The sequence below is a fragment of the Primulina tabacum genome, chromosome 13, assembly GCF_025594145.1.
Source record: "Primulina tabacum isolate GXHZ01 chromosome 13, ASM2559414v2, whole genome shotgun sequence".
Lineage (NCBI taxonomy): Eukaryota > Viridiplantae > Streptophyta > Magnoliopsida > Lamiales > Gesneriaceae > Primulina > Primulina tabacum.
This window is the reverse complement of record NC_134562.1, coordinates 16,493,053-16,565,141: the sequence shown is the minus strand read 5'-3', so window position 1 is coordinate 16,565,141 and position 72,089 is coordinate 16,493,053. Positions and strand designations below refer to the sequence as shown.

At 41.2% G+C, this 72,089-nt stretch overlaps 2 protein-coding genes across 2 annotated transcripts; one reads left to right on the top strand and one right to left on the bottom strand.

The window, feature by feature from the left end:
- The first annotated feature begins 47,301 nt into the window (after positions 1–47,301).
- On the top strand, positions 47,302–71,510 carry LOC142523471 (uncharacterized). Its single transcript, XM_075627281.1, has 6 exons — positions 47,302–47,556; positions 47,605–47,739; positions 47,812–47,949; positions 59,330–59,386; positions 59,482–59,750; positions 71,007–71,510. Exons 1-5 carry the CDS (start codon positions 47,481–47,483, stop codon positions 59,493–59,495), a joined length of 420 nt encoding a protein of 139 aa, XP_075483396.1. The 5' UTR covers positions 47,302–47,480; the 3' UTR covers positions 59,496–59,750; positions 71,007–71,510.
- On the bottom strand, positions 55,258–57,024 carry LOC142523044 (uncharacterized). The gene is made up of 4 exons (XM_075626684.1): positions 56,343–57,024; positions 55,958–56,248; positions 55,659–55,861; positions 55,258–55,572 (listed from the first exon to the last, which is right to left on the bottom strand). Exons 1-4 carry the CDS (start codon positions 57,022–57,024, stop codon positions 55,258–55,260), a joined length of 1,491 nt encoding a protein of 496 aa, XP_075482799.1.
- Positions 71,511–72,089: the final 579 nt, after the last annotated feature.

Genomic DNA, 72,089 nt, shown 5'->3' with positions numbered 1-72,089 from the left:
CGCAACGCAAGATCGGCCGAAACCCATCAATAAAATGCCTCAGCTTCTCTCGGACATCATTCGCAATCAGGGGTACAAAGTGACACCCCTTCTCCAACTTCCTCACAAACTCAGCTACGCTTCTGTCTCCTTGACGTAACATCATAAACTCCCTAGTCAATCTGGATCATACTTCTCTTGTGAAGTACTTGGAGTAAAAGACTTCCTTAAAGCAATCCCATAACAGAGTCTGCAGATTCACTGACATGGACGCGTTCTCCCACCAAAGCATGTGTCCTCTGTCAACAAAAAGGTGACACATCTAACACTATCTGCATCCTGCAGCTCCATGGAAGTGAAAATCACCTCGATGGACTTAATCCATCCTTTAGCTATCACTGGGTCAGTAGTCCCCTAGAAATCCTTAGGATCCATCCTTCTAAACCTTTCGTACACAGCCTCCGGTATGGGTCTCACCCCTGTATCAACCATAGCTTGATTCCTCGCAAAATGTGCGAAGAAATGAGTCATCCCTGCAAGCATATGAGCCTGCATATCTGGGGGTGGACGAGGAGGAGTTACCCTCTCCCCTTCACAAACCTCTCTGTCCTCATCTCTTGCTTCACGGCCAACCTAAACGTCTAGGAGGCATACCGTTCTAAAAATTTACCCAACACGTAACCCGGGATACAATAACCTTATATTAGTATCGTTGGATGCACGAAATTTGAACTTAAAACATGTACATGTTGAAATTGTGACTTGATGCTTACTATATAAAAGACTTTAAAACTTTAAAACATACAAACTCGAGGTGTGACTTCGTGAGCTTCTCGCAACTTGCAGTAGGCATAACCCTTTTCAAGAACACCGCTCTGATACCAACTGTAACGTACCGTACTTTTAAACTACTTGAAATTTGCGGAAAATAAAAATTTTCTTAAATATGAAATAAACTTTAAAATTGAGATCATCCATAATCCGTTCTAAAATAAAATAACTGCAACCCAACGTCCGAAATTAAAAATTTTACTAAAGCATTTGACTAGGCATCATGATAGTAACATAAAATCAGAGTATTTTAAACTTTCATAAATCCTTAAAAATATGGCGGTCCTCGGGTTTAGCCTCACGCTCAATCCAAGCCAGCTCACTGGTCCTCACCTCTCATCTCCTCAAATGCATCCTCACCTGCATCGATTAAGTCTAGTGAGTCTAAAGACTCAACATATATAAACTGGGAGTAACGAGTAATACATAATAAAATCACATGTAACTTTAAAATAAAGAGTACGTACTTGAAACTTGTACTTGCATACTTAAAAGCCTGAACGTAACATACTTGAAACTTGTGCATACATACATAAACATAGACGTGCCATCATCATAAGACTTTTCTTAAACATGCTTGCATACTTGTACATACTTGAACATTCATAAACTTCATCATTTTGCGTAGAGGCATGTTTCAAAGCAAGTGACCCATACATAAATACGTATGATCAGACTAAACCACAGTACTGGGGCTGACAAGGAAGATCCATTGTCACATACATGAGATCCCCGTTCATGCTTTAATGGGTGTATTGGTCCTCGTTCATGCTTTAACGCTTCCCAATCCTGATCTAAACCCGTTCATGCTTTAACGGGGTGGAGAGGTCCTCGGCCACGTTCACCGACTTCCAAACCCATTCATAATTTGGTCACGAAACATTTAGCATACCTCAAAAACTTAAAATATTTTCTTTTGCACGTCGAACATACTTACTTGGCGTTGAGGGAATTCGTTGGATCTCGCCTGGGGCCGCTGCTGCAACATACTAACATGAGTTCAAACACTTATCTTTCATAGCTTAGACGTAGGTACTCGTGCTCACCACCGAAGTAAATAAATAGCATATGACATTCTAAATCTCTCGTGACTTGACCTCATTAGTAATGATCTTACTAAGCCATGATATAGAACCCAAAACAAAACTTATATTTTTACATAAATAAATTTTAACCATCATACTAAACCATGATATAGAACCCCGAAGCAAATCAAAAAATATGTATATTTTTTTAAAAAAAAAAAATTTAAGAGGGGGGTACACGGACCCTGTGTAGGGGTCCGGGTAAGGGTCCTGGTAGGTACGAAAATTGGTACTTTTGAAGGAAAAAGGACACGGACTCCGTGTCGAGGTCCGGGAAGGCGTCCATGTAGCATCTGGTCGTGGAAATTCACTAACTTAATGATTCATTCTTCTAACCCAAGCCTAAGGACCATGAACCAACACCTAAAAACTCATCCTAGGATGCTATTACATTGATTCGAACCCGTACAAACACCCCAAACATCCCCAAGCATCGTCAAACAACTTCAATACACAATAACCCGTAATTCGACATCGTTTCGCTTCCTACGACTTCTATTACATCCCAAGCCAATCCCGACCCAAACAAACCACCAACTAACACTTAAACACATCTCTCAACATATCTAAATGTAGTAGAACAAGCCCGGCGGTGCCCAACGAAGCCTGCAACAAATAACTTCAAAACAAGATAACATCATTTTCATAAGATCGCAGGTTTGAGCAGTCACACGAAAACAACCATAACTCACTCGTTTCTTATCCAAATATTTCGAATTTACTGTCAAATCAAAGGTATCAAAAAGTTCTACGTTTTATTTGTTGAAAGTTTTTCTAGAATATCGACCAAAAAGTCACAGTTTTTAAAAATGACAGCAAACTTGTGTTTTGAGATCCAAAATATTTCGGAAATCGATTCAATGCATAATCACTAAAACTTTTCTCATAACAATCAAACTTTTACGCATAACATACATCAAAATATCTATTATGACGAGATCGATTCATAAAACGAAAGAATATACATGCCTTTGATCTTTAAAACTCACGATACGATGAATATCGAAGCGACACGGTGCGGGAAATGATCCAAGCGACTTGAGGTACGATTTTTGCTGCTAAAATCAACAAATAATTGCTGAAGGATATTTGGAGAGGAAGAGGCGGCTGCTGCTACCTTAAGAACCCTAAGCTTTCTTTAAAAAAATCAAATGAGAAAGAAATGAAATGTGTGTGTGAGTTATCGTGAGTGAGTGTGTGAGAAAGTGTGTTTGAATAGTTGAATATGTGTGTGTGGTGTGTAGTAAACCACATGGGGTGTGTGAGTGAGCAACGTGTGTGTGTTAATGGGTAGTGGGTTAATGTGAATTAAGGTTTTTAATTAATAATTAACTTGCTAATTAAGTCTACAAACCCACTATCAACTCTACTACAAATCTCAATAGAAATAAAATAAAATTCACAATTGATAAACTTTGAAAGTTTATAATCTAAAAAAAATCACTTAATATTTCAATTAAGCTTTAAAAATACTAAAACTAAATAAATCATTTAAAATGTCTCAATCCTAACTTAAAATAAAATACTACATTTTAAAATCGCCCAAATCGTCGCCGGTCTCTTTCCCTCGATCCCGCATCGAATATTCGCCTGAAACATAAACTCGAGAAAATATTTTAACGTGCATCAAATAAACATAAATAATTAAAATAATACAATTTCATAATTCATGCATCTCTAAAATCATTTTAAACTTAAATAATTAATTTAACAAATTAAATAAATGCATGGATTTTACGTGTACTGATTTTGGGCTCTACATTATGGTTGTTCCATACGGAGCTTTGCTCACCCCCAAAGGGGGCTGTTGTTGTCTTTGTGTGTGGACAATGGCAGGTACTCCGGGTTATCAAGAGACCGGAGAGGGTACTTCTAGTGGGAGTCACGTTTGAGTAGAGGTTTAGTGGTCTATCCCAGTGTATACATGTATTTATATACTGGGGCATATCCTGAGGATATGAGTTGATTGTATGTAGTTGATTTTGATTAGGTGTGAGCTTATTTTCTTATGTGATATTCTTATTTCTAAAGAGTTTCCGGATGTATTTCCCGATGAGATTCCTCATTTTCCTCCTCATCGAGAAGTTGAATTTATTATTGATCTTATGCCGAGGACTACGCATATTTCTAAAGCTTCTTATTGCATGGCACCTCTAGAATTGAAAGAACAATTGCAGGATCTTCTCGATAATGGATATATTAGACCGAGTGTATCACCTTGGGAAGCTCCAGTTTTATTTGTTCGAAAGAAAGATGGTACTATGCGAATGTGTATTTATTATAGGCAATTCGGGCTACTGTGAAAAATAAGTATCAACTTCCTCGTATTGATGACTTATTTGATCAGCTTCAGGGTACTTATGTATATTCTAAGATTGATCCTTGTTCTGGTTATAATCAAGTAAGAGTTCGAGAAGAAGATGTGCCTAAGATTGCTTTTCCGTACCAGATATGGCCACTATGAATTCTTGGTTATACCTTTTGGTTTCACTAATGCTCTTGTTGTCTTTATTGATTTAATGAATCGTGTCTTTCAGGATTTTCTTGACCGATTTGATATTGTATTTATTGATGATGTTCTTGCATATTCGAAATTGAAAAAGGAGCATAATGAACATTTGAGACTGGTACTTCAAACTCTTCGCAATGGGCATTTATATGCTAAATTAGCCAAATGTGAATTTTAGATGGAACAAGTGGTATTTTTGGGCCACGTCATATCAAGACATGGCATATTTGTTGATCCTGCTAAGGTTGAAGCTGTATTGAATTGGTCAAAACCTACGAATGTTCATGAGATCCATAACTTCATGATTTTAGCTAATTATTATCCTCGTTTTATTCAAGGATTTTTGAAAATAGCTAAACCTATTACTCAATTGACATAGAATAATCATATATTCATTTGGTCAGATGAATGTGAAGCTAGTTTTCATAAATTGAAGACGAGATTGACCACAGCACCTTTGCTTACTATTCCCTCAAGTACCGGAGGATTCGTACTGTGTATAGATGCATCTGGTAAAGGCATGGGTTGTATTCTGATGCAACATGGCAAGATGATTGCTTATGCGTCTCGTCAATTAAAATCTCATGAAACTCGTTATCCTGTTCATGATCTTAAATTATGCGCCATTGTGTGTGCTTTGAAGATTTGACGTCATTATTTATACGGAGAAAAGTTTATTATCTATTTTGACCATAAGAGTCTGAAACATCTTTTTTCTCAATCTGATTTGAATATGAGACGATGCAGGTGGATGGATCTCCTGAATGATTTTTATTAGAAGATTTGGTATCACCCTGGATCGGTTAACGTTACTGCGGATGCCCTTAGTCATAAAGTTCATGATTCTGCTTTAGCTTCTGTAAATTTCGCCAAAGTACACGAGGATATATGTACTTCTGGTTGGACTTTTCACTCAAATTGGAATTCTATCACTGTCTCAGCATTGAAGATTGAGATTTATCTAATATCTAAAATATGAAAGGCCCAACAAAGCGGTGCTCAGATTCAAAAGTCTAAAAAACTGGTATAGGCAGGACATCAATCTGAATTTCAGATTTCTTCTGATGGTTCTTTACGACTTAATGGTCGGTTAGTAGTTCCTGATGATGCTGATTTGAAATCTGCCCTTCTTCACGAAGCACATTGTAGCAAATACAGTATTTACCCTAGAGGCCGAAAATTGTATTTGACAATGAGACCTCAATTTTGGTGGAGACGTATGACGGACATTGCTGAATTTATTTCGAAATGCCTCGTCTGCCAGCAAGTGAAAGCCGAGAGAATGAAACCGAGATGATTACTCCATAGTATTGAATTCCCAAAATGGAATTGGGAACATATTGCTATGGACTTTGTAACTCATTTACCTCGTTCGCCCAAGGGTTGTGATGTTATTTGGGTTATTATTGACCGGCTTTCGAAATCTGCACATTTTATTCCGTATGAGCGGACTTATCCTTATAAAAGAATGACCCGTTTATACATTGAGAATATTGTGAGACTGCAGGGTATTCCAGTCTCGATTGTATATGATTCTGATCCCAGATTTGCTTTTAAATTCTGGGGTAGTTTCCAAAAAGCTATGGATACGCGTTTGGCTATGAGTACTATTTATCATCCTCAAACTGATGGCCCGAATGAGCGTACAATTCAAATGTTAGAAGATATGTTACATGTTGTTGTGATGGATTTCAGAATGGGATGGCAAGATCTCTTACCATTGGTAAAAATTGCTTATAATAATAGCTTTCAAACGAGTATTGGTATTGTACCGTTTGAAGGCCTTATATGGGAGATGATGTAGGTCACTGTTATTCTGGGATGAAATTGGTGAGAGACACATGACTGAACTTGAAATGATACAGGGAATTAATGACAAGGTTCCGCTAATTCGACAGCGAATGGAAGCTGTTCAGGATCGTCAAACGAGTTATGCCAACAAACGAAGACGACCCTTAGAATTCCAGAAAGGTGATAAATTTTTTTTGAAAATATCTCCTTTCAGAGGCACTGTTCTATTTGACAGGTGAATGAAATTATCTCCTCGATATGTTAGTCCATATGAGATCCTTTGATCGAGTTTGGGGATCTTGTTTATCGATTGACATTGCCACCAACATTATATGGCATTCAAGATGTATTTCATGTTTCTATGTTGAGAAAATATGAACCAGATCCATACATGTGCTTCAACCTGATGAGGTTGAACTTGATCCTTCACTTTCCTATATTGAACAAACTGTTTGCATTATGGATCGGAGGGAGAAGAAATTGCATAACTAATCGATTCCACTAGTTCAAGTAAAATGGACACGACATGGTGTGGAAGAGTTAACGTGGAAATTGGAAAGCAAGATGCGAGAATCATATCCGCACTTATTTGATTGTATTCCATATGTTCCATTGTATTCAATGTATAATGATCTATTTACCGATTTTAGTTTTCATATGTATTATAACTGGTGACATAGTATATGTTTACCGTGGTTATATATATGAATATATGGACACTTAAGATTTCGAGAACGAAATCTTAAAGTGTGGGAGAAATGTAAGGATCGTGTATTATTTTATCGTAAATCATATTTTGATCATCGATAATTTATGACATTGAAATGTTATTAAGTGTATAAAGTATATAAGTGACACATTTTTTTGGTTTTCAGCATAATTATTTGAGCATTAGTCCAAATGAAATGAAACTAATTTCATTGAAAATCTAATACATAGTACTACAATTTTCATATTTTGGGTTTTGTCCAAATCCATTTGAAAATAGGGGCAAAATCATCCCGAAACGTATCGTGTGCATTGAAATTTCTGAACTGACACATTTTTGGAAAACGAGCATAAATTTCGAGTCCAATATCCAAATTGAGTGAGGTTAGCAGCAAATGGAAGCCAAGACATATATCTAAAATTTCATGTTGACAACTTCTGATAATTCGACAACTAGCATTTTGAACAGAACATGGCGCGCTAGGGCGCCATTACTTGACCGCCCCAGCGCAGTATTATCAAAGAAAGTGGACAGAACCCGGCGCGCTAGGGCGCCACTTCTTGACCACCCCAGTGCCCTAGCGCGGCAGGATAAAATCACTCGGACAGAACTTGACGCGCTAGGGCGCAAGTTCATGACCGCCCCAACACGAGCACCTCAGCTGCATGATATTTAAGGTTGATAAGAATGAAATTGTTATTACATTTCGTTTTATTTCCTTCAGCGATTTCAAAGGAAACCAAGTTCTACGCATATAAATCGATCTTGAAACGTTGTCAAAACACAAAACAAATTATATATTCAGAATCCTCGCGTTGAGAGCGTTCTTTTTAAGTAAGTCTCTTTTGGTTTCAACATTTTTATTTCTTGAATCGTTGACATTGCATGTATGTGAAGTTGATTTCAATATATGCGATAAAATTACAGACAAGAAACTACTTTTCAAAGTCGTAATTGAATTATGTTATGATTTCAATTTGATATGAAATTTTAAAGTTTCAAAAGATTTTTTGGAACTTGAATTGTTGATTTTCGTTGAATTAATTGATTTAAATAAATATTTTAATGATGTAGATTGATTATCTGTATTAAAATTCTACTTGTGGATCAAGCTACATTGACTAGAGACGAAGAATTGAGGTATGTTGTGACCGAGTAACGTACGACAGGTATCTCTGTCATATGACTGAGAATACGTGTCTATATGCCTTATTTGTTGAGTTGATGTAGCATACATGACATTCATGATTGGATATCGATGTATAATATAAATATTTTGTTAACATACATTCTTTTATTCATACATCGATACATAAAATGCACGTTGAGCTATGATCCTTAGATACCTCGATATGATTTGATTTGATTCTAGGGTTTGGGAGCATGCTGCTATGTTTGCCATTACGTGACCCTTAAAACATAGTCATTCGTGGCCTCGATGATTTATTGATTGAGATTTGAGATTTGATGGCGCTTTGCCGATGCTATCATACGATCATCCCTTATACTTGATTGATTGTGGTGTGCCAGCTCGAGCATTAATTTGATAGCGATTCGATTGGTTCTGATACATGTTCAGTGGATGGTCATTAGACCTGATATCCCCACGACATGAATGCATTGCAATATATTGTGTAGACACATATTGTATATATTATGGTTGTTCCATACGGAGCTTTGTTCACACCCAAAGGAGGCTGTTGTTGTCTTTGTGTGTGGCCATTGACAGGTACTCCAGGTTATCAGGAGATCAAATAGAGTACTTCTGGAGGGAGTCACGTTTGATTTGAGGTTTATTTGTCTATCCCAGTGTATATATGTATCTATATACTGGGGCATGAGTTGATTGTATGTAGTTGATTTTGATTAGGTGTGGACTTATTTTCTGATATGATATGTTTCGATGAGACTTTATTATATACTATTTTTAGTATCATAATTATGGTTGACACGTTTTGGGATCATTGTAAAGAAAATTTTAACTCATTTTGGCTCTAATTAATTAACCATAATCAAATGCATTGTAATAAAAATTATGAGTTAAGGGCCCCACAAGTTTTCATTGATTTGGCCTTATTAAATGAGAGAGCAAGTTTGTGAGACTCATTAACCATGTCATGTAACATGTAAATGAGTTCTTCTCTTGTAAAGTGAGTTGAAATGAAATCAAATACCTACTCAGTATTTGATTCCAGTTTTGTATCATCAGTCATTAAGCACTTTACTTCATATTCATCGTTAGAGCTGCTCAAGCTCTCAGATTCTGATTCATCACTGTTAGTTTTAGCCCACTTGGACTTGCTGTCTGCAGCTAATAAAACTTCATGCTTCTTTTTGGATAATCTCTTATCATCCTTAGTTCTTCTTCTCTGCTCAAATGACTTGTTTCCTTTCTCTGATAAACGTCGACTGTCTTTCTTTGGTAACAGGCATTTGGTTCTTCCTTAGGAGATATTTTTGTGATAATTTATTTGGAATTAACCCTGGTTCTTTCTCATGAATCTCCCAAACTTTTTAATGAACCATGACAATGCATCATTGCTCAGCTGTTCTACATATTTCTCAGCTGGACCAGTTGATTCAAGTTTCATGTCACCGGGAGCATTTGTAACTGGTGGTGTTGATGGTTCTTCTTTTCTCTTCTGAAGTTCAAATTCATAGGCTTTAAGATTGGCAAATAAGTAGTGTAATTCCACCTTGTTCAGATCTTTAGATTCTCTTATTGTCATTGTCTTAACATCTCATTCTTTGGGAAAACCACGGACAACTTTCAATTCAATTTTTTTACTTGAATTACACTTTTCCAAGTGCATTCAGTTCGTTGATGATGCTGTTGACTCCTTCATGATATTTATTCATGGATTCTCCAGTCTTCATCTTGTTATTATCAAATTTTTGTACAGCGATTGAGAGTTTGTTCTCCTTCGTTTGCTCTTTTCCTTCACATAATTGAATCAGTTTTTCCCAAATTTCTTTGGCTGTTTTGCACATTTTGATCTTGATGAAGGTGATTTTATCCAGTTTTTTGTATAGAATATCATTTGCTACATTATCCTGGTTTGCTTTCTTTTTTTTTTTTGTCTTCAGCTGTCCATTCCCCACGTGGTTTCTCAATGCGGTGAGGTGCTACATCAGTGATAGCAATGGTTGTATTTCCTTTCATAATCCTCATTGGTCCGTCAGTTATGACATATCACATATCATCATCTTGTGCAGCTAAATTAGTCATTCTGATTTTCCACTCGTCAAATTCTTCTCTTGAGAACATAGGGATTTTGTTAAAAGAAGACATGGTGATAAGGCGTATAGATAGAAAGTATTCCAAAACAAGATTGACACCGCTCTGATACCACTTGTTAGGATCGGTTGAAGGGTCAAAGTGTTTAGAAGGGGGGTTGAATAAAGAATTTTGGATTTTTTGCTCTATTTCGAAATAGTGAATCAATTTAGTGATAAACTGATTTCAGAAATGTTTTTGTCGATATCAGCCGGTTAACTAGTTTAAGTGTTAAAATAAACTAGCTAATAGATTACATACTCAAAGAATAACTGAAATAATGAACACAAATATTTTACGGATGTTCGGAGACTTCAAATGCTCCTATGTCACCCCTTCTATCACAAGGATATATTTTCACTAAAGATTTTGATTAATTACAGAAGCTGTAATAACTCACTTCAATTTGGACTATAAACACTGCAAAACTGAAACTCTTAAGAAAACATCAACTTATTTAAAATGCGAAATTTTTTTTAAGGCTCACATTCGAAAATCTCATTCAAATATTTTGCATGCATGCACTCCACTTAAAAATATATCATTTAAAAATAATCGTAAATATTTTACAGTAAAACTAGAGCAATTTAAAATGATCAATCTCATCCAACAAAATATGCTTAAACCCAAAGAGTATAAAATCTAAAAATCAACAGTGTATAATAATCAATGTATAAACATGCTCATGCCCTCTCAAAACTCATAAAAACATCATGTGCGGAAGAACTGTGGTCCTCGGGACGTGCACACAGATCCAGTCCTGCCGACTAAGAGTTCGGCACCTCAAGTCCCTTCAAAACCTTGCTCACCTACATCACACACGCCTAGTGAGTCTAAAGACTCAACACACCTATACCAGAAATAACAAGTACGTATACATAGCACACAGCAGTGAAAATATATTTTAATCAAAATACCTTTCATGCATTTTAAAAAAAGAAGCGTAAATGCAGACGTGCCATATGATATCATTACTTGTCAAAACAGCTCATCACTATCATCATTCATCATTATACCTCATTTCCTTTGGTGAATTCAGTACATTAGTTGTGATTGTCGTACATCATTCATCATTTACGATGGATTCATCATACATAGAACCGCGGTAACCGGCGGCTATCGGACATCAGTGACTAATATTACCCATCCACTATGTCTAGTCCCCATCATCAGCATTTACATATACATCTTAAGTATTTACATAAACATCGATAGCCACAAATAATTCTCATCCTTCAAAACATCATCGTTTTCATCACTTATCAAAATCGTGCACACGCGTAAATTTTTCTTAAAATCAAGCATGCAACGTATATTTCATAATTTCATAAAAAATCATGGTCATGATTCATAACCATTTCAAAACATGATAAATTTGTGCTCAAGGCACTGCCTGAACTAAAACTCACCTCGGTGGTAAAATGACCATTTTGTCCTTGGAAACCCAAAATGACTATTTTACCCCTGAACCTCTAAATTTCGACCAGAAGCTTACCAGGCTCCTTAAATCATCCCAAAACATATTAAAAGTGCTTCTAAGATGTAAACTTGAGCGCGTTTCAAAACTTAATCGATTCGCTTTAAAACTTGGACCGGAGTCTAGATTTTAACTCGAATCGACTCGAACTTTAACCAAATTAATCCAAACTTAAACCATGCCTAAAATACTTCCTACCAGCCTCTAAATTACATTTTCCAGCCCAATGAAACCCATGAAAATAAGACCATAAGCTTCTGGAAATTTCTGCTACTCTCCATTCGAATCCTAGATGCACCCGAATTCGCAAACTAGAAACTCTAGGCTCTACCGGCTCGCACCAGCCATTAACCAAGCCACCTAGGACTGAGACCAGACTCTACTAGACCTAACTTACCCATGGATACACTCCCATGCAAGCCATAACTCGCCCTTGATCGCTAGTCCCCAAGAAAGCAAAATCCACGACCAACTCCTCTACCCTACGATCGATCAGATTCATGGGTGGCTCCAGCAACGTTTGAGCAAACCTCAACCATGACACAGACCCATCATGGTCTGGTTTAAGACTAGGATCGGTCCTTGCATTGCCAGCTCCACTCCTTTCACTGCGATCTCACCAAAAACCGCACCAAGCACAACACTACACCTCACGGCCTCTAGCGTACTGCACCATACCTCGGCTCCAGCCTATTGACAGAAATAAACCACCGTTCCTAGCCTCATAATAGCATGAACTTGGCATCCCCTTTGTAACAATTCAAGAAAAAAGTGAGTTGATCAAAAGAATGCATGAGTTTGCAACAAAAAAAGAAAGAAAATTTTTAACACCAAGCTAGATCGACGGTTTTACATGCACTAACATAAATTTTGTATAATATCAGAGTGTATGATGTACAAAGGAAGAAACATGCATGCCTTGATGAATTAAGCTCGAAAACTTGTTAAAGAACGGATCGGAGAAGCGCCGGAGGAGCAGGGAATGAACTTTTATTGAAGAAAAGAGGAGGAGCCGATTTTTTTCTCTCAATGGCTGCTGAAATTTACATGAAGAGGTTGCTGAAGAAGTTGTGGGAGGTCGAGAGCTTATGGAGGGGAATTATGGTTAATTACACTAGGTTAAGATAATATAATAATTAAGTAATGGGCCCTTAATTAACTTTTAAAATTCTTAAAATGATTTTGAGCCCATTTAGAAATAAAACCAACTCATCAAACCCAAAAACATTCCCGAAAAATAATTCGTTTTGGTAAATTTTTTGAAAATATCACCCGAGCCCTCAAAAAGTCATCTGAATCGTTAAAATTAGTGTATCGATTAAAAATATGCTCCGACGGGTAAAAATAACCAACAAGGCTTATGTATTAAAAAATACACTTAAAAACCTTATATTAATAAATAAAAGTTAAACATGTAATAAAAATAATTTTTCTGACAATTCCCCAGTCTCCGTTCCTTGATCGAGCGCGAAATGCGTCTAAGAACCCTAATGTTAGAACTTTTAAAATAATCATGAAATTAATCCTATCGTGTAATAATTATACATCGAATGCATAAAAATAAATAAACACAATATTTAAATAAAATCCTAGATTTCATGCATTCAGGTTACGGAAATTTAATTCCTGGACCTTAAAATTTACCCCCTTGAATAACATTTTTTCCTCGAAATTAAAACATACCGAATAACTCTAGGTAGCGACTCCACTTCTCGGTCTCCGTCTCCCATGTGGCTTCTTCCTCGAAATGATTCAGCCACTTGATTTTGACCATATGGATCACTTGGTTCCGAAGTCTCTTCTCCTGTCTGTCTAGTATCTGAGTGGGTTTCTCCTCGAATGACAGATGCGGTGTGAGATGAAATGGCTCATAGTTCAGCACATGCGAAGGATTCGACATGTACTTCCGCAGCATAGAGACGTTGAACACAATATGAACTCCCGCTCGATTCGGCGGTAAAGCAACTCTGTACGGGAGTGTCCCAACTCTCTTTCTAGGATCTTGAATGTTCCGATGAATCTAGGGCTAAGCTTGCCCTTCTTCCCAAATCTCATCACGCCCTTCATCGGCGCGACTTTCACAAACACATGATCCCCTAATATGAACTCAAGATCTCGGCGTCTCTGATCTGCATAACTCTTCTTATGGCTCTGAGCGGTCCTCATTGTGGGGACCCGGACGCTAATTCATGTCGTATCATTATTAATGTCCAATATAACAATTAAGAAAAGTGGGACTAAATTTTTTTTTAATATAAATGCGGAAACGTAATAATGATCTATCTAATATACATGTCAATATAAAAGTACAAGTCATGTAGTACATGTATCTATCATAACTAGGTTCAACGACTAGACATCGAGTGCTGAATCCTATTCTGCTTCTGGGCCCGGATCTCCACGCTAACTATCCTCTCTCATCCTCTTTCTGATCCTGATCATGTCCCACCTGTTGTCATGCACACATACAAACAAGACAACAGCCGAATAACTCTGGTGAGAATTACATTCTCAGTATAAATCATGTATACATGCAATTATATAACAGATATAAAAGCATGAAATAGATATTCATAACATGTATCAAATCAGAAAAGTAAATCAATACAAACTCTGAATATAACATGTATCAAATCCGACACATGAATCAACACAAACTCTGAATCACACTCAGTGACTCTTGGACTCTGATCGGGGTGGTGGCACGTTCTTATTCACGGACTTTGGCTCTTTCCATATCGAACATCAGTAATAGAAGAAACTCCAATTCTATCCACTTCGATATAACCAAACGTCCGGTGTCTTGGCAAATCAGCCACAGACTAGGCACATCAGCCCTGGCATATCGGCCAAACCTCTATGACAATGTGCAATGGCCCAGTGACGATTCAATCACTATCGGGTACCTCTGTCACGAGATCAATCGTCTACGACTAGGCGTATCAGCCCATGACTCAATGCATAAATCAATATACCAAAAATGACAATCACGTCAATTGCAAATAATCAATGCAATAAGATTAAGTATGTGATTTTGGGAAACTCAAGTCGAATCGAACTCGAGTTGTGCAATCCCGCATCAACATCAATTTATACCTTCCTATTCTCGGTCTGACGAAGTCGAAGTCTCGAAGTCAAATCTGTCCATATCAATCTGGTAATAACAAAGGTCGAGGAGTGTAATATCAATACCCCAATCAAATCAATACTGGATATAATCAGAACTTAATAAAATTCTGTTTCAACTGCATAACTATACAATCTCGAAATACCGGCAATACAATATCAGTAACACAATCAACAACTCATCTGATCCAAATATGAATAATATCAATATACCCAGCAATACAGTATCCATCACATATCAATCCCAAAACCTCATAATCGATAACAATACAATTCTGATAACAAATCAGTCTAATCATAATCAAATTGATTCTGAAAATTCATAACAATTCCATACGGTATATGTTCTTCGATTCCGTTTCGATTATACAATGTCTGATATCGCAAGAACAACATATATGGATCATATCTGATTCTGGCAGTATCATAATTTCAAATCATCATAAAACATAAGCAAACTTACGCCCAGTTGAAGCCTGCGTCGATAGAAACTCAGTACTAAAGTTGGATTGAAAATCTAGCGGACGGATCGAAATATAAAGGCGTAAGGATTTTCAGCCATTTCTCTCTTCCCTTTCCTCGTTTCATATGTTGGAAATGAAGTATATATGTATATATTTATATCCTAAGTTGCATGTTTATGAAACGTGTCTACTTTTCACAACTTTCAGGTGGCGCTCGGGCGGTCATAAAGTACCGCTCCGGCGCCGAACACTCTGTTCGGTTACTCGGCTTGATAAACACTAGCGCTCGGGCGGTCAAAAACTATCGCTCGGACGCCAGACTTTCTGTCCAAGCCCTCATATTCTCATCCCCTGGCGCTCGGGCGGTCAAAAATTACCGCTCGAGCGCCAGATGTTCTGTCCGAAGGGTAGACTTATGGTGCATTGGCACTCGGCTTCTCCTCTCGCATCTTCCTTTGCTCTTGAAATCTCAATTATGTTAATTAATCAATATCTGATTACAGTGATAAATTCTCAGGGCCTTACACTCATCCTGTCTCAAATCCTGACCACTAACTCTGCCGTCTACCTGACGATATCCGGACCCAAATCTGCTCTCTCTTTTACCTCATATCAATACACTGGAGACCTATACTTCCTCGTGTACAGTGCCTCGTATGGAGCCATACCGATCGATGCCTGATAACTGTTGTTGTATGTGAACTCCACAAGAGGTAACTTCATCTCCCAGATGCCCTGGAAATCGATCATGCAAGCTCGGAGTAGGTCCTCCAGAATCTGAATCACCCTCTCTAACCGTCCGTCTTTCTGAGGGTGGAAAGCAGTGCTGAATAGTAACTTAGTACCCAACGACTGATGTAGACTCTTTTAGAACACATACGTGAACCTCAGATTCCTATCTGACACGATGGACACTGGAATTCTGTGTAGTCTGACTATCTCTCTGATGTACAGCTCTGCGTACTGAGTCATAGTGAAATTCTTCCTGATCGGTAGAAAATGAACTGATTTAACGAGCTGATCAACAATCACCGAGATGAGATTAAATCATCCAGTAGTCCTCGGAAGCCATGTCACAAAATCCTCCAGTGGCCTCAGCTTCCCTGCAGGTCTCTGATGCTCTGCATTGACCTGCTGACAAGTCAAACACTCGAAAACGAATTGCAAAATATCCTGCTTCATACCCGGCCACCAATAAAGAGTCTGCAATTCTTTATACATCTATGTAATCCCTGGATGGATGGAGTACGGTGTTGTGGGTTCGCTCAAAATTTCTGCTCTCAGGGAATCATTGTCAGCAACCCATAGACGGTCCCTATATCTGACTATGATGTTCACAACTGCATACAGTCTCTGACCCTTAGTCTCATCCTTCTGTCTCCACTTCTACAACTACTCGTCAGAAGTCTTTCCTACCCGAATTATGTCCCTCAATGTCGGCTGTACTATAAGAGTAGTAAGATTTGGGGCATCGCCCCTAGCATAAACTGCAAGCTCAAATTTCTGAATCTTTGCCTGTAGAGGTCTCTGTACTAAAAAATGGGTAATCACTGCGTGCTTTCTGCTCAGAGTGTCTGCAACCACATTAGCCTTACCAGGATTATAGGTAATGTCACAGTCATAATCTTTCACTAGCTCTACCCATCTCCTCTGTCTCATTTTCAGCTCTTTCTGTGTAAAGAAGTACTTCAGGCTCTTGTGATCAGTAAAAATCCACACTTCTCCCCATACAGATAGTGTCTCCAAATCTTCAGGGCAAATACCACTGCTACTAGCTCGAGGTCATGAGTTGGATAATTCTTCTCATGGACCTTCAGCTGTTTGGATGCGTATGCTATAACTTTGTCATGCTACATCAGAACCGTGCCCAAACCAAGCTTCGATGCATCTGTATAAACCAAAAACTCTCCCTGCCTGATGGCACAGCTAAAACTGGTGCAGTGGTCAACTCTAGCTTCAATATGTCAAAGCTCTCCTGACACTCAGATCCCTAGATAAACTTGGCATTCTTCTTCTTCAAGGCGGTCATATGCGCCGCGCTAGAAGATAAGCCCTGATTGAATTTCAGGTAGTACCTAGCTAATCCCAAGAAACTACGGAGCTCTGTCACGCACTTAGGTGTTGGCCAATCTCTGATTGTCTCGACCTTAGTGGGGTCGACCTCAATACCATCCTGAGATAGAATGTGGCCCAAGAATACCACTCTGTCAAGCAAGAACTCGCACTTACTAAACTTGGCATATAGTCGTCTGTCCTGTAATGCCTGCAGTACGGTCCTTAGATGCTGGCTATGCTCCTCTCTGCTCCTCGAATATATCAGAATATTGTCAATGAAAACTATGACGAACTGATCCAAGTATGCCAAGAATGGATCAGTAAATGCAGACGTGCCATATGATATCATTACATGTCAAAACAACTCATCATTATCAATCATTCATCATTCATCATTATAACTCATTTCCTTTGGTGAATTCAGTTCATTAATTGTGACTTTCGTACATCATTCATCATTTACGATGGATCCATCATATATAGAACCGCGGTACCCGACGGCTGTTGGACATCAGTGACAGTATTACCCATCCACTGTTCTTAGGCCTCATCATCAGCATTTACATATACATCTTAAGCTTTTACTTATACATCGATAGCCACAACTAATTCTCATCTTTCAAAACATCATTTTTTTCATCAATTATCAAAATAATGCACATGCGTAAAGTTTTCTTAAAATCAAACATGCAATGTATATTTCATAATTTCATAAAAAATACGATAATGATGCATAAACATTTAAAAACATGATAAATTTGTGCTAAGGGCGCTGCCAAGACTAAAAACTCATCCCGGGTGCAAAATGACCATTTTGCCCTTGGAAACCCAAAGTGACCGTTTTACCCCTGGACCTCTAAATTTCGACCCGAAGCTTACCAGACTCCTTAAATTATCCAAAACATATTTAAAGTCTTTCTTAGACATAAACTTGAGACAGTTTCAAAACTTAATCGATTTGTTTTAAAACTTGAGCCGGAGTCCCGGTTTTAACCCGAATCGACCCGAACTTTAACCAAATTAATCCAAACTTAAACCATGCCTAAAATACATCCTACCAGCCTCTAAACCACATTTTCTTGCCCACTAAAACCCACAAAAATGAGCCCATAAGCTGCTGGAAATTTCTGCTAGCGCTACCCTCCATTCGAACCCTATATGCACCCAATTCGCAAACTAGCGCCCCTAGGCTCTACCGGCTTGCACCAGCCACAAAACAAGCCACCTAGAACAGAGGCCAGAATCTACTGCACCTACCTTACCCACAGCTACACTCCCATGCAAGCCATAACTCGCCCTCAATCGCTAGTCCCCAAGGAAGCACAACCCACAGCCAAATCCTCTACCCTACGATCGATCGGCTTCAGGGGTGGCTCCAGCAGCGTTCGAGCCATCCTCAACCACTCAGACCCATCATGGTCTGGTCTATGCCTTGGATCGGTCCTTGCACCGCAAGCTCCACTCCTTTCACGTGATCTCCCCAAAAACCGCACCAAGCACAACACTACACCTCACGGCCTCTAGTTTACCGCACCATACCTCGACTCCAGCCTATTGACAGCAATAAACCACAATTCTTAGCCTCATAACCACATGAACCCGGCAGCCCCTTTGCAACAATTCAAGAAAAACGTGAGTTGATCAAAAGAATCCATGAGTTCCAACAAAAAAAGAAACAAACTTTTTAACACCAAGCTAGATCGACGGTTTTACATGCACTAAAATAAATTTTGTATAATATCAGTGTGTATTATTCACAAAGGAAGAAACATGCGTGCTTTGATGAATTATGCTCGAAAACTTAACGAAGAACACGTCGGGGAAGCGCCGGAGGAGTGGGGAATGAACTTTTATTGAAGAAACGAGGAGGAGCCGATTTTTTTTCTCTCAATGGCTGCTGAAATATACGTGGAGAGGTTGCTGAAGAAGAGGTGGGCGGCCGAGAGCTTATGGAGGGGAATTAGGGTTAATTACACTAGGTTAAGATAATAGAATAATTAAGTAATGGACCCTTAATTAAATTTTAAAATGCTTAAAATGATTTTGAGCCCATTTAGTAATAAAACCAACTCATCAAGCCCAATAACACTTTGTGTAACGTCTGCCCTTTTTATTGCTTTAAAAGTACCAAAAATTTTTTTTCTATAAACACTCAATTTTCGGCCATACAGATAAACATCATGAAAATATTTTTATAAAATATTTTACCCTTTAAAATAAAACATCATCCAACTAGCATTTTAAAATCAAGTGCAATAGTAATAAAATGAAATCGTCAACTATTTTACCAACCTAAAAAGCAATAAGTTTGAAAAGTATAGCACATACTAAACCTCTCAAAAGTCTCTCAAAAAGCATAAATAAATGGTCTTAAAATCTTTAACATAAATCATGAGTCATAAATCATAATGCGGACAAAGTAGAAGAGCTGGTCCTTGGGTTGTATGCGCCATCAGTCCAGTCAAATCATCCGTCAAGACCTCCCTCAACCTCACCTGCATCCATCACACCTAGTGAGTCTAAAGACTCAACACACCATAATCTTTATACAAATAATATGTAATACAGTCAACATATAACAGTGAAAAATACTTTTACTTAAAATATCGTTTTAATGAAGATGCATAAACTTCAAACATGACCATTTTCATAAATATTTTCATGACGCATAAACTTTAAATAGAAACATTTTCATAATGATGCATCACATAAACCTTAACATTTTTTCTTTTTCCTTAACATGACATAACATAAAACCTTTTTCATGATCATAAACATTTTTTCTTTTCCTTTTCCTTTGTTGAATTCAGATCGTTAATTGTGACTTTCCTGAACATGACATGAACATGAAAAATTGATGGATACATCTACATGAAACCACAGTACTGGGCGGCGAGGACATCAGCGACACTCTCACCGGTCAACTGAGTCTTAGCCTATCCTTTTTCGAATAGAAATACGATCGTCGGGTTCTTTCTGGGGCCTTTTCCCACAAATGGGTTCCCTCTGGGGCCTTTTTCCCTCACGATATTCCCATTCTTACCGTTACCACAAAACCGTTACCACATATTCGTAATGATGGAAACACGATCGTCGGGCTCCCACTGGGACCGTCACCCTCACGATATCTCCAACATTAACGAATTAGTCACAATTACTTCACTTCCTTCAACATTTAACATTCTCATCACTTTATAAAATCATGCATAACATAACATTTTCGTTTTTGAAACCAAGCATGCAACATGTCTTTTAAATGTTTTCCTTAAATCATAAAAATTCATGGACATTTAAATAATTCATAATTTAATCATGAACATCTCATAAACATTCAAAAATAGTCATAATATCATAAAATAGCATTTAGGGCACTGCCATGACGTTTACTAATTTTTTAGGTGAAAAAAGATCGTTTTACCCCTTGACATAAAATTCCTCGAATTTGACTTTTTCTTGAATTCATTGACTCTATCATGTCCCAATTAATTAATTAAGCTTACATGAATTTTTCCATAATTTTATTTAGCATAAATATTAGACTTTTTCATTTATCTTTAAATAACTGTTTTGACGGTGTTTTAATTTCGAAAAACCCCAAACTTTAATATAAAATTCCTAAATTCAAAATTTAGTCTTTTTATATTATTTTAGCCCTTATGAACCACGACTCGACCCCCGTGAGCCGTTTTTCAATTTTAATTAGTTAAAAACCCTAACTTGACACCTAAACTTCGATCCCGAGCCAACATTTGATTTTCACGAGTTACCCTCGAACAATGTCGATCCAAAACTTGACCAACATCCTAGAGTACCCTACTGGACCCTAAGTTCACTAAGAAACCAACCCAAAACCAAAAAACGAGCAGTCCCAAGTAATCCCCTATGCTGGCCGAGAGTCACTATTGTGATAGGACTCCAAGATTTGCTTCGCAGCCCTTACCAGCATGCCCAGCGCCTGAACCAACCACACGTGCCCCCTCCTAGGACTCTAGTGCATCGCCTTTGTAACGCCTCGAAAATTTAAAGGTCAACGCGAACCACATGCACAAACTATTAAATTCTTTTGTATTCCAATTAAATGATTTAATTGCATTAATTAATTATGTTGTGCATATTTACATATTTAAAAAATATTTTCTACATGGTTGCATTAAAATGTATTTTTTTAAAGGATATTCGAGTTGCGATCGAGGAACGGAGACCGATGGCAAAAAAATTAGAAAATGTTTTTATTTGTTAATTGTTTTTAATTATTCAAATTAAGGGTGATGCTTTTTCTTATTTTAAAAAAATTATGGGGTTTTGAGGTGATTTTATACGCCGGGACGTAAATTTTATCGGTGCTGGATTTTCAACAAAAAAAAATGCGAACGTTTTGGCAATCCAGCTAATAAATTCACAAACTTTATTAAACAAAATATTTTTAATATTTAATTAAGCATTAATGGGCGTAAATTGTTGGCTTAATGGGCCTAAGCCTTGTTAGTGTTTTATTAGCTATTTAAAGTGCAAAACCCTTTTTGCCCACACCATTAACTTACACGTCCCGCTCCCCAATTTCATACAAACTCCTTCCATCAAAGTTACACGACACACACACATGATTATTCAAGAGAAAGTTTCAAAATATCAAAGGAAAAGCATCAAGGTTCTTCAAGGAAATTCAAGCCATGATCGATCGTCGTCGTTCTTCGATTTGTCAACGTAAAATCGTGTGTTTAAAATGCAAAGGCACGCCATACATCTCCTTTTCTCATCTATCATATCATATTAATGTTTGAATTATTACATGCATGAAGAACATGAAGGATTTTTCAGAATTTTCGTAATCTCATGCTTATGGGTTCTAAAGTGGTGTTTTCAATCTCCAAAATCATGTTTATTATGTGTTTAAGGGGCTGCCATGATTAGGACAGGTTTAGGCAACGTTTTTCATGAATTACAGAGTCCTAGGTGCACCCTCAAACGCTGAAAAACGAAGAAGAGACGGGAACAGGAACCATGCTTGTATGGTTGGGAGTTTGGCACACGGTTTTTGGAAGGGCAGGGACTGGGACCGGTTCGGCTGGGACCAGGGGCTAGCCATGACCGTGGGTGAGTCTAGGGTGGAGTCCTAGCCGGGCTAGGGCTCACATGAGTGGCCTGGGAGGAGTCCTTGTCAACAAGGACTCCTACTCGAGAGCTTAAGGGAAGGGCGCGCAGATTTCAGAGAAAACGTAAGGGTTGTGGCTCGACCTGGGAACTTAGGGCTGGTCTAGGGTGCGACCTTAGGGTCCTTAGTGACTGTGGGGACCCGGACACTAATCATGTTCTTAATCATCATCAGGACAATTTAATCAATTATAATAAACATGGTTTAATTTTTATTAAAAAAAAATGCGGAATGTAATGGGATTCAATCTAATATACATATCAGTATTAAAGTACAAGTCTTGTACTATATATACAATCATTCAACTAAGGTTTAACAACTAAATATCAAGTGTCCAAACCCTATCTCTAATCCAAGTCCGTAGTCTCCACTCTAATCACGATCTTTCTTTATCTCCTCGACCCTGAACCTGTCCCACCTGTTGCCATGCACACATACAAACACGACAACAGCCGGATAGCTCCGGTGATAATAAAATCCCAGTATAAATCAACGAACATGCAATCATATAAACAATGTAAGAGCATGTAACAAATATCTGTGACATGTATTAAATCTGAAACATAATCAATATGAAATCAGTAAATCAGACTCGTGACTCCACGTCTCAGACTAGACTCACTCCTAGTCTAGGGATCCCGGTTTCCAGATGTTGGAATTCCAATATCGACCAACAGTAATAGAAGAAACTCCAATTCTATCCACGTCGATATACCCAAACATCCAGTGTCTTGACCTATCCGTCACAGACTGTGGCACTATCGCCAATTCAACTATCCTGTGACATCGTGCAATGTGCCCGTTGCGATCCCACCACTATCATACACTTCTGTCATAAGATCACTCGTCTAATACTCATCTAATACGTGCTTTCTATAAATCAATAGAACAAGCATATCAAATCAAATCAATGCATATAATAACAATAAGTATGTGATTTAGGGAAACTCAAGTATATCCTACTTGAGTCGATCTCCCAATACCACATTGACTTATACCTTTCTTTCGTTGAAGTTCTGACGACGTTCAAGTCTGGAATTCAAAGTCTGTCAATCCCTCAATCTGGCCATGACAATATCAATAATATCATATCAATATACTGCTTAAATCTATACCAATTTGATCAATCTGGATTCAACTCAAAATCAACGGCATAACGGAATGATCTCGACATCCCAGTCAATACCACATCAACATATATCAATTACAATCTATAACCCATATCCAATACAATCTGTAATCAATCCATAATACAAATCTGTCCGATTTTAAATCAACATAATCAGAAAATCATAACAATTCCATAATCAGTCTGTTTTTCAATCTGACTTCGATTCTACGATGTTTAACATATCCAGAACACCATATATGAATCATATCAAATTCCTACAACATCATATTTTCAAATGATACCAAAACTCAATAAAACTTACGTCCAGTTGTAGCCTGGGTCAATAGGAACACAGTACTGAAGTCGGATTCAAAATCAGACGGGCGGATTTTGCACAAATCGAATTCTAGTATCAAGGATTAAGGCTTTTTCCCCAGACTTCCGTTTTCTCCTTCTTGGTTTGTTGAGGATGAAGCAACGTACATATATATATATATATATATATATTGCATGCTCCGGGGCAAGTGGCTTATTCTTCATAAAACACTTCTCACCGCGGGTGCGCTACACATTGGACCGCGGGTGCGCTGAGCATACTGTATCTCTTCCAAAATTTCAGAAGAACGACCGCGGGTGCGCTGACTATTTTACCACGGGTGCGCTGCCCTCACTGTCCCAACACCGCGGGTGCGGTAGCTTTTAAAGCGCGGGTGCACTGGTCTTTCTACTCAAACACTATACTTTGCAACTAAACTCAAATTGCAATGTCGTTTCTCCGTGTCTGTTCTTCCATTCTCTTATTCATAATACATAGTAAACTCAAAAGTATTAACTAAGATCTCGGGCATTACATTTCTCCCCCTCTTAAATATGAGTTCGTCCTCGAACTCGCAGGCAATCAATCATATCAATAAGAAGGCATGTAATAGAAACTGAAATAAAAACTCACATCAGTGAAATAATGCTGTGATTTCTTGTCTCATGTCTGATTCAGTCTCCCAAGTAGCTTCCTCAGTGCCATGACGAGTCCACTGAACTTTCACAAGAGGAATAGTCTTCGTTCTGAGTTGCTTTTCCTTGCGATCGATAATCTGGATCGGTTTTTCAACATAACTTAGACTTTCATCAAGTTCTGCCTCGTCTGGCTGAATAATGTGAGAATCATCAGGGAGATATTTCCGCAGCATAGATACATGAAAGACATTATGTATCACCGATAATGAAGGCGGTAATGCGAGTCGATAGGCACGATCTCCTATCTTATCGAGAATCTCATACGGACCAACGTATCGTGGAGACAACTTTCCTTTCTTGCCAAATCTGACCACTCCTCTGAAAGGTGAAATTTTCAGAAATACTCTGTCTCCAGTCTCAAATACCAACGGTCGTCGTCTAATGTTTGCATATTTGGCTTGTCGGTCCTAAGCTGCTTTCATTTTCTTCTGAATCAACTTCACTTTTTCCGTCATATCTCTGATCATATCAGGACCAAACTCAGGTACCTCAGAGATATCATCCCAATATAAAGGGGATCGACACTTCCTTTCCATACAACGCTTCGAATGGAGCCATCTCAATACTCGTTTGATAGCTATTGTTGTACGAAAACTCATAAAGAGGCAATGCATCTTGCTAATTAGTGCTAAAGTCAAGCACTACAGCTCTCAGCATATCTTCCAATGTTTGAATCATCCGCTCTGACTGTCCGTCAGTCTGTGGATGATATGCGGTACTCAGATGTAACTTCGTACCTAGAGCCTGCTGCAAACTCTGCCAGAAGTGCGAAGTAAACCGAGAATCACGGTCTGAAACAATCGACTTCGGCACTCCGTGCAATCTGACCACCTCTTGGACATAAATATCGGTCATTTGGTCATATCTGTATGTCATTTTGTATGGAATAAAGCATGCAGATTTGGTCAATCGATCAATCACAACCCAAATCGCATCGCAACCTCTGGAGGATTTCGGTAACTGCGTCACAAAATCCATGGAAATGTGATCCCATTTCCATTCCGGAATGGACAAACTCTGTAACAATCCTCCTGGTTTCTTCATCTCGGCTTTCACCTGTTGGCAATTCAAACACTTGGCTACAAAATCAGTAACATCAGATTTCATCTGTTTCCACCAATATTGTGTCTTCAAATCATTATACATTTTCCTGCCACCAGGATGAGTGCTAAAACGATTGTTGTGCGCTTCTGTCAGTATTCGTTGTCTCAATTCTGAAACATTTGGCACAACAATATGATTATTCACATACAAAACACCGTCACGAACCTGATATTCCGATTGATGACCAGCTCTGACCATTGCAATCGAATTTTGTACGTTCTGATCAACTTTCTGTGCCTCTTTGATTTTCAATATCAATTCTGGTTCAGCTCGAATTGCACATAATCTCAGAGGCTGACAATCTGTTTCAAAAGCTATCCAGACAAACAGCAGTCTTCTATCAAATTCGAGACACCTATCGTCGATAAGGATAAAGAACATACCTTTCGACTCAGTGCATTAGCTGCTGCATTGGACTTTCCTGGATAATATTTGATTTCGCAATAAAATTCTTTCAATAAATCGAGCCATCTTCGTTGCCTCATATTCAACTCGGATTGTGAAAAAAAATACTTCAAGCTCTTGTGATCAGAATATATCTCAAATTTTTCGCCGTACAGATAATGTCGCCATATCTTTAATGCAAAGACAATGGCTGCCAATTCGAGATCATGAATTGTGTAACGAGTTTCATGTGGTTTCAGCTGTCTCGAGGCATAAGCAATAACATGCCCTCGTTGCATCAGAATACAACCCAATCCTCGATGAGATGCATCACAAAAAACCACAAAATCACCAGTACCTGAGGGGATAGTCAATATCGGTGCACTGGTCAGTCTTTTCTTTAATTCAAGAAAACTGGTCTCACATTCCTCAGACCAAACGAATGGAGCATTCTTCTGAGTCAACTGTGTAATCGGTTTGGCAATACTGGAAAAATCCTTGATGAATCGACGATAATATCCTGCCAAATCCATAAAACTGCGAATCTCGGGCACTGACGTCGGTCTCGGCCAAGAAATCACGGCCTCAACCTTGCTGGGATCAACTGATATCCCGTCTCCGGATATAATATGTCCCAGAAATACAACATGTCTCAACCAAAACTCGCATTTCGACAGTTTAGCATATAACTTCTCAGCCCTCAGAATTCTCAACACAGTTCTTAAATGCTCTGCGTGTTCAATCATATTCTTCGAATAAATCAAAATATCATCAATGAATATGATTACAAACTCATCAAGATATCTTTGAAAGATACGGTTCATCAAACCCATGAATACAGCCGGGGCATTCGTCAAACCAAACGGCATGACAATAAATTCATAGTGTCTATACCTGGTTCTGAATGCAGTCTTCGAGCTATCAGAATCCCTGACTCTCCGCTAATGGTATCCAAATCTCACATCGATCTTTGAATATACAGATGAACCCTGCAACTGATCAAACAAATCATCAATGCGAGGCAAAGGATATTTATTCTTTACCGTTGCTTTGTTCAGTTGCTGGTAAGCGATACAAAGCCTCATCGAACTATCTTTCTTTCTCACAAATAGTACTGGAGCACCCCAAGGAGACACACTCGGTCTGATATACCCCTTGGCCAGTAAATCCTCCAACTGTTTTTTCAACTCTTTCAACTCAATTGGTGCCATTCAGTGTGGAGCTCTAGATATCGGAACTGTACCTGGCATCAACTCAATGCTGAAGTCTATCTCTCGAATCGGAGGCAAACCAGGAATCTCATCTAGAAAGACATCAGCAGACTCACACACCACTGGCAAGTCCGCCAATGATGGACTCGATTTCAGTAAATCAACTGAATAGACAAGGAATCCATCGGCTCCTTTCTGCAATAATCGAGTCATATTCATAGCAGATATCAAAGGAATTCTGGCTCGAGAACCCTTAACATAAAATTTCCACTCATCAGCCATCTCAGGTCTGAATCTTACAATCTTGTGGAAACAATCGACTGTAGCCCTGTACTAGGTCAACATATCGATACCGATAATACAATCAAATTCAAATATCCCAAGCACAATACAATCTATCACAATCTCATGCCCATCATACTGCAGTATACACGATCTAACAGACTTCAATGATATCAAACCTGTCCCCAACGGAGAAGAGACAGACACTATAGCAGACAACGACTCAATAGGCAATGCATGACTCAAGGCAAATTGCTCAGATATAAATGTATGCGATGCACCAGTATCAATCAATACATATGCAGGATAACCAGAAATAAAACAGTTACCTGCAACAACATCATCAGGTGCATCCTGAGCCTGCTCCTCAGCCAAAGCGAAGACTCTGGCCTGCTGTCTAGGAGGCTGGATACCTGTCTGACTACCTCCTGGCCTCTGTTGTGACTGAGATGGTGCTGGCTGGAATGAATGCACAGCGGCTGATCATCTCTCAGTCTGTGCCACTGATCCAGATGATTCGGCAACCTGTGATCTCTGAGAATCTCTCTGGGGACAAACTCGAGCAAAATGTCCATGCTGCCTACAGATACGGCAACTGCCGAACACACCTTGGCACTGCTCTGTGGAATGCTTCCCTCCACAAGTGCTGCAATAAGGTCCTGTATAGCTCTGGCTCTGTCGGGAACTTCCAGAGCTAGAAGAACTGCTTCCTGACTTCTTGAATTGCTTTCCTTTAGCTTTCAAGAAATCCTTCTTTCCGCCACTGCTGCTGCCACTCTCAAACCGAGGAGGTGGTTGCTGTGATCTCGGTGCTGGAGGTACAAACGAAGCTCCCTTCTGTCTCATCAGACCGGCTTCGGCTCCCTTCTGTCTCATCAGACCGGCTTCGGCTCCCAAGGCATCGGTAAAATTATTCGATCTCCCGGTATTCACTAAGGTAAAGATCTCTGGATTCAGGCCATTAATGAACTGATCAGCAACAGCTTCTTCATTCTCGGCCACATGTGGAGCACATCTCAGCAGTGTAGAGAACTTGGCCACATATTCCTCGATGTTTAGCTGACCTTGTCTCAAGTTTGCAAATTCTGCCCCCTTATCTTTCTTGTACGACACTGGAAAGAATCTCTGATAAAACTAAGTTCTGAAGACATTCCAGGTAATAGTCGTACCTCGATGCTCCAAGGCTCGATTGGTGGTAATCCACCAATTCTTTGCCACATCATGCAACTGGTGCCCTATCAGTTTCACTCTCCTCTATTCAGTGTAATCCAAAGACTCAATCAGCATCTCAATGTCGTCTAACCAACTCTCGCAATCATTTGAAGTCTCAGTATCCTTCAGAGTCGGTGGATGGAATGACTGAAATCTCTTCAGTAATGTCTCCATCGGTGTTGCTGTCACATCCATGGGTGGATTCGAAGTACTGCCCTGTTCCGGTACTCTTCAGGGAGGCATATCTGATTATCACAAAGGTTAACAACCAAATATAACAAATCTGTTTCAGTCCTCCTCCGATCATCTTACTGTTGATCAAGAATCGATTCTGATTCATTCTCAATAACACATGTTTTCAAGTCAAGTCAGATAAACATGCACTATAAAGCAGTAAAACATAATAGATTGCTAGCATGTAAAAGCAAGGAAGAAAACTCAATCTACCCCGCTCACTAGCTCATATCTCAATCTAAAGGATCTATTGCTCTGATACCACCTGTTGTGGGGACCCGGACTGCTAATCATGTTCTTAATCATCATCAGGACAATTTAATCAATTATAATAAACATGGTTTATTTTTTTTAAAAAAAAATGCGGAATGTAATGGGATTCAATCTAATATACATATCAGTATTAAAGTACAAGTCTTGTACTATATATACAATCATTCAACTAAGGTTTAACAACTAAATATCAAGTGTCCAAACCCTATCTCTAATCCAAGTCCGTAGTCTCCACTCTAATCACGATCTTTCTTTATCTCCTCGACCCTGAACCTGTCCCACCTGTTGCCATGCACACATACAAACACGACAACAGCCGGATAACTCCGGTAAAAATAAAATCCCAGTATAAATCAACGAACATACAATCATATAAACAATGTAAGAGCATGTAACAAATATCAGTGACATGTATTAAATCTGAAACATAATCAATATGAAATCGTAAATCAGACTCGTGACTCCACGTCTCAGACTAGACTCACTCCTAGTCTAGGGATCCCGGTTTCCAGATGTTGGTATTCCTATATCGACCAATAGTAATAGAAGAAACTCCAATTCTATCCATGTCGATATAACCAATCATCCAGTGTCTTAGACCTATCCGTCACAGACTGTGGCACTATCGCCAATTCAACTATCATGTGACATCGTGCAATGTGCCCGTGGCGATCCCACCACTATCAAGCACTTCTGTCACAAGATCACTCGTCTAATACTCATTTAATACGTGCCTTTCTATAAATCAATAGAACAAGCATATCAAATCAAATCAATACATATAATAACAATAAGTATGTGATTTAGGGAAACTCAAGTATATTCTACTTGAGTCGATCTCCCAATACCACATTGACTTATTCCTTTCTTTCGTTGATGTTCTGACGACGTTCAAGTCTGGAATTCAAAGTCTGTCAATCCCTCAATCTGGCCATGACAATATCAATAATATCATATCAATATACTGCTCAAATCAATACCAATCTGATCAATCTGGATTCAACTCAAAATCAACGGCATAACGGAACGATCTCGACATCGCCGTCAATACCACATCAACATATATCAATTACAATCTATAACCCATATCCAATACAATCTGTAATCAATCCATAATACAAATCTGTCCGATTTTAAATCAACATAATCAGAAAATCATAACAATTCCATAATCAGTCTTTTTTTCAATCTGACTTCGATTCTACGATGTTTAACATATCCAGAACATCATATATGAATCATATCAAATTCCTACAACATCATATTTTCAAATGATACCAAAACTCAATAAAACTTACGTCCAGTTGTAGCCTGGGTCGATAGGAACACAGTACTGAAGTCGGATTCAAAATCAGACGGGCGGATTTTGCACAAATCGAATTCTAGTATCAAGGATTAAGGCTTTTTCCCCAGACTTCCATTTTCTCCTTCTTGATCTGTTGAGGATGAAGCAACGTACATATATATATATATATTGCATGCTCCGGGGCAAGTGGCTTATTCTTCATAAAACACGTCTCACCGCGGGTGCGCTACACATTGGACCGCTGGTGCGCTGAGCATACTGTATCTCTTCCAAAATTTCAGAAGAACGACCGTGGGTGCGCCGGCTATTTTACCGCGGGTGCGCTGCCCTCACTGTCCCAACACCGCGGGTGCGGTAGCTTTTAAAGCGCGGGTGCACTGGTCTTTCTACTCCAACACTATACTTTGCAACTAAACTCAAATTGCAATGTCGCTTCTCCGTGTCTGTTCTTCCATTCCCTTATTCATAATACAAAGTAAACTCAAAAGTATTAACTAAGATCTCGGGCATTACAGTGAGGGTACGTTATGATGGTTCAGAGGTGGCTGGAAGAGTCCTAGTTAGCCAAGAGTCCTAGGCGAGAAGGATGTTCATGTGCGCAGGTTGTTGCACTTGGCTTCAGGAGATTCGCTGCTGGGTACAGGGGCTTGGGATGGTCTGGGCAGGGTCTGAGTGTGGTCTAGGGGCAGTAAGGGTCATGGGTGGTCGGTGGTTAAGGGCTGGAAGAAGTCCTAGACTAGTTAGGAGTCCAATGGTTCATGGGAGTCTCACGCATAAATCATGCAGAAATTGGGTCATTTTCCAGGTGAGTTTGAGTGAGCCTAGTCTAGGTTCTGGGGCATGGGCTTGGTCAATAGGGTCCCTAGGTGGGTTGGCTAGGTTTTGGCTCAAGGTGGCTCAGGCGTGGCTCGAGTAAATTAGGAGATGGCTCGGTGCGTTCGGTAGGGTGTCAAAAAAAAACGAAAATTAAAAGGCTAAAAACAAGATTATGGGTCCACGGGGGTGGTCATGACTTGGAAGGGTTGAATAAATATTTAAAATGTTATGTTTAAAATTTGGGATCAAATTAATGAGTATTGGATTTAATCGGGAATTTAATCGCCGCACAAAACGCTAATTAACAAATTAATTGAAACGCCTAGTTTTAAGATTTATAAAATTATGAAAAATTATGTTTAAGCTTAAATAATTATTATAAGTCTAAGTTTGTAATTTGGGAATTTTATACTAGGTTTTGGTTTAATTCGAGATTAAAACGCATTAATACGTCTTATTTAAAGATTAATTTAAAAGTCATCGATTTAAGCTAAATAAAAATATCGGAAAATTCATGTAGGCTTAAATAATTATTTGGGACATGTTAGAGTCAATGGAATTAAGAAAATGTCAAAAACGGGGAATTTTACGTCCAGGGGTAAAACGATCTTTTTACACCTTAAAAAATTAGTAAATGTCATTGCAGTGACCTGAATGCTGTTTTATGTGCTAATATGATTATTTTATATAGTTATGGATGTTTATGAAAATTTTTTTATGTTAAAATGATATTTTAAATGTTTAGGGAATTTTATATGTTTATAATTTAATATGTCAAAATGTTATTGTAAATGTTTTGAGGTTAAAATGTCATTTTAAATGTTTATGAAATGTTCATGATTAAATTATGATTTTTAGATGTCTAAGCGATTTTATGATTTAAGGAAGACATTTAAAAGACATATTGCATGCTTGGTTTCAAAATTAAATGTTATGTTATGCATGATTTTTATAAAGTGATGAGAATGTAAATATTGAAGTAAGTGAAGTGATTGTGACTAATTCGTTAATGTTGGCGACGTCGTGAGGGTTATGATCCCAGTGGGAGCCCGACGATCGTGTTTCCCTCATTACGAATATGTGGTAACGGTTATGTGGTAACGGTTTTGTGGTAACGGTAAGAATGAGAATATCGTGAGGGGAAAAGGCCCCAGAGGGAGCCCCGACGATCGTATTTTTATTCGAAAAATGATAGGCCAGGGCCCAGTTGACCGGTGAGAGTGTTGCTCGTGTCCCCCGCCGCCCAGTACTGTCGTTACATGTAGATGGATTCATCGATTTATGATCATGATCGGGAAAGTCACAATTAACGATCTGAATTCAACAAAGGAAAAAGAAAAGGAAAAGGAAAAATGTTTATGATCTTGAAAAATTTTTTATGTCATGTTGAGGAAAAAGGAAAAAGGTTGAGGTTTGTGAAATGCACGTCATGAAAATGTTTATGCTTAAGTTTAGGCTTCATGAAAATATTTATGAAAATGGTCATGTTTAAAGTTTATGCATCTTCATGAAAACAATATTTTAAGTACAAGAATTTTTCACCGTTATATGTTGACTGTATTACGTATTACTTGTTATCAAGATTATGGTGTGTTGAGTCTTTAGATTCACTAGGTGTCATGGATGCAGGTGAGGTTGAGGGAGGTCTTGACGGATGATTTGACTGGACTGATGGCGCACACAACCCGAGGACCAGCGCTTCTACTTTTTCCGCATTATGATTTATGACATCATGATTTATGTTAAAGATTTTTAAGACTGTTTATTTATGCTTTGAGAGATTTTTGAGAGGTTTAGTATGGGCTATACTTTTCAAACTTTTGCTTTTTAGGTTGGTAAATCAGTTGACGATTTCATGTTATGACTAGTGCACTTGATTTTAAAAATGTTAGATGGATGATGTTTTATTTTAAAGGGGTACAATATTTTATAGAAATATTTTAGTGAAAGCCGAAAATTTTAGAGAGAGAAAAAAAATTTAATACTTTTAAAGCAATAAAAAGGGCAGACGTTTCAGCCTTAACCCGGCTCTTGAACCACAGATCGAGCCCCAAGCCCCTGGCAAGCCTCCAGCTTCCTGCGCATGCGCTGCGCGCTTTCTCGGGTAGAGTCCTAGCATGGTTAGGACTCTTCCCTCGACTCAAACCCATCCCTGGCTAGCCCTGACCCCAAGCCAAGGCCCTACCAGCCCCTTCACGTGAAAGCCGAACCCCTTTTGTACCCCATGACAGAAACGATTCTCACATGGTGCTTCTTTCCTTCGACTGTGATGTGGTTTAGGCGTGTGTGTGTGATTCTCAAACAGATGTAAACCACTCTTGATCTTACCTTATGCATGGCAGCCCCTTAACATGCCTAGAACAAATCTTTGGATCAAACCTCATGAAGTTAACACATGCAAGTGCAATATTTCGAAAATTCTGGAAAATAAATCATGTTCTTCATGAATCCAATAATTAAAACATTAATATGATATGATGGATGAGAAAAGGAGATGTATGGCGTGCCTTTGCGTTATATAAGCACGAAAATTCGTTGACGACGTAGAACGGGCAAGAACCTTGGCTTGTTTCCACTAGAGCCCTTCGAAAATCCTTGGATGATATGTATATGTGCCATGTGTGTGCATGAGAGGGGTGGGGAGAGTTTTCAGATTTTTAAAGAGGGTGGCCGATTGTTTTTGGTGTAAAGTGTAGGGTTTTTAACATATTATATACATAAAGTATACTAATTAATTTACTAACTAGGCCTTAGGCCTATTCAGCCATTAAATTAAGCCCACTAGTCTAATTAGGAAATTAATAAAATATCAACAAGGTTTTTGTTTAAATAAATTTTTAATTTATTAGCCGGGTTGCCAAAAAGCTCGTATTTTAGTTGAAAACCTAACACCGATAAAATTTACGTCCCGGCGTATAAAATCACCTTAAAACCCCTTATTTTAAAAAATATACAAACCTCTCAATCATATTTTAAATAATTAAAAATAATTATTTAATAAAATCATTTTACGTTTTTCAGCCCTCGGTCCCCGTTCTTCGATCAGTCACTTGAATATTTCCTTAAAAATACAATTTTATGCATGATGATAATAAAATCATAATTAACATGTAAACATGTATGTCACATAATCAAATAGCAATTAAAATCAGTTAATTACTAATTTTTTTTAAAATTCCTAGATTAACATGCAGTTGGATTACGTCGTCTTAATTTTGGACCTTACAATTCCTCCCTCCCTAATAGAATTTCGTCCTCGAAATTAGAACTTACCGAATAGATCTGGATAGCGACTCTTCAAGTCCCTCTCGGTTTCCCAATTAGCTTCCTCTTCCGAGTGATTCAGCCATTTGACCTTGACCATTAGTAATGATTTTGTTTCGCAATCTTCTTTCTTGCCTTGCTAAGATCAGGACAGGTCTTTCTTCATATGTCATATTTGGAGTTAATTGAAGAGGTTCATAATTAAGCACATGTGACGGATTCGACATGTACTTCCGTAGCTTTGAAACGTGGAACACATTGTGAACTCCTGTAAGTGCTGGTGGCAACGCCACTCTATAAGCTAGTGTCACAATCGTCTCCAAAATCTCAAACGGACCTATAAATCATGGACTAAGTATGCCTTTCTTGCCAAAGCGCATAACACCCTTCATCGGTGCTATTTTCACAAATACTTGGTCGCCCACTGCAAACTCTAAGTCCCTTCGTCTTTTGTCCTGCATAACTCTTTTGTCGACTTTGTGCAGTCTTCATTCTCTCACGAATTTTGACTACAAGCGCGGCAGTCTCTTCAATCATATCCGCACCAATATCTCTTCTTTCTCCAACCTCGTCCCAATGAATAGGAGGTCTACATTTTCTTCCATAAAGTGCCTCAAAAGGAGCCATCCCAATTGATGATTGGAAACTATTATTGTAGGTGAACTCCACTAGAGGTAACTTTGGTTCCCAACTGCCTTGAAAATCAATAACACAAACTCGCAGTAGATCTTCCAAAATCTGTATAACTCTCTCCGACTGGCCATTGGTCTGAAGGTGGAACGTTGTACTGAACAATAACTTGGTCCCCATTGCTTCAAGCAGACTTTTCCAAAAAGATGACGTGAATCTCGGATCCCTGTCAGAAACGAAGGATACAGGAATCCCATGCAGCCGAACTATCTCTCGAATATACAAGTTGGCATACTGAATCATGGTGAATGTCGTCTTAATAGGTAGAAAATGCGCTGATTTTGTAAGACGATCTACTATCACCCAAATGGCATTCAAACCCTTAACGGTCTTTGGCAATCCCACTACAAAGTCCATGGTGATATTTTCCCATTTCCACTCGGGAATAGGGAGTGGCTTCAACTTCCCCGCTGGTCTTTGATGCTCTGCTTTGACTTGTTGACAAGTCAAACACTCGGATATAAATTTCAGAATGTCCCTCTTCATGCCTGGCCACCAATAAAACAACTGCAAATCTTTGTACATCTTCGTACTTCCCGGATGGATGGAGTATGGTGTGTCATGGGCTTCTTTCATAATAAGATCTCTCAAGGAATCGTCACTAGGAACCCATAGACGATCTCGATAGCGAACTAAACCATCCAACACTGAATATAAATTCCGGCCCTTGGCTTCATCTCTTGCTCTCCACTTTTGCAACTGCTCATCAGTGGACTTGTAACGTCCCAAAAATTTGAAGGTCCATGGGCATGCAAGTTATTAAATTTCTTTGATATTTTATTAAATTGTTTTAAAGCCTAAAATGCACGTTTCTTTCATTAATTTATGGTTAATTATTTTTATGCATAATTCATGCATAATAGGATTTAATTCATTAAATTTTAGAAATTCATGCATTAGAGTTTTCTAAGTGTATTTTACGCTCGAACGAGGAACGGAGACCGGAGAATTTTCAGAGAAATTATTTTAATTATATGATTAATTTTATTAATTAATATAAGGTGTTTTTAAAGGTATTTTTCTAAAATGAGATTTTATTGGGTATTTTTACTCGCATGATTTTATTTTTAACGGTACGCAAATTTTATCGGATCGGATGACTTTTTAATGGTTCGGCTAATATTTTCAAAATTTTTCCAACACGAAATATTTTTCGGGAGTGGGTTTGGATTTAATGGACCTATTTTTAAGCTTATTGGGCTTAAAACCCTTTTTCAAACCCTTAATTATCATATTAGGACCCATTAATTAAATGATTAATTACATAATTATTATAAATAAACCCCTAAACTCCCGTAACCCCTCACCACAGCCGTTATACGTGACTCCCCTTTCAGAATTTCTTGGCATTAGAACACAATAGCTGAAGGCTTTGATTCCCCTTGGTTTCCAAGAGAAAAACTTCATCCGGATCTCCATTTGTATCGTTCTTGTCTTCAAATTATCAAGGCATGTTTTGTATCCCCTTTTGCTGCATCATTCACGTAATATATATGTATATTTATCTGTGTGTGTATGATACGGTCCAGCCGCAGGGAAGGGAAGTTTCGAACATTTTTGTATCCCTCATTCTTTTTGTTGTTGCTCACGGTCTCTGAATTTGGTGCAAAGGGTTGCCGTTATTTTGATGCTAAGGGACAGCTTAGAGCTGGTTTGTGGTGTCAAGAGGCCGGTGTAAGATTCTAGAGGTTGCAGCAATGGGCCGAGGGGTGTAGAAGAGAAGGATTCACGCTGCCTTGTTTCAGATCGAGGGATAGGCTCGGGTTGGTGGTGCATTGGTGATTCTAGATCATGGATAGACCCTGGTGGGTCTGAACCATGGTCTGGAAAACCAAGGGCGCCGCTGGTCTTGTCCTATCAGCCGTGAGGGGAGTCATGAGTGAATTGGTTTCGGTAAGGGGTTTGGAGTGATGTCTCGGTTTTTGGTAGTTAGATGCGTACATGGGGCTGAGGGCTTGTTTCGGTTACGTGGTTTGGGGTCTGGTCTAAGTCCTGGATGGGCTGGGTTATGGCTGAAACGAAGGGGTAGCTTGTGGTGTGAGTTTTAAAGAGATAGGTGCACATGAGGTGGCAAGAGAGAATAGGACCGATTGATTTGGAGCATATTCTGGAAATTAGAAGCCGTGAGTGGGAGGGTCTAATGACATTGATTTAGGATCATTAAAGTGTTCTAAGATATGACAATAAGTGGGAAAAAAATTTGGTTGTGTTTTGAGTCGATTCGGGTTAAAATTGGGACCCCGGTTCGAGTTTTAAAGAGAATCAATTAAGTTTGGTTTGTGGGCTCGAATTTACGTCTAGGAACGCTTTTAAATATGTTTTGGGATATTTTAAGGAATTTGGTAAGCTTCGGGTCAATTTTAGAGGTCCAAGGGTGAAATGATAATTTTTGGGTTTCGAGGGGCAAAATCGGTCATTATGCACCCGGGGTGAGATTTTGTTCCTGGCAGCACCCTGAGCACAAATTCATGATATTTTAAATTTTCATGCATCATGTTTACGATTTTTATGCAATTATGATAAATACGGTGCATGCTTGGTTTAAAAGAAAGTTACGCGTATGCATATTTTATTAAGTGATGAAAATGATGATATTTTTGAAGGATGTGAATTGGTTGTGACTGACGATGTATATTTATACGATGATATGATTGGAGATATCGTGAGGGAAAAGGCCCCAGAGGGAGCCCAGTTTACGGGAGAAGGCCCCAGAGGTAGCCCGACGAGCGTATTTCCATTGACATGAGTTATTATGAGTTGAGGCCCGGGCTCAGTGTGCGGGTAATGCTGTCGCTGATGTCCCCCGCCGCCGGGTACCACGGTTTTATAGATGGATCCATCGATAGAGCTGATACGATAGAGCTGATACGAAAGTCACAACTAATGAACTGAATTCAAGTAAAAGAAAATGTTTAAGTTTATGATGACACGATGAGCTGTTTTGACACGTATATGATGATATGAGATGACATGAGTTGACACGACATGATTTTATACGACACGTTTACGTTATGCTTTTAAGTTCATGAAAGATATGTTGAGTATGATATTTTTCACTGCTGTGTGCTATTTATATGTACTTGTTATTAACGGTACAGGTGTGTTGAGTCTTTAGACTCACTAGGCGTGTGTGATGCAGGTGAGCTTGTTATTGAAAGGACTGGAGGTGCTGAACACTGAGTAGACAGACCTGGTGGGATGATATGACCCGAGGACCACATGTTTTTCGCATTTTGTTTTTATGAGATTTGAGATGATATGAACATTTTTATACGCTGGTTTTGGTACGCTTATGATTTTCACAATTTTTACTCGTTTATGTTTACGCACTATTTTTATTGTCAAATACTTAAGACATTTTTAAATGTTATTTCGAAAATTCGAGCTTTTATAAAAAAAAATATTTCCGCGCTTTTAAAATTAGTAGATGTTTCAGGACTGTCCATCTCGAATTCTATCTCTCAAAGTCGACTGGACTGATAATAGTGGCAAGATTTGGGGCCTCGCCCCAAGCATACACTGTGAGATCAAACCGATGTATCTCGGACTGCAACGGTTTTTGAAGTGATAATTGAGTGATAACAGCTGCCTTTCTGCTCAACGCGTCTGCCACTACATTAGCTTTTCCCGGATGGTAGCTAATGTCACAATCATAGTCCTTCACTAACTCAAGCCATCTGCGCTGTCTCATATTCAACTCCTTTTGGGTGAGAAGTATTTCAAAATTTTATGATCAGTGAATATCTTGAACTTCTCCCCATAAAGGTAGTGTCTCCAGATTTTTAGTGCAAAGACTACTGCTGCAAGCTCAAGATCATGAGTAGGGTAGTTCTTTTCGTGAATTTTCAGCTGCCTCGACGCATAGGCGATAACTCGGTCGTTTTGCATCAGAACTATGCCCAAACCAAGTTTAGAAGCATCGGTATAAAGAACATACTCCCCTTGCCCCGATGGCATAGATAACACTTGTGCGGATATCAAGGCTTGCTTCAACTTGTCAAAACTGTCTTGACACTCTGGTCCCCAAATAAACTTTGCATTTCTCTTTGTCAAGGCGGTCATAGGTACCGCTATAGATGAGAACCCCTGAATAAACTTGCGATAGTAGCCAGCTAGTCCCAAAAACTACGAATCTCAGTAACACTTTTCGGTACTGGCCATTCTTTCACTGCCTCAACTTTGCTTGGATCAACTTCTACTCCATTACTGGAAATGATGTGGCCTAAGAATGCCACTCTATCAAGCCAAAACTCGCACTTACTAAACTTTGCATATAGCTTTCTGTCTTGCAGTACCTGCAGTGCGATCCTCAAGTGACGGCTATGCTCCTCTCTGCTCTTGGAATAGATCAATATGTCATCAATGAAGACAATAATAAACTGATCTAGATACGGCTGAAATACGCGATTCATGATATCCATGAAGATTGCTGGCGCATTGGTCAACCCGAATGGCATGACCATAAACTCATAGTGCCCATATCTCGTGCGAAATGCCGTCTTGTGGACATCTGACTCTTTTACTTTCAATTGATGGTATCCAGATCGCAGGTCAATCTTAGAAAATACCGATGCTCCTTGCAACTGATCAAATAAATCTTCAATTCTTGGCAGTTGATAATTATTTTTGATAGTAACCCTATTAAGCTCTCGATAATCAATTCAAAGACGCATGCTACCATCTTTTTTTTTCACAAATAATATCGGTGCGCCCCATGGAGGGTAACTAGGGCGAATGAAACCCTTGTCTAGCAATTCTTGGATTTGATCTTTTAGTTCTTTCATTTCAGCAGGTGCTAGACGATAAGGTGCCTTTGATATAGGAACAGTGCCCGGCATTAGATCAATAGAGAATTCCACTTCACGATCGGGCGGAATACCAGAAACGTCCTCGGGAAAGACGCTAGGAAAATATCTCACAATGTCAACATTTTCTAACTTCTGACTGATGGATTCATGTGTAGTAGTGACACATGCTAGATAAGCTTGACATCCATGCTTAATAAGCTTCCTCGCGCATAGACAAGAGATAATGTGCGGCATTTGCTTGTTTCTTGCCGCCTCAAAGACAAAATATTTACCATTAGGTGGCCTAATAGATACCGATCGCTGACGAAAATCAATCGAAGCTCCATTCGCTGATAACCAATCCATCCCAAGTATAATATCGAATTCGGGCATAGGAAGCACAATAAGATCTGCCCGAACAACATCTTTAAATAAACGAAGCTCCAGATTCTTGACAATCTTAGACGTGAGCATTTGACCACCGGATGGAATAGAAACTTTGAAACCCAAACCTATATCTTGAGGAGTAATTTTCAGTCTTTTGACGAAGATTTCAGATATAAAAGAATGTGTAGCTCTTGAATCTAGCAATGCATAGGTAGCTACACCTAGAATGATAATCCTCCATGCGGCGAAAAATATCTTTTCGTGTTGAAACTTAAGGATTTTCTATCAATAATTCCCAAAGTTATATGAAGATTTCGTGTTGAACTTAAACGTTTCTTAAAAAATTTCACTTTGGTCCCTCAATTTTTTTTTCGAATTTTACTATCCCGCCCCCAAAATTTCGGATAAATGCATTAAGGTCCTTATATTTTTGAACTTTTCATTTTAACCCTTGAATTTTTTGAAAATTACTTTCATGGCCCTTTAAGAATTCGGTAATTGCATTTTGGTCCATTAACTTTTTGAAAATTACAATTCAAATCCCAAAATTTCGAAATTCTCCCATATCCCCTTGATTATGATTTTTTTAAAATTTTGGCCCTCAACTTTTTATTTGGAAACAAATCATCCTTTACATAAAATAAGGCACAAAATCAATATCATTTCTATGGTTCTTAAAATCATAACTTAAGTTCAACTAAGTAGAACATGCAACCTAATTTCCGCTAGGTTCGATCTTGTTTCCCAAATCAATTCTAATTACCAATTTAACATTTCATGCAATAATAAGCAATATAAAAATGTTAAACGACTAGGTTACCCGTAATGAGTGTAGTGTCTGCCTCTTCCTCCGCTTCTTCGGCATTCATAACATAAGCTCGGGCCATAGTAGCTGCTTTCTTCTTTGGGCACTCGATAGCTCTGTGTCCAGGCTCCTTGCAGTAGAAACATTTAAACGATCCACATTCACATTTTCCAAAGATGTAGGCGGTTACACTCTTTGCATGGTTTCCTCTCAGCAGGCTTTGGTGCTTCAGGATTTTTGGGCTTTGATGGTGCTGGCTTCTTGACTGGACCTTGGGACTTTTGAGGCCCTTGAGGTCTAGGAAGACCCGTATATGGCTTCTTATTAGGCTGATTATTATTCTGATGTAGTTGCCTCTTGCGCTGTAGCTCAAAGTCAATGTCCTTCAAGTATTGCTCAGCTTGATATGCATAGGTAACTGGTGTAGCCTGATCCAGAAGACGCATCATCATAACCCTATCTCGTATGGTAGGTCGCAGACCATCCATAAAGTGTCTAAGCTTCTCTTCGGCATCACTGGCAATAAGGGGTACAAAGTGACAACCCCTATCAAATTTCTTGACAAACTCAGCAACAGTCGAGTCTCTCTGACGGATGCTCATAAACTCTCTCTTCAGTCGTCCTCTAATAGCAGTCGTAAAATACTTCTCATAGAATATCGTTTTGAATTGAGCCCAAGTAAGTGCAGCAAGGTTAACACCCTGCTCAGCTCCTTCCCACCATAAAGAAGCGTCATCCCTCAGCAGATAAAGGGTACACCTCACACGGTCCGCATCTCCCATATCTAAATAGCGAAAGTGTACCTCAAGAGAACGAATTCATCCCTCTGCGACAAAAAGGTCGGTAGTGCCAGAAAATTCCTTCGGCCCTAGCCTCCGGAACTGATCATAAATGTCGTCATGTGGCCTAGGCGCCTGTTGCAACTGCTGTTGTTGCATCTGCTGTAGCTGCTGCTGTTGTATCTGCTGCTCGAAGAGACAAGCCATCCCCTCAAGAGCACGAGTAGTAGCATCTAGTGGTGGTGGTAGTGGTGTTGGTGGTGCATTCCTTTGACTATTCTCCCGGCGATTAACACTGTTCTCTTCCTGATTCTCAATAACGAGAGCGCGTCTAGGAGGCATTTTATCTGAACGTTTTCCAAATTCTAACGTAACCAACATGCAATTAAATCTAAGTTCTCTAATCATGCGACATATCCTATCCCATTTAGTAATTTAAGCATGCAAAGCATAATTACTTAAAAAGCTCATAAACATGTCCAATAAGCATAATTTTCATAAAGTCATGCAGGTAACATCATACAGAATCATATAAAGCATGTAAAAACTTACAACTTGAGGCTTGACGACTGATCTTCCCGGCGCTGATGGTGGCACAACCCTTTATAGGACCTTTGCTCTGATACCAACTGTAACGTCTGCCCTTTTTATTGCTTTAAAAGTACCAAATTTTTTTTTTCCATAAACATTAAATTTTCGGCCATACACATAAACCTCATGAAAATATTTTACCCTTTAAAATAAAACAGCATCCAACTAGCATTTTAAAATCAAGTGCAATAGTCATAAAATGAAATCGTCAACTGTTTTACCAACCTAAAAAGCAATAAGTTTCAAAAGTATAGCTCATACTAAACCTCTCAAAAATCTCTCAAAAAGCATAAATAAATGGTCTTAAAAACTTTAACATAAATCATGAGTCATAAATCATAATGCGGAAAAAGTTGAAGCACTGGTCATCGGGTTGTGTGCGCCATCAGTCCAGTCAAATCATCCGTCAAGACCTCCCTCAACCTCACCTGCATCCATCACACCTAGTGAGTCTAAAGACTCAACACACCATAATCTTTATAACAAATAATACGTAATACAGTCAACATATAACAGTGAAAAATACTTGTACTTAAAATATCGTTTTCATGAAGATGCATAAACTTCAAACATGACCATTTTGATAAATATTTTCATGATGCATAAATTTTAAATAGAAACATTTTCATAATGATGCATCACATAAACCTTAATATTTTTCATTTTTCCTTAACATGACATAACATAAAACCGTTTTCATGATCATAAACATTTTTTCTTTTCCTTTTCCTTTGTTGAATTCAGATCTTTAATTGTGACTTTCCTGAACATGACATGAACATGAAAAATCGTTGGATCCATCAACATGAAACCACAGTACTGGGCGACGGGGACATCAGCGACACTCTCACCGGTTAACTGAGCCTTGGCCTATCCTTTTTCGAATAGAAATACGATCGTTGGGATTCCCTCTGGAGCCTTTTCCCACAAATGGGTTCCCTCTGGGGCCTTTTTCCGTCACGATATTCTCATTCTTACCATTACCACATAACAGTTACCACATATTCGTAATGATGGAAACATGATCGTCGGGCTCCCACTGGGACCGTCACCCTCACGATATCTCCATCATTAACGAATTAGTCACAATTACTTCACTTACCTTCAACATTTAACATTCTCATCACTTTATAAAAAATTCATAACATAACTTTTTCGTTTTTGAAACCAAGCATGCAACATGTCTTTTAAATGTCTTCCTTAAATCATAAAAATTCATGGACATTTAAATAATTCATAATTTAATCATGAACATCTCATAAACATTCAAAAATAGTCATAATATCATAAAATAGCATTTAGGGCACTGCCATGACGTTTACTAATTTTTAGGTGCAAAAAGACCGTTTTACCCCTGGACATAAAATTCCTCTAATTTGACTTTTTCATGAATTCATTGACTCTATCAAGTCCCAATTAATTATTTAAGCTTACATGAATTTTTCTATAATTTTATTTAGCTTAAATATTAGACTTTTTCATTTATCTTTAAATAACTGTTTTGACGGTGTTTTAATCTCGAAAAATCCCAAACTTTAATATAAAATTCCTAAATTCAAAATTTAGTCTTTTTATAGTATTTTAGCCCTTATGAACCATGACTCGACCCCCGTGAGCCGTTTTTCAGTTTTAATTAGTTAAAAACCGTAACTTGACACCTAAACTTCGATCCCGAGCCAACATTCGATTTTCACGAGTTACCCCCGAACCATGTCGATCCAAAACTTGACCAACATCCTAGAGTACCCTACTGGACCCTAAGTTCACTAAGAAACTAAACCAAAACCCAAAACGAGCATCCCCAAGTAATCCCCTACGCTGGCCGAGAGTCCCTATTGTGATAGGACTCCAAGATTTGCTTCGCAGCCCTTACCAGCACGCCCAGCCCCTGAACCAACCACATGTTCCCCCTCCTAGGACTCTAGTGCATCGCCTTAACCCGGCCCTTGAACCACAGGCCGAGCCCCAAGCCCTTGGAAGCCTCCAGCTTCCTGTGCATGCGCTGCGCGCTTTCTCAGGTAGAGTCCTAGCATGGCTAGGACTCTTTTCCCAGCCCTTGATTCGAGTCCTAGCATGGCTAGGACTCTTCCCTCGACTCAAACCCATCCCTGGCTAGCCCTGACCCCAAGCCAAGGCCCTACCAGCCCCTTCACGTGAAAGACGAACCCCTTTTGTACCCCATGACAGAAACGATTCTCGCATGGTGCTTCTTTCCTTCGACTGTGATGTGGTTTAGGTGTGTGTGTGTGACTCTAAAACAGGTGTAAACCACTCTTGATCTTACCTTATGTCATGGCAGCCCCTTAACATGCCTAGAACAAATCTTTGGATCAAACCTCATGAAGTTAACACATGCAAGTGCAATATTTCGAAAATTTTGGAAAATAAATCATGTTCTTCATGCATCCAATAATTAAAACATTAATATGATATGATGGATGAGAAAAGGAGATGTATGGTGTGCCTTTGCTTTATATACGCACGAAAATTTGTTGACGACGAAGAACGGGCAAGAACCTTGGCTTGTTTGCACTAGAGCCCTTCGAAAATCCTTGAATGATATGTATATGTCCCGTGTGTGTGTGTATGAGATGGGTGGGGAGAGTTTTCAGATTTTTAAAGAGGGTGGCCGATTGTTTGTGGTGTAAAGTGTAGGGTTTTTAACATATTATATACATAAAATATACTAATTAATTTACTAACTAGGCCTTAGGCCTATTAAGCCATTAAATTAAGCCCATTAGTCTAATTAGGAATTTAATAAAATATCAACAAGGTTTTTGTTTAAATAAATTTGTGAATTTATTAGCCGGGTTGCCAAAAAGCTCGTATTTTAGTTGAAAACCCAACACCGATAAAATTTACTTCCAGGCGTATAAAATCACCTTAAAACCCCTTATTTTCAAAAATATACAAACCTTTTAATCATATTTTAAATAATTAAAAATAATTTTTTAATAAAAACATTTTACTTTTTTCAGCCCTCGGTCCCCGTTCCTTGATCGTCACTTGAATATTTCTTAAAAATACAATTTTATGCATGATGATAATAAAATCATAATTATCATGTAAACATGTAGGTCACATAATCAAATAGCAATTAAAATCAATTAATTACTCATTTTTTTAAAATTCCTAGATTTGCATGCAGTTGGATTACGTCGTCTTAATTTTGGACCTTACACTTTGAAAAATATTTTATTTTGGCATGTTTTTTAAAATATCGACCGAGCCTTCAAAAATTCCTTTGAATCGCTAAAATTTGCGTACCAATTAAAAATATGCTCTGACGGGTAAATATAACCAACAATGCCCATTTCCTGAAAAATACACTTAAAACACCTTATATTAATAAATAAAAATTAAACATGTAATAAAAATAAATTTTCTGATAATTCTTCGGTCTCCGTTCCTCGATCCAGTGCGAAATGCATCTAGAAACCCTAATGCGTGAACTTTTAAAATAATCATGAATTGAATCCTATCATGCAATAATTATGCATCGAATGCATAAAAATAAATAAATAAAACATTTAAATAAAATCCTAGATTACATGCATTGAGGTTACATAATTTTAATTCTTGAACCTTACATCTTAGTTTCTTACAGATTATCAGTATACAACTGATTTAGTTTTCGTAGCACAACTGATCTTTAAAAAATCGAATATTTTGGTGTAATGTGCTAGTAATCTTATCTCAAATGATAGCCTGAAAGCTATTAATATATCTTTGAAGAGTGAGCTTCTCTGTATGAATATCACAACTGATCGTGTAAAACTGAATTTCTCAAGTGTTCTCAAAATCGATGTTAATGTCGAAATCAATCTCTTTCATACTGAATTCTTCATCTATTTATAGGCTTTCATCCAAACGATAATAATAAATGCATTAAATGATTCATATCCGTTTGAATTATTCTATTTGAGTGTGTCAACATTCTTTTGATAATAGTACGAAGTTGCAGTCTGATATGCGGCTCTCCTACTGTTAGTTACAATCTACTGTGTCGATTTGTCAATTGTTGGTTGACCTAGCTGATGACGTGTCAAACTGATATCAGTTGTTCGATTTATGACTTAACACTTGAACTAACTTAATGCGTCAGGTTAAGTTCTAACTAATATAACAGCTCACTCTACTGATTCAGTTATCTTTGTTCATTTAAATTTCATCCGATCATTTAATTAAATCTTGAGTTTGGATGACTTAAGTTTGGATTATTTATCATGTGCACATGATTATCCCTGTTTGGTGGTGGTATGGACCTTTCCTATTGTTTGGGAAATATTGTCTCTAGGCGATAAAAATCATCGGCCTTGGAGTCTCCAGACATATGACCATGAATTTTAGGTTGCTTATTTCCTTATTTTTTTTCCTTGGATTTGATGAGAACATTTTCCAACAACATTTTCATGTAAGAAAAAAATAGCCTTTGACATGGTGTTGAATACATCTTCAAAGAAATTTTCTGGTTTCTTTACACTTAATTCTTATGTATTTATTTTTAGAACAAGTATATCTATCTACTTGTTATAAAGCGTGAATAAGTTTAGGTTGGCCAGTTTTGGTACGGTTGCAGGTCAAATGAAATACACGTATCCTGCGTTGTTTTATCTACCACAGCAAGAGTTTGTGCGGCGCTTGTGTGCGGATGACAGCTTTCGGTTTACTCATTTTCTTCATTTTCTTTGACTCCATCTGCCTGCCATCTTTCTCTCCATCGTTCTACACTTGCTCTTTCGCACCGATGGTGCCTCCGGAAATAGCTCACGATGTCAGCATACACGAACGCACCAAACGCGCTTGGATTACCAATGTTTGGCCGCGAGAACATATTCTTCACGGTTAGTGTGTGTTTGCTCATGGATTTCGATTCCCATTTTGATTTTTGATTAGCTGTTTTTCTTTCAAGAAGCAGGTGTGGGTTGAGTCTCAGAGATTTTGCGTTCAGAGGAATTGTTATGGCTGCAGCTTCAGTTGCTTCCACTATAACTGTCATGCGACCCCCTTCCTCGATGTCACAAGGTGGATGTAACTTAATTAGTGTGATTGGTTCGTTTTTATTTAACTTTATTTGTGATACCCGTGCTTGATATGAGCTAGACTTGGAGAAATTGTTGTTTAAATCGGATGGATATAACTATTGGATGTGGCCAGGTCGGAAGATACATTATGTAGTGGAAGGGGAGGGGTCCCCATTGTTCCTATTCATGGATTTGGGGCTTCTACATATCAATGGAGGTTACGTTTGGTCTCTTTTTTTTTTGTCCTTTTAGGTCGTGAAAACATTAATCGCAATATATCAATTGATACCCAATAGATGGGTCTAGCCCAGGTGGAAGACTTGGATGGGCCCACTACTCTTGGCTCATCCCTAGCCCAAGTGGAAAACAAGCCCACCAAGGGCCCAGGTATTCTCCTATAAATACCAGGTTTGATTGTTCAGTTAAGCTATTCACTATATTGTTTTCAGCAGCGCCCTTAGCTACTCCCCCCATATATCCTCAGTCTCTGACTTGAGCATCGGAGAGGCTACGCCAGGATACTCTCCTGGCTCCCTCCTAACGGCTTTATTTGTGATTTCAGGCCCAGGGTAATTTTGAAGCCCGTGTCTGGATTATTGACGCTTGCGTGGATCGGACCCTAAATTTCCCGTGAGTATCACTTGGCGCCGTCTGTGGGAATATCTGAGTTGAGACGTAGAGATGGTAGGGAGGCGAGGGAGTGGAAGAGCCACCTCAGCATCATCGCGTCCTCGGAGGGAACCAAAACCATCTCGCGCTGAGGCGGGACAGGAACAACCGCATCTTGAGACGAGACATGAACAACCTCGTCAAGAGGCCAGAACTGAGCAGCCCATCCACGAGACGAGGGTCGAGCAAACCCGTCCCAATGAGAATGTGGGAAACTTGACCCTGGAACAGCTGGGCCAATTTATCACCCGAACAGTGGATGAGGCCATGAAGAGGAATCAAGAGTCTATGTTTGTAGAGGAACGGGCCGCCCATCAGGAGCGGGAGGAAAATGTTGAGGTCCATCATAGCAGGGTTGAAGAGACGCAACCCCTCCAGAGTGGGGAGATTAGTGAGATGGGAGAGATGTGGAAAGAGATAAGGAGGTTGAGGGAGCAGGTGGGAAGCAGGGCGCCGGTACCTAAGAGAGGAATCCCTTTTTCACTAGCCATCTTGGAGGAAGGGCTTCCTCCGAATTTCCGACAATCAAACGTTGGAGAGTATGACGGACATACAGACCCTGAGGAACACTTGGGGAGATTTGAGAATGCGGCTCTGTTACACAAATATTCGGACGGAGTCAGGTGCAGGGTGTTTCTGGGCACGTTGGTGAGGTCAGCCCAGCAATGGTTTAATACCCTGCAGCCCAACTCCATACAATCGTTCGAGGATTTCTCTGCAGCCTTCTTGCACCGATTTGCCAGCAGCAAGAGGCATCAAAAGAACTATTTGAGTCTGTTTGTGATGAAACAGCAAGAGGTTGAAACGTTGCGGGAGTTTGTCCAGCGCTTCAACACTGCAGCGCTCGAAATACCAGCGGCTACCCCTGACATCATGATAAGTGCCTTTACACAAGGACTAAGGGGAGGAGAGTTTTTTAAGTCGTTGGTCAAGAAGCCTCCGTCGAGCTATGATGATTTGTTGGCTCGAGCTGAGAAATATGTAAACTTGGAGGATGCTCAACGATACAGGAGGATGAAAAACCGGCCCGGAGGAAGTAGGGTGGAGGGAGCCGAGAGAGGTGGAAAGAAGAGGGGTGCAGGGGAAAGAGATGAGGACAGAACCAAAGGTAGAAGACAATTCTCATCACATGTTCCTCTGAATAGGAGTCGGGATAAGGTGATGGAGGTGAGGGAGTCGGGGGAGAGGGGGAGAAGTCGCAGAGGGTTGAGAGCAGTGCTCGACCTCCGCCACGGGGTCGACAAGAAGGGTCCTCGTCCGGGAGTGAGCTGAGATCTCGCCCGTCTTCTAGGCGGGGTCGAGGCCCTCCATGGATACATCCAAGGATCGAAGAGCCAAGGAGATAGGGTCGAGGTCAGGATGTCCCTCGGGAGCCCGCTGAACCGAGGAGGAGAACGAATGAGGATAATCACCCGACGAGAGGAATGATTCATATGATCTCGGGGGGTGCTACTGATGGGGATTCCGGGCGAGCGCGGAAGGCGCATGGGAGGAGGTTGGAGAATTTTGAAATATCGAGGAGTGCGAACTTACCCCATGATCATGTCATCAGTTTTGGGCCAGAGGATCTCCGAGGCATTGTGGCTCCTCATAACGATGCCTTGGTGGTGACGACCACCGTTGCCAATTACGATGTGGCACGAATCTTTATTGATAATGGAAGCTCTGTTAATATCCTGTTCAAGAGTACTCTGGATCAGATGAAGGTGGAAGGATTTGAGTTTGAGCCAATCTCCACTCCTCTATATGGGTTCGCAGGACATGCCATCCCGCCGCTGGGTCAAATTGTCCTTCCTTTATCTTTGGGGCATGAGCCTCGGCGGGTGACCAAGATGACGACATTTACTGTGGTGGACACCCCATCCGCTTACAATGGAATTCTGGGGCGACCAGCCCTAAAGGATTTCAGAGCTGTAGCATCCACGTATCATCAGAAGTTGAAATTTCCTGTGGGGAGGGAGGTTGGAGTCTTATGTGGGGACCAGAAAGTCGCTCGTCGGTGTTATGAGGGGATAGTGAAAGAAGAGGGGAAGAGGGCACGTGTGGAGGTCAATATGATTAGAAGGGGGCGAAGCGGGTTGCCCGTGGTAAGGAGAGAGGTTCATGAGGTGATGGATGAGAAGCCGGAGATCGTGACATTGGGGCCTGAAAAGAAAACTCTAAGAATAGCCCCTGACCTTGACCTAGAGGTATGGGAAAAACTTATTACTTGTTTACAAGCTAATCTCAACAGGTTCGCTTGGTCAGCCCAAGAGCTCACAGGGACGAGTCCAGATGTAGCAGAACATCGGTTAAACATCTTGCCGAATTCTCGTCCCGTGAAGCAGAAGAAAAGAGACTATGGGCCCGAGAAAGATATAGTTATAAAAAAGGAGGTGGGAGAGTTGCTCAGTGCTGGGCACATTCGAGAGGTACAATTTCCTACTTGGCTCTCGAATGTCGTTCTTGTTCCGAAAAGTTCGGGAAAATGGAGGATGCGTGTGGACTTCAAAGATCTCAACAAGGCATGTCCTAAAGATTGTTATCCCTTGCCGCGGATAGATCAGTTGGTGGACTCCATAGCCGGACACCAGTATTTGTGCATGCTGGACGCTTATCAGGGGTACCATCAAATCCTCTTGGCCGTGGAGGATCAAGATAAAGTAAGTTTCATCACCCCTGAAGGAACTTTCTGTTACGTGGTCATGCCCTTCGGACTAAAAAATGCCGGAGCCACGTATCAGCGGTTGATGGATAAAGTCTTTTCTAAGCAGGTGGGGAGGAAAGTGGAAGTGTATGTGGATGACATCATGGTAAAGTCTAAGGATTCAGCCCTGCTCATACCTGACTTAGTGGAGACCTTTTCCACCCTCAGGTCCTATGGGCTGAAGTTGAACCCTCAGAAGTGTATATTTGGGGAGAAGAGTGGGAAGTTTCTGGGTTATATGGTGACGGAGAGGGGAATTGAGGCTAACCCTGAGAAAGTTCAAGCTATCCAAAATATGGTCTCTCCTCAGGGGCCCAAAGATGTTCAGCAGTTGGCAGGGAGGATTGCTGCGCTGGCACGTTTTATCTCGAGATCCGCCCATAGAAGTTTACCTTTTTTCCGGACCCTGCGAAAGGCGAAAAAATTTGAGTGGGGGCCGGATTGCGAGAAGGCTTTCACAGAACTGAAGGAGTACCTTGCCGAGCTTCCTGTTCTAGCCAAACCGGCAGCGGGGGAGCCTTTGTGGGTATATTTATCTGCCACTGAAGGGGCCGTGAGTTCGGTCCTTGTCAAGCTTGATGGATCAGTTCAACAGCCGGTGTACTATGTTTCGCATGCACTCAAGGGGGCAGAGATCCGATACTCGGGGTTGGAAAAGTTGGCTTTGGCGTTGGTAATGACAGCCAGACGCTTGAGGCCTTACTTCTTATCTCATCCGATTGTGGTGCTCACTAACAGTCCATTAGGCAGAATTCTCACTCATTCTCATATGTCCGGCCGCCTGGTTAAGTGGACTACGGAGTTGGGAGAATATGACATCCAGTATGAGCCGAGAACAGCTATTAAAGCACAAGCGTTAGCCAATTTTCTGGCTGAGACTGTACATCAGGAGAATGAGGACCCTTGGAAGGTGTATGTGGATGGTTCCTCGTCGAAGGACGGAAGTGGGGTGGGAGTAGTACTGATTTCACCAGCTGGGGAAGAAGTGAAGTTGGCTGTAAGGTTGGACTTTCGAGCATCCAATAATGAGGCAGAGTATGAGGCTGTGTTGGCAGGACTTCGAGCAGCCATAAATGTGGGAGCTACCCGGGTACTTATTTTTTCTGACTCACAGTTGGTAGCGCAACAGATGAAGGGGATGTATGATGTGAAAGATGAGAAGCTTATTGAGTATGCTCGAGAAGTGAACAGAATCAGAGAGAAATTCACAGAGATTACATTTGAACAGATTCCCAGGAAAGAAAATGAAAAGGCAGACACTCTAGCCAAAATGGCTGGAACGATGGGAAGTTGGAAGAATAGAGATGTGGTATTTCAAATCGAACTCACACCTCACACGAGTTCACCTGCAGTTGAGCAAGAAGAAGAGGATTGGAGGACTGACATAATTGATTACCTGAAAGAGGGAAAGCTTCCTGATAACCCTCGCGAAGCTCGTAAGTTGAAGATAAAATGTTCACGCTATGTAATGGTTGGGGACGTGTTGTTTAGAACGTCTCTTGCAGGGCCACTTCTTCGGTGCTTAAGTTACAAAGAGGCTGATTATGTGCTCCGAGAAGTTCACGAGGGGTGTTGTGGAAATCATTTAGGGGCTTATGCATTAGCAAGAAAAGTACTGCTCGCCGGTTATACTTGGCCCTCAGTGCTGCATGATGCTCAAGAGTTGGTAATGACTTGTGATAGTTGTCAACGTCATGCGCGGTTGAATCACCGGCCGGCCGCGATGATGAAGGCTGTCACGGCCGCCTGTCCCTTTGACCAGTGGGGAATGGATATCGTGGGACCTTTTCCTATAGCTCCTGCTCAGAAAAAATTCCTACTGGTAGCAGTTGATTATTTTTCAAAGTGGGTGGAAGCAGAGCCTTTGGCCAGAATCACTGAGAACGACGTCCTAAAATTCTTGTGGAAGAGTATAGTATGCAGGTACGGGGTACCTAGGAGGCTGATATCCGATAATGGGAGACAGTTCCAAGGGGCCAAAATCGAAGCTTGGTGTAAAGAGATGAAGATCCAACAAGTCTTTACCTCTGTAGCTTACCCGCAGAGTAATGGTCAGGTGGAGGTGACTAATCGGACGCTGGTACAGGGTTTGAAAGTTCGACTGGGCAAGGCCAAAGGCAATTGGGTGGATGAGCTACCAAGTGTCTTATGGGCATACCGAACCACTCCGAGAGAGGGAACCAAAGAAACTCCTTTCAGTTTGGTCTACGGTAATGAAGCAGTGCTCCCGGCTGAGATCGGGTTGGAATCGGCAAGGGTGATGTTTTATGACGAGGACAATGGGGCGAGACGCGCTACTGACCTTGATCTTTTGGAAGGAAAGAGGGAGGCTGCCAGCATTCAATTGGAAGCTTATAAGAACCGCATTGCACAGTCTTATAATCGGAGAGTCGTGCAAAAAAACTTTCAGGTGGGTGATTTGGTCCTGAGGAAGGTGCCAGAAGAGCAGAGGGGAAAATTGGACCAAAAGTGGGAGGGTCCCTTCAAGTTGGTCGAGAGGTTGAGCTCTGGAGCCTATTACTTAGAGAATGCGCAAGGCAAAGCTTTGAAGAGGCCTTGGAATGCTTATCACCTTAGGAAGTATTATTCTTGATTCTGTCATTGATGTATTTTATTTCCTAAATTTTCTTGTGTAATCCATCGGAATTCAATAAAATCAAGTTCTTCCTTTTATTTCATGAATGTTGTGGTATCGTGAGAGTGATAACATGATTTTATTTTCCTACTAAGGCATCGCTTAGTAGAGGAGCAACGTGAAAAATTTTATTTTCCTACTAAGGCATCGCCTAGTAGAGGAGCAGAGTGAGGAAGAAAAAATTTCTATTTTCCTACTAAGGCATCGCCTAGTAGAGGAGCAGAGGGTGGAGGTGGTACATTTCTATTTTCCTGCTAAGGTATGACCTAGCAGAGGAGTTAGAGGGTGATGGTGTTGATTTTTATTTTCCTGCTAAGGTGTCACCTAGCAGAGGAGTTAGAGGGTGATGGTGTTGATTTCTATTTTCCTGCTAAGGTGTCACCTAGCAGAGGAGTTAGAGGGTGGAGATGGTGAACTTCTATTTTCTTGCTAAGGTGTCACCTAGCAGAGGAGTTAGAGGGTGATGGTGTTGATTTCTATTTTCCTGCTAAGGCATCGACTAGTAGAGGAATAGAGGGTGATGGTGTTCATTTCTATTTTCCTGCTAAGGCATCGCCTAGTAGAAGAGTAGAGGGTGATGGTGTTGATTTTTATTTTCCTGCTAAGGTGTCACCTAGCAGAGGAGTTAGAGGGTGATGGTGTTGATTTCTATTTTCCTGCTAAGGCATCGCCTAATAGAGGAGTAGAGGGTGATGGTGTTCATTTCTATTTTCCTGCTAAGGCATCGCCTAGTAGAGGAGTTAGAGGGTGATGGTGTTGATTTCTATTTTCCTGCTAAGGTGTCACCTAGCAGAGGTGTTAGAGGGTGGAGATGGTGAACTTCTATTTTCCTGCTAAGGTGTCACCTAGCAGAGGAGTTAGAGGGGAGAGGTGGTTGATTTCTATTTTTCTGCTAAGGTGTCACCTATCAGAGGAGTTAGAGGGTGATGGTGTTGATTTCTATTTTCCTGCTAAGGCATCGCCTAGCAGAGGAGTTAGAGGGTGGAGATGGTGAATTTCTATTTTCCTGTCACCGAGCAGAGGAGTTAGCAGAAGAAGATGGCTGATTTTTATTTTCCTGCTAAGGTATGATCTAGCAGAGGAGTTAGAGGGTGATGATTTTATTTGCCCTAACAGGTTAATAGTATCAGAGACAAACTCGTGAGAAGCAGTAAATTCAAATGCAAAATACTCAAGGTTTCATAAATAAAACGAGTTCGTACATGTCAAAAGTGCGCAAAAGGAAATAACCAAATGTAAACGTCCCAAAAGTCGCATAATCCTATGGAAAATAAAACAATGCAGAAAATAACATAAATAAAGGGGCTCAATCTAGGAATCGGGGGGAGACTCGATATGAAGCCCTCGAAGTCGATAAAGTCAGTAGGGGCACCTGGCGGAGGATAGCCCTGAGCATGGAAAAGGCCGACTGCACCCTCGAAACCCACCCCCGGGTAGTGAAAAGCTTTCGGGCCACAGATCTCGACAAATTCTTCGGATTTGAGAAATTCCTCTTTGAAGGAGGAGGCTTCTGCAACATGTCGTGCCTTGGCGTCTTAAAGATCAGCCTGTGAGTTCTTTAATTCTTTCTTCAGCTTCTTGATCTCTTTAGCTTGATCCTCTATCAGCCGCTGAGACTCCTGCTTCTGTTTTGAGAGCTCGCCGCACTGGATCTGGGACTCCGACAATTGAGCTTGGGACTCCGACAATTGAGCTTGGGACTCCGAAAGCTCCTCGGCATGCGACACTTTCATCTCATCAATAGTAGCCTGGAGCTGTTCGCGGAGAGCCTGAACCTCGCGTAATTCTTGACAAGAGTCAGATCGAGCGACGTGAGCGCGCTCAGCCAACTCCCCGACGTACATCATGCCCTGCATAAGTAGACAAGGGTGAAAAGACGATAAGAAGATCAAATGTATATTAAACATCAATCTAAAGGTTATAAGGAGAAGTATACCTCGATGACACTGCTGCATGTCCGGCGGAGGAGGTCTGACCACCCTAGTGAACCCATGAACGCTGCATCGGCGTCGGAAGGAAGCTGATACATTATCTTCTGAGCCAGAGGAGTAGGACCCCGCCCCACGATTGCCGAATCCGAAGTGTATAGAGGATGCACCGCCGATGCGAGGGGAGGCCCCATATCGGGCTCGGACCCCTCTGGAGAAGAGACCGATGCGACAGAAATCTCAGAAATCTTGCGCTTGCCATGCTGAGGGGCTTACGGGCTAAGATCAGTGGATGCATTTTGCTTACCAGACAGAGGAGGGGACTTGGCGCGAGGAGGTGGCGAGGAGGCTCGCTCTGAGGCGGAGGAGGAGGAGCCTGCTTTCTTCTTCTTCGCAGCAGTAGGGGAGCTAGGGGAGCTAGCAGGCTTTTTCGCGGTAGTAGAACAAGAACCTGTTTTCTTTTTCTCAGCAGCAGAACAATCTCCCTTTGGGCCCATCGTGACTGCCGGGGTAATGGATTTCTGGGAAGCTGATGAAGAACCCCCGGCCTTTGTCTTGGAAAGTTCACGGAGAAATAGGGCATTCATGACTCTAGTACCTGCAAGCAGAGACAAGGAACCAAATGAGAATGTTATCAAGTAACATAATAAATAAAAGAAAAACAAGAAGTATGGACAGATGAGAATATCTACCAGCATTCTCCTTCAGCTTAATTTTAGCGGGACTTAACCCGGCATGACATAGGAGATCCTCAGATAGAAGTTTGGGAATGTTAAAGCATCGATCTCCTAGTACACTCATTATCTGCAGGTACTCCTCATCTTTCTTATAACTCTTGGAAAGTTTGGGTTTAGTGAAGACAGGGTACCAATCGGTAAAGCAAGTCAATTCTTTGGGTGGCTGTACAAAGAAGAAGTATTTTTTCCAGTCCTTCACATGACTGGGGGCCCCATCGAACAGTTTGTGGCTAGACCGGGAGGTTACATAGAAAGGTCCATCTTTTGACCTGGACAAAACTAAGAAGTAGGAAAAAGTGGTGCAATTCAAAGGGAGGCCTAAAGCTCTGAATAACACAGCGAAACAGCTTATCAAACGGAAGGCATTAGGCGTGAGTAAACCTAAGTGCACCTGATAGTACTTGCTTAATTCTTGAAAGAAATCACACAGGGGGAAACGAAGGCCGGCATCAAAATGATGCTGAAAAAAGGTATAATAGCCCTTGGGGGCTAGATAAGGTCGATCCTTTGGGCCAGGAATGATGATCTGGTGGGAGGAAGAAATGTGCCACAGAGTCCTAATTTTCGACTCACTACGAGGAGGAATGTAGGATGACAAGTGACCATACCATAAGTTATCTGCCTCAGATATGTTCATTTGTTGGGTCACGTGACGAACTTCCTTACCCGGACGACTATGAGCGGTGACTTCCTCCTCAGGAGGATCAGGGTAAAATCAGGATCAGCTAAGGAAGTCCTACCCTGGCTAGACTCGCTGGACCTGCTAGACCTGCTAGACTTGCTGGACTCGCTGGACTCACTAAACCTCTCAGAACCACTCGAAGAAGTAGACTCGGAATCGGAATCGGAAGAAGACATAAGTGCTAAGGATAATCAAACAGGAAGAGGAGGGAACTGACCCGGATGAGGCAGGGGAAAATACTCAAAGCAATAGAATCGCAAGGATGGCCGAGCGAGGTGCGTTACGGCACGTGAGGGCTGGCGCGCAAGGGCGACGGGCGAGCTGGTGCTCGGGTGATGCGCGAACGTATGACGCTCGGGCGAGCGTGGCACGGCGTGGGCGAGCACGCGGCGGAGGGCAAGGGTGAGCGTGGCGCTGTCGCTGGGCGAGCGTGTGCGATGGCGAGCATGCGCGCTGGGCACTCGGCGAAGGCGATGCGCGGCGGGGGCGCGATGGTGAGGCGTGCTGAGGGCTCGGGCGAGCAGGCGTTGGGCGAGCTGGGGGCGCCGGGCGAGCGTGGGCGATCGGGCTGTGCAGGGGCGCTCGGGCGAGCGTGGGCGATCGGGCGAACGTGGGTGCTCGGACGCTCGGGCGAACGTGGCAGTGTACGGGCGAGCGTCGGTGCTCGAGTGCTCAGACGCGGGGGCGGGCGTGGCGATGCGCGGGCGAGCGTAGGGATGCTCGGGCGAGCGTGGATGCTTGGACGCTCGGGCGAGCAGGTGTTGGGCGAGCTGGGGGCGCTGGGCGAGCGTGGGCCATCGGGCTGTGCGTGGGCGCTCGGGCGAGCGTGGGCGATCGGGCGACCGTGGGTGCTCGGACGTTGGGGCGAACGTGGCGGTGTACGGGCGAGCGTCGGTGCTCGGGTGCTCAGACGCGGGGGCTGGCGTGGCGATGTGCGGGCGAGCGTAGGGATGCTCGGGCGAGCGTGGATGCTTGGACGCTCGGGCGAGCAGGCGTTGGGCGAGCTGGGGGCGCGCTGGGCGAGCGTGGGCGATCGGGCTATGCGGGGGCGCTCGGGCGAGCGTGGGCGATCGGGTGACCGTGGGTGCTCGGACGTTGGGGCGAACGTGGCGGTGTACGGGCGAGCGTCGGTGCTCGGGTGCTCAAACGCGGGGGCGGGCGTGGCGATGCTCGGGCGAGCGTGGATGCTTGGACGCTCGGGCGAGCGTGGCGGTGCGCGGGCGAGCACAGGGATGCTCAGGTACTCGGACGCTGGGGCGTGGCGTGACGTGGCGCGCTTGGGCGAGCAGACCCGCAGGGGCAGGGCGAGCTCGCGTTGGGGCTAGCGCGTAGATGGTGAGGGCTGGCTTGGCGAGGCGCGCAAGCGAGGCAATGGCTTGCGGCTCGACGAGGACAGCGTGGCGAGCCGGTGTGTGTGCTGGGGCGCGAGCCGGTGTGGGTGCGAGGGCAGAGAAAATTTTTCAGGGAGAAGTGAGGATTGGAGTGCGGAAGGAGCCTATATTTATAGGGGGAGCACAAATCTTACCAAGATTGTGATTTGATTTGATATCTTTTCCTTACAGGTCGATCCCCGTAATTTTCGCAGCGGCAAGCATCGTTCGTTAACGACAAACGAAATAAATTTTTCTGTTACGGTACGTCCTCGTCGCAGATAAACCAAGGACAACACAACTAATCGAACTTTGAAGCTACGATTCAGTTCGACTCGGGAGGGGGAGACTGTTGATACCCCATAGATGGGTCTAGCCCAGGTGGAAGACTTGGATGGGCCCACTACTGTTGGCTCATCCCTAGCCCAAGTGGAAAACAAGCCCACCAAGGGCCCAGGTATTCTCCTATAAATACCAGGTTTGATTGTTCAGTTAAGCTATTCACTATATTGTTTTCAGCAGCGCCCTTAGCTGCTCCCCCCATATATCCTCAGTCTCTGACTTGAGCGTCGGAGGGGCTACGCCAGGATACTCTCCTGGCCCCCTCCTAACGGTCTTTTTTGTGATTTCAGGCCCAGGGTAATTTTGAAGCCCGTGTCTGGATTAGTGACACTTGCGTGGATCGGACCCAAAATTTCCCGTGAGTATCATCAATGTTCTCCCCCCTTTATTTAACTTCGTAATACATCTATAATACATCTAGAGAAACAATCGAAATCTCACATGCGTTAGCTAATTTTGCCTTGTGCAACAGTAACTTATGTGCTCTTCATGTTATCTACAGAAACAAAAATGATTTAAATAATAACAACCTTCTTTGTGATTTGAAGGTTCTGAACGCAAATGGATTCTAGCTTCTAATATGGTGCCGTGCCATATTGATGTTGGTACACAGTTTAACAATTGCTCCTATCAAATTAGGAAAATTTGTTTATTTTCTTCTTAATCTTTTATTTTCTTTTGGTACAACATACCTGAATAGGCAAAAAATCATAAGGTCTATGCACTAGATTTGCTAGGATTCGGGTGGAGCGAGAAGGCAATTATTGATTATGATGCTTTGGTATGGAGAGAGACCGGGTGGTGGATTTCTTAAAGGAGGTAGTAAGAGAACCTGCTGTATTAGTTGGGAACAGGCAAGTGTGTGCTCCTTTTTCTTTCTTGCTGCTTTTAATGGCTGTACGAAGGATGTTGTCGATGCATTTCATTCGGGAGAATCGTTGAGGTTAATCCAACATTATTTAATTTGAGGTATATGCTGTTTTCTACCCTATAGATTTGAATATTATTTGTAATGAGCTTTTAATCCATTTATGGACGCATACAAGTAGAGAAGTGGTTGTACCAATGTAGAACCCGTAAATCAGTAGACGTATAAGCCATGCATAATTCTAGATTTTTAAATTTAATTGACTTCATTGCATGATTATTTTAAATGCATTTGTTTGAAGTTAATTATTTTATTATTTCAGTTCAGTAGTTTGATCTTTAGCATTTCAGTTATTTCAGTGAGGCCGGACCGGAGTTGGAGTTTTGAGATAGAATTTAAGATTCGAGAAATATTTCCAGAAGTTAATTTAGCTAGCAACCAAGTTCATTTAAGTTAGAAAGGGAGGTTTGAGGATTTAATTTAATTATTTGAGGTGATTAAGAAATGAACTCATTTAAGTTATTTAATTAAGGGGTTAGCTCACTAAAATTATTTAAAGGATTAATAAGGCTTTCAAGGATTATTAGTTGACTAGATAATCAACATTTCCCTTTATTTTATCATGCATTTTTCGGCCACCCTTAGTGCTAGAAGATTCATTTTCCAACTCATCAACTTTGACCAATTCTTTGCATGTAATTAGTAGGATAATTCTAGGATTTTTGGGAGCACAATTTAATTAATTAATGGACATATCCTAGACTAGAAAATAAGAAAAATTTCGGCCACTACCTCCTAGAAGCATCCACCAACTCATTTGATATCAAACCATAATTCAAAATTCAAAAATGAGAAGACTTGGTCTTGATTCTTTCCTTATATCTTGCACCCACTTCCCTCACCCTCCTAACCATCATTCCCCCTCCCTTAGTCACGAAATTCAGAGTGTTTTTGAGAGAGGAAAACCGTGGGAATTCAGTAGGAAGCAAGGGAAGAAAAATCGAGAGCAAGAAAGGTAAACAAGAGAAGCGCTCCACCTCCTCCGTGCCGCGCGTCGTCGTTTCGTTCGTTTTCTTTCAAAACGAAACCAGGCATGTCTAGATTTCTTTCAAACCTCAATCAAGTCATATTATCATTTATTTTTCAGTACATGATCATGTTTTAGCAAGTAAAAATCGAGATCCATGTCAAAATATTTTGGAGCACACATGCAGAATTTTCGACTTCCCTTGACAAGCTTCACGTTTTTCTGAGTTTTGATGGTTTCAGGTATTGGATCGACTCCAGGCTCCCAAGGCGGCTTTTATACATGTAGTAGGATGCATTACGACCATGTTGGTCCATTCAAACCAGCCCCATACTTGCTGGAAAACCGAAATGACATCAAGTTCCCCATAAGTGCAGAAATGTGATTCGAAATTTCAGTTTTGTGTCAAAGGTTGTGGATCTGATCTTGGCTGCCCCAAGGGCCTTTAGCCATGGTTGGATCACTTCCCTAGCATGTCTAAGACGTGACTAAGTCGCCCTTTTGGTGGCTTGGTCCATGGCTCATCGGTTTTTAAATAATCAACAAGAACAGCCCCTTTCCCCATTCGGCCCTTCCATTTTTCAGCATATGGTTCGTTTCTTTTGTGGCTTGGTGTGGATCTTGGTTGGCCTATGGCCCTTAGCCACGGTTCATATCATGCTCCTAGATGTCTAGATCGTGCCATGGTCAATCAAATGGCCACTGGAACGACGCAAGACATCGATCATAGCATAAACACTACACACGCATGCACGTTGCTCTCGGTTGGACCCTTCGGTTAAGATTTGGTGTGATGCGGATTGTGGCTGGCCTAGAGCCCTTAGCCATGGTTCAAATCATTCCTTGGGATGTTGGTAAGAGTCTCTGGTCGGTGGTTCACGCCCCTAATGGCCGATAGTCTCGAAACCAATGCAAGTCTTGTAGTGCGCAGCTGCTGTATTTTTTTGACAGCAAGTATGCTGCTGTTCAGAAGCGTCGTTTGAGTTCTTGGTTGGCTTTTAGCCCATGGCCTTGGACTGGACAGTGCCTCATTGAGTTAGGAAGGTCATGTTTTTGACCGTTTGTCATTTGGATCATTTTTGAGGTCGTACGAGAATTTACGGTGCAATGTGCCAAATTGACTCTCGAAAGAGCGTTTCGTGTTTTGGCCTCCATTTCACCTAGATTTCGACCCTATCATTTTAGGAACGTTATTTTATGATTTTTCAGCGTATTTTAATCATGACTATACGTCGGTTCAGTGTCGGTTCAGGTTGGTTCGGAGTCATGATTAAATGCGAAGTCATTAGGCGTCATAGTCGCATCTTTTGAACGTAAATTTCATAGTTGGTCATGTTTAAGCTATTGCATATTTTTCATGGCACAGTTAGGTTGCAGCGAGCCTGGGAACGATCCAATCCAATCCAGTTGGTAAAATTACAGGAATTTTCATTACGCCAGTTAATTATTTTACGTGCATTAAACAGAAAATGATTATTTTTGAGATTTATGCGATATGGCTTGTGGTTCATTCACTATGTGGGAGTGTTATTTTTATACGGTCGCCAGTGACCGATCAGTTCAGTATGGTACCACCCGGTCGCCAGTGACCGGCCAGCTCAGTTCAGTTTCAGCCTCCCCGGTAGCCAGTTACCGATCAGTTCAGCTTAGTGCAGTGGCCACAGGCGTAAAACATAATCTCAACAGAAAATTTTATCAGTTATTTCAGTACAGACTCCAAGGAGCAAATATTTTTACAGTGACTTCCAGTTCAGTTATGCACGTATTATAACTGCTCAGTACAGATTATTTTCAGTATGCCTCAGGACAGGATATTTTATCACATGCATATTTTAAATTCAGATTTTTACTCGTTACCTGCGATTTATGCATGCTGAGTCTTTAGGCTCACTAGACTTGATTGTTGTAGGTACTGATGAGGCCAGGGCCGAGGGCGGGGACCAGTGAGCCAGCTTGGGTCGGCAGTAGTGGCACCCGAGGACCTCAGTGCAGCAGTTGTTATGTTTTTCCGCAAACAATTTTATCAGTTGTTGGATATTTTTAAATTGTGATTTTTGGCAAACTTTATTTTCTTCCGCTGCAATTATTTTGAAATATTGAACTTGTTTCACCAGTGATTTTATGAGCGAGGCCATTAAGTTCTTTTTAAAAAAAAAAAAAAAAAAATTTTAATTTTCCGCAAATTTTCAAGCAAGTAGATCGAGGGCCTTTGCAGTTGGTATCAGAGCGGTGGTTCTGTATAGGGTTTCACTACTACTGACCGCGAGAAGCTCACGAAGCCACGCCTTTGGTCTGTAAGTTTTTTCAGTTCAGCATTTTGTTCAGCATTTCAGTTATAGCATGAATTATTTTGTCAGCATGCTTCAAGATTTTCAGTATTTCAGAGTTCATTTAAAATAAATTATGGAATTATGCATGTTAGTTACGTATGGGTTATGTTGGAACAGTATGCCCCCTAGACGCATTTTAGAGCGCAACAGAGAGGTGGAGCCTCGCCGAGAGGATAGAGAGGAGCATAGACCGGAGGGAGACCTACCACCTCCTCCACCGCCCCCACCGGACATGAGTGCCCAGATGTTAGCTGGAATGGCACAGTTCTTCGCACAGTTTGCGGGGGGCAATGCCGCAGCCGTAGCCGCAGCCGCAGCCAGGCCGACAGGGCCCGAGGCTGTTTATGAGCGATTCATGAAGATGCGCCCGAAGGAATTCTCTGGGACATCTGACCCCATGGTTGCCGAGGGATGGATCAAATCCCTCGAGGTTATCTTCGATTTTATGGAGCTGGGAGATGCAGACCGAGTCCGATGTGCCACCTACTTGTTCACTTGAGACGCCCGCTTATGGTGGGAAGGAGCTTCGGTAGCCCTGACCTTGGCTACACTTTCTTGGACCCGCTTTACGGAGGTTTTCTACTCCAAGTATTTTGCTGAGGAGGTTCGCACCAGGCTGACCACCGAGTTCATGAGACTGAGACAGGGGGATATGTCGGTTACGGAGTTTATCCGTAAGTTCGAGAGGGGCTGTCACTTTGTGCCCCTGATAGCGAATGATGCCAAAGCCAAGCTGATGCACTTCCTGGTGGGTTTACGGCCGATCTTGCGCCGGGATGTTAGGGTATCTGACCCTGCTACTTATGAGATTGCCGTCTCCAAGGCCTTAGCCGCAGAGCAGGATCTGCGGGATATCGAGAGGGATCGCCAGGGCAAGCGCCCAGTCCAGGCACCGCACCGCCCTCCTCCTCTTCAGCATCAGCAGCAGAATAAGAGGCCTTTTCATGGACCGCCCAGGAACAGAGGCCAGCAGCAGCGGGGACGCCCAGCCCCGAGGACTCAGGAGCACCCAGTCTGTCCCAGGTGCTCACGTCGCCATCCTGGAGCATGTATGGCTGGCTCAGGAAAGTGTTTTAAGTGTGGCAGTCCAGACCACATGTTGCTGCAGTGTCCTCAGAGGAATCTGCCTACCCAAGGCAGAGTTTTTGCTCTCCATGCCGCGGAAACCAACCCGGAGACTATGTTGTTGACAGGTACCTTTAAACTTTAAGTTATTCTTCGAATTTCAGCATTTTGGGAATCGGGATTTAGATTTTGAACTTAGAACTGTTATAGGATTGCATGCTCTACTCAGATTTATTTCGGGGAAATTAAGCTAGAGGAACCTAGACCTTTGCATGTCTATAAGTTTAGATCTTGTAGTGGGATTCAACTTAGAGCTCCGCTCTTTCAGGGAGAATTTTTATATCTGGTTCCGCTACCAAGGCCTTGATAGATTCAGGGGCCACTCACTCGTTTATTTCGGAGATCTTTGCAAACTTTCTCAAGATCCAGACCATTGGGCTAGATACAGCCTTTTCAGTAGTGTTGCCGTCAGGCGAGGAGATGGCAGCTACCAATGTTATCCGAGATATAGACCTTGAGTTGCACGGTAATCTTGTTTATGCGGATCTGATTGTGCTACCGATGCCGGAATTTGACATCATCCTAGGGATGGACTGGCTATTGAGGAACAGAGTGTTGATAGACTTCCAGCGGAGATCCGTTCTTGTCCGACCGCCTGGAATGGAGCAGTTCTTATTTGAGCCGGACAGGTACTTTCCTTTACCGCGCATTATTCCTTATGTTCAGGCTAGGAAGCTCATGCATAGAGGGTGTCGGGCATTTCTAGCAACCCTTTTATCTGTCCCCGAGGAACCCAGCCATTCAGCCTCAGATGTTCCGATAGTTAGAGATTTCTTAGACGTTTTTCCCGAAGACGTCTCTGGTATGCCACCAGAGAGAGAGGTGGAGTTTTCCATTGAGCTTATGCCAGGTACGACTCCGATATCCAAAGCGCCATACCGACTAGCACCGACAGAGATGGCAGAGCTTAAGAAGCAGATCCAGGAACTTCTCGACAAGGAGTTCATTCGCCCGAGCTTTTCTCCATGGGGCGCGCCAGTCTTATTTGTGAAAAAGAAGGATGGCTCGATGAGGCTTTGCATTGACTACAGGGAGTTGAACAGGGTTACAGTGAAGAATAAATACCCACTGCCGAGGATTGAGGATCTGTTTGACCAGTTGCAGGGAGCTTCGATTTTCTCCAAGATAGATCTGCGTTCCGGTTATCACCAGTTGAGGGTGAGAGATGCTGATGTCTCGAAGACAGCTTTCAGGACTCGTTATGGCCACTACGAGTTCCTAGTGATGCCGTTCGGTCTGACGAATGCGCCAGCGATCTTCATGGATCTAATGAATCGCGTATTTCAGCCGTACCTCGACCAGTTTGTGATAGTGTTCATAGATGACATTCTCGTCTACTCCAAGAGTCGGGAGGAGCACAGCAGGCATCTGACCACAGTGTTGCAGACATTGCAGAAACATAAACTATTCGCAAAGTTCAGTAAGTGCGAATTCTGGTTAGAGAAGGTGGCGTTCTTGGGCCACATTGTTTCTAGCAGTGGTATTGAAGTAGACCCCGCAAAAGTTGTAGCAGTCAGAGATTGGGTTGTGCCTCAGAATGCATCCGAGATCCGCAGTTTCCTTGGGCTAGCAGGATATTACAGAAAATTCATCCAAGGATTTTCCTCTATTGCCGTTCCACTCACAGCACTGACAAAGAAAAATGTGAAGTTTGTGTGGAGCGAGGAGTGTCAGAAGAGCTTCGATACTTTGAAGCAAGCTCTTATCTCAGCACCCGTTTTGGCTGTACCGTCAGGATCTGGTGAGTTTGTCCTTTATACCGATGCTTCGAAGCTTGGTTTAGGTGCAGTTTTGATGCAGCATGGGAGAGTGATAGCGTATGCTTCTCGACAGCTGAAAATCCACGAGAAGAATTACCCTACCCATGATCTGGAGTTAGCGGCCGTAGTTTTTGCTTTGAAGATTTGGAGGCACTATCTGTATGGAGAGAAGTGCCAGATCTTTACCGACCATAAGAGCCTCAAGTATTTCTTTACGCAGAAGGAGCTGAACATGCGTCAGAGGCGTTGGTTGGAGCTTGTGAAAGACTACGATTGTGACATTAGCTACCACCCGGGTAAAGCTAATGTAGTTGCGGATGCTTTGAGCAGGAAAGTCGCAGTGATGGCTCATTTGACGATGCAGAAACCTCTTCAGATTAATATGCAGAGGTTTGATCTTGAGACTTATCCGCGAGGTAGAGTTCCTCGTTTATCTACCTTGACCCTCCAGTCCTCTCTTATTGACCTTATTCGCAGCGGTCAGGCAGCAGATGAGCAGTTGGCACAGTGGAAGAAGAGAGATGAAGCCAAGGGCAGTGTTTTGTATGCAGTCAGCGACGGTATTGTGAGATACCGAGATAGGATATGGGTTCCCAGCAGTGATTCTATCCGAGCAGACATCTTATCAGAGGCCCATACGTCCCCGTACTCTATTCACCCTGGGAGTACGAAGATGTACAAAGATCTGCAGCTATTGTATTGGTGGCCAGGAATGAAGAAGGACATCAGGCGTTTTGTATCCGAGTGCCTGACTTGTCAGTTAGTGAAGGCCGAGCATCAGAGACCAGCAGGTTTGCTCAAGCCTCTCCCTATTCCCGAGTGGAAGTGGGAGAATGTTACCATGGACTTTGTGACCGGATTGCCGAGGTCAGCCAGAGGATCGAATGCTATCTGGGTGATTGTAGATCGTCTTACCAAATCAGTGCACTTCTTGCCTATTAAGACGACTTTCACCATGGTTCAGTATGCAGAGCTGTATATCCGAGAGATAGTCCGACTCCATGGTATTCCAGTTTCTATCGTATCCGACAGAGATCCCAGATTCACTTCCTCGTTTTGGAAGAGTTTGCATTCGATTATGGGTACGAAGTTGCTGTTTAGCACAGCTTTCCATCCGCAGACGGATGGGCAGTCAGAGCGAGTTATTCAGATTTTGGAGGATCTTCTTCGCGCTTGCGTCATTGATTTCTCTGGGAGTTGGGAGTCAAACTTACCATTGGTAGAGTTCACCTATAACAACAGTTTCCAGTCGTCTATAGGTATGGCTCCGTATGAAGCGCTGTATGGTCGCAAGTGTAGATCTCCTGTTCATTGGGATGAAGTAGGAGAGAGAGCAGAGTTGGGTCCAGAGATTGTTCAGCAGGCAGCAGATGTAGTAGTCAAGATCCGTGATAAAATGAGGACTGCTCAGAGTCGACAGAAGAGTTATGCCGATCAGCGGAGGAGAGAGTTAGAGTTTGCAGTGGGCGATCATGTCTTCGTGAAAGTGGCACCTATGAAGGGTGTCATGAGATTTGGCAAGAAAGGGAAGCTCAGTCCGAGATTCATTGGACCGTTTGAGATCCTCGACAGAGTTGGGACGCTAGCGTATCGTGTGGCTCTTCCGCCAAATCTGGCCGGAGTACACAATGTCTTTCACGTCTCCATGCTGAGGAAGTATATGGCAAATCCTTCGCATGTGCTGAATTTCGAGCCGTTGCAGCTTACTCCGAACTTATCTTATGAGGAGAGACCCGTGCAGATCCTAGACAGACAGGAGAAGAAACTTCGGAACAAGTTGGTTAAGCGAGTCAAAGTCAAATGGCTCAACCATTCAGAGGAGGAAGCTACGTGGGAGTTTGAGCCGGAGATGAGAAGTCGATACCCTGAGTTATTCGGTGAGTTCTAATTTCGAGGACGAAATTTCTTTTAAGGGGGGGAGGATTGTAGAACCCGTAAATCAGTAGACGTATAAGCCATGCATAATTCTAGATTTTTAAATTTAATTGACTTCATTGCATGATTATTTTAAATGCATTTGTTTGAAGTTAATTATTTTATTATTTCAGTTCAGTAGTTTGATCTTTAGCATTTCAGTTATTTCAGTGAGGCCGGACCGGAGTTGGAGTTTTGAGATAGAATTTAAGATTCGAGAAATATTTCCAGAAGTTAATTTAGCTAGCAACCAAGTTCATTTAAGTTAGAAAGGGAGGTTTGAGGATTTAATTTAATTATTTGAGGTGATTAAGAAATGAACTCATTTAAGTTATTTAATTAAGGGGTTAGCTCACTAAAATTATTTAAATGATTAATAAGGCTTTCAAGGATTATTAGTTGACTAGATAATCAACATTTCCCTTTATTTTATCATGCATTTTTCGGCCACCCTTAGTGCTAGAAGATTCATTTTCCAACTCATCAACTTTGACCAATTCTTTGCATGTAATTAGTAGGATAATTCTAGGATTTTTGGGAGCACAATTTAATTAATTAATGGACATATCCTAGACTAGAAAATAAGCAAAATTTCGGCCACTACCTCCTAGAAGCATCCACCAACTCATTTGATATCAAACCATAATTCAAAATTCAAAAATGAGAAGACTTGGTCTTGATTCTTTCCTTATATCTTGCACCCACTTCCCTCACCCTCCTAACCATCATTCCCCCTCCCTTAGTCACGAAATTCAGAGTGTTTTTGAGAGAGGAAAACCGTGGGAATTCAGTAGGAAGCAAGGGAAGAAAAATCGAGAGCAAGAAAGGTAAACAAGAGAAGCGCTCCACCTCCTCCGTGCCGCGCGTCGTCGTTTCGTTCGTTTTCTTTCAAAACGAAACCAGGCATGTCTAGATTTCTTTCAAACCTCAATCAAGTCATATTATCATTTATTTTTCAGTACATGATCATGTTTTAGCAAGTAAAAATCGAGATCCATGTCAAAATATTTTGGAGCACACATGCAGAATTTTCGACTTCCCTTGACAAGCTTCACGTTTTTCTGAGTTTTGATGGTTTCAGGTATTGGATCGACTCCAGGCTCCCAAGGCGGCTTGTATACATGTAGTAGGATGCATTAGGACCATGTTGGTCCATTCAAACCAGCCCCATACTTGCTGGAAAACCGAAATGACAGCAAGTTCCCCATAAGTGCAGAAATGTGATTCGAAATTTCAGTTTTGTGTCAAGGGTTGTGGATCTGATCTTGGCTGCCCCAAGGGCCTTTAGCCATGGTTGGATCACTTCCCTAGCATGTCTAAGACGTGACTAAGTCGCCCTTTTGGTGGCTTGGTCCATGGCTCATCGGTTTTTAAATAATCAACAAGAACAGCCCCTTTCCCCATTCGGCCCTTCCATTTTTCAGCATATGGTTCGTTTCTTTTGTGGCTTGGTGTGGATCTTGGTTGGCCTATGGCCCTTAGCCACGGTTCATATCATGCTCCTAGATGTCTAGATCGTGCCATGGTCAATCAAATGGCCACTGGAACGACGCAAGACATCGATCATAGCATAAACACTACACACGCATGCACGTTGCTCTCGGTTGGACCCTTCGGTTAAGATTTGGTGTGATGCGGATTGTGGCTGGCCTAGGGCCCTTAGCCATGGTTCAAATCATTCCTTGGGATGTTAGTAAGAGTCTCTGGTCGGTGGTTCACGCCCCTAATGGCCGATAGTCTCGAAACCAATGCAAGTCTTGTAGTGCGCAGCTGCTGTATTTTTTGACAGCAAGTATGCTGCTGTTCAGAAGCGTCGTTTGAGTTCTTGGTTGGCTTTTAGCCCATGGCCTTGGACTGGACAGTGCCTCATTGAGTTAGGAAGGTCATGTTTTCAACCGTTTCTCATTTGGATCAATTTTGAGGTCGTACGAGAATTTACGGTGCAATGTGCCAAATTGACTCTCGAAAGAGCGTTTCGTGTTTCGGCCTCCATTTCACCTAGATTTCGACCCTATCATTTTAGGAACGTTATTTTATGATTTTTCAGCGTATTTTAATCATGACTATACGTCGGTTCAGTGTCGGTTCAGGTTGGTTCGGAGTCATGATTAAATGCGAAGTCATTAGGCGTCATAGTCGCATCTTTTGAACGTAAATTTCATAGTTGGTTATGTTTAAGCTATTGCATATTTTTCATGGCACAGTTAGGTTGCAGCGAGCCTGGGAACGATCCAATCCAATCTAGTTGGTAAATTACAGGAATTTTCATTACGCCAGTTAATTATTTTACGTGCATTAAACAGAAAATGATTATTTTTGAGATTTATGCGATATGGCTTGTGGTTCATTCACTATGTGGGAGTGTTATTTTTATACGGCCGCCAGTGACCGATCAGTTCAGTATGGTACCACCCGGTCGCCAGTGACCGGCCAGCTCAGTTCAGTTTCAGCTCCCCGGTAGCCAGTTACCGATCAGTTCAGCTTAGTTGGAGTGGCCACAGGCGGTAAAACATAATCTCAACAGAAAATTTTATCAGTTATTTCAGTACAGACTCCAAGGAGCAAATATTTTTACAGTGACTTCCAGTTCAGTTATGCACGTATTATAACTGCTCAGTACAGATTATTTTCAGTATGCCTCAGGACAGGATATTTTTATCACATGCATATTTTAAATTCAGATTTTTACTCGTTACCTGCGATTTATGCATGCTGAGTCTTTAGGCTCACTAGACTTGATTGTTGTAGGTACTGATGAGGCCAGGGCCGAGGGCGGGGACCAGTGAGCCAGCTTGGGTCGGCAGTAGTGGCACCCGAGGACCTCAGTGCAGCAGTTGTTATGTTTTTTCCGCAAACAATTTTATCAGTTGTTGGATATTTTTAAATTGTGATTTTTGGCAAACTTTATTTTCTTCCGCTGCAATTATTTTGAAATATTGAACTTGTTTCACCAGTGATTTTATGAGCGAGGCCATTAAGTTCTTTTTAAAAAAAAAAAAAAAAATTTAATTTTCCGCAAATTTTCAAGCAAGTAGATCGAGGGCCTTTGCAACCAATTTCTTCCTACCATTAAAATTAATGCATTTGGACATTCTTATTTAGTTTCTAAATTGATTGGTCTATTTTTATGCTTAAATTTTAGTTTTGCGCTTCCTTTTTTGGCCCAGTTGAACTTGGCCACTAACCTAATTGTTGTCTCAGTCTAGGATGATTTACAGCCTTGGTATCAGCGGCCTCAATGCAAGATCAAGTTAAGGGGGTTGTATTGTTAAACACTGCAGGACAACTTGGTGGTGTCAATGATGCAACAGAAGAATCTGAAGAGACGCTCTTGCAAAGATTGTTTTAAAGCCTCTAATAGAAGCTTTTCAACGTGTCTTGCTTCGCCTTTTGTTTTGACAAGCCAAGCAACCTGCCCGCATTGAGTCTGTCCTGAAAAGTGTATGTCAATTCCGTGCTACTAACCCCAAAAGCGTTCAGCGTATTTTCTATTATTTCAATAACTGCTGCATGCTTTAGTGGGCACAATATGCATGCGATTCAGTTACCATGCCATTGAAATCGTGAAAGTATTGTCTAGATATGGTAGGAAGAGTGTGAACAATGGGTGGACTAAATTGTTAGAATCCGGGTTTTATATTCCTGGTGAAACTTTGAACTATGATGATGAAATCAAACTCAAACTCAAACCCCACAATATTGGAGTCCAACTTATTCTTAAGAATATCCTCACACTATCGGCTATTCGACCTTCAATGTATAATTTTTATGGAACTGACTTGCACGCATGTGCCAAACCCCAACTAGAATTTGTATCAGTCCTCACCCCAACTCGTTCTCTAATTTGGTCTCCCATCAAAGAACAACCCAAAAGATACGAAATAGGGAAAACCCATGTCTGGCCCATCTAAAAGACCCAACCCGACCAGACACATATTTACATATACAAAATCGAGGTCGATCTCTGCATCTGCACTTTGCTAATTGCTATATATATTTATATTTTAGGCCTCTAGCAAGGTTAGATTCTATAAATCTTTTATGTCAATCACTTATTTTCACGCCTACCTATGGCATATATCTCTTTCAGCAAGGAAGAAAATTGATTCAGATCTAATTAAAAACTTTAATTGCATTACTAAATTTTTAAAAAATTATAAATTCGTTTTTGTTCAATTTTTTAATTATGATAAGGATTTTTCATACTTAACATTGATAAAATTTGTTTCTCGTTTTTTTATTTCTTTACATTTGTTACTTGAACTGATTGATACCTTTAAAAGT

Coding starts and splice junctions, on each gene's coding strand:
- LOC142523471 (XM_075627281.1), top strand. CDS start 47,481: ATGTCAGCATACACGAACGCACCAAACGCGCTTGGATTACCAATGTTT. Junction 47,740..47,811: donor CTCGATGTCACAAGGTGGAT/GTAACTTAATTA, acceptor GATATGAGCTAG/ACTTGGAGAAATTGTTGTTT. Junction 47,950..59,329: donor GCTTCTACATATCAATGGAG/GTTACGTTTGGT, acceptor TGTGATTTGAAG/GTTCTGAACGCAAATGGATT.
- LOC142523044 (XM_075626684.1), bottom strand. CDS start 57,024: ATGAACATATCTGAGGCAGATAACTTATGGTATGGTCACTTGTCATCC. Junction 55,862..55,957: donor CAAGTCCCCTCCTCTGTCTG/GTAAGCAAAATG, acceptor TCTCTTCTCCAG/AGGGGTCCGAGCCCGATATG. Junction 55,573..55,658: donor CATGCAGCAGTGTCATCGAG/GTATACTTCTCC, acceptor CTACTTATGCAG/GGCATGATGTACGTCGGGGA.